Source organism: Ipomoea nil, unplaced genomic scaffold (genome assembly GCF_001879475.1).
Source record: "Ipomoea nil cultivar Tokyo-kokei standard unplaced genomic scaffold, Asagao_1.1 scaffold3195, whole genome shotgun sequence".
Lineage (NCBI taxonomy): Eukaryota > Viridiplantae > Streptophyta > Magnoliopsida > Solanales > Convolvulaceae > Ipomoea > Ipomoea nil.
This window is the reverse complement of record NW_017619623.1, coordinates 3,751,884-3,823,972: the sequence shown is the minus strand read 5'-3', so window position 1 is coordinate 3,823,972 and position 72,089 is coordinate 3,751,884. Positions and strand designations below refer to the sequence as shown.

The 72,089-nt window shown below is 38.0% G+C and overlaps 4 protein-coding genes and 1 long non-coding RNA gene across 7 annotated transcripts; 3 read left to right on the top strand and 2 right to left on the bottom strand.

Annotated features, from left to right (window-relative positions):
• The first annotated feature begins 20,644 nt into the window (after positions 1-20,644).
• LOC109168290 (protein FAR1-RELATED SEQUENCE 5-like) lies at positions 20,645-23,077 on the top strand. The gene is made up of 4 exons (XM_019317305.1): positions 20,645-20,675; positions 21,294-21,640; positions 21,740-22,107; positions 22,309-23,077. Exons 1-4 carry the CDS (start codon positions 20,645-20,647, stop codon positions 23,075-23,077), a joined length of 1,515 nt encoding a protein of 504 aa, XP_019172850.1.
• A 9,398-nt stretch (positions 23,078-32,475) lies between these two features.
• Positions 32,476-35,167, top strand: LOC109168288. Its single transcript, XM_019317304.1, has 3 exons — positions 32,476-34,312; positions 34,403-34,521; positions 34,640-35,167. Exons 1-3 carry the CDS (start codon positions 32,476-32,478, stop codon positions 35,165-35,167), a joined length of 2,484 nt encoding a protein of 827 aa, XP_019172849.1.
• A 3,997-nt stretch (positions 35,168-39,164) lies between these two features.
• Positions 39,165-42,864, bottom strand: LOC109168219. Of its 3 annotated transcripts, none has more exons than XR_002052034.1 (4): positions 42,559-42,864; positions 41,277-41,398; positions 40,858-41,203; positions 39,165-39,945 (listed from the first exon to the last, which is right to left on the bottom strand). XR_002052034.1 is itself a non-coding variant. In XM_019317258.1 (2 exons), the coding sequence occupies exons 1-2, from the start codon at positions 42,788-42,790 to the stop codon at positions 39,827-39,829; spliced, it is 351 nt and encodes a 116-aa protein (XP_019172803.1). In that variant the 5' UTR covers positions 42,791-42,864; the 3' UTR covers positions 39,165-39,826. The 3 variants fall into 3 exon arrangements, 1 of the variants encoding a protein (XP_019172803.1); XR_002052035.1 differs by having other exon boundaries at positions 41,320-41,398; XM_019317258.1 differs by lacking the exons at positions 40,858-41,203; positions 41,277-41,398.
• A 1,790-nt stretch (positions 42,865-44,654) lies between these two features.
• Positions 44,655-70,245, top strand: LOC109168194. Its single transcript, XR_002052014.1, has 3 exons — positions 44,655-44,665; positions 48,662-48,665; positions 70,167-70,245. It is a non-coding gene; the product is annotated as an uncharacterized LOC109168194 (long non-coding RNA).
• LOC109168192 (translationally-controlled tumor protein homolog) lies at positions 69,837-71,569 on the bottom strand. Its single transcript, XM_019317240.1, has 5 exons — positions 71,446-71,569; positions 70,641-70,714; positions 70,433-70,561; positions 70,199-70,356; positions 69,837-70,120 (listed from the first exon to the last, which is right to left on the bottom strand). The coding sequence occupies exons 1-5, from the start codon at positions 71,471-71,473 to the stop codon at positions 70,003-70,005; spliced, it is 507 nt and encodes a 168-aa protein (XP_019172785.1). The 5' UTR covers positions 71,474-71,569; the 3' UTR covers positions 69,837-70,002.
• Positions 71,570-72,089: the final 520 nt, after the last annotated feature.

Here is a 72,089-nt window from a genome sequence, read left to right as displayed (position 1 = left end):
GTAGCCCCAAGATCTGTGACCTGCAACACATCTTTGTGGAAGGAGAGGTGGCTGGGAAAGTGTGGGACTATTTTGCCAAGTCAATGGGACTAAGGATCCACAGAGGGGGCTTGAGATACATGTGCAGTCAGTGGTGGAATTACCCCCTCACAAACAGAATGCTGAGGTATATAGCTGATAGACTCCCTGTGGTTATCATATGGGAATTGTGGGTCCAGTATACTGCTTGCAGGTATGGTGGAGAAGCTGCAGTGATTAGCAAGATTAAATTTAGAGTGGCAAGGGACATAGCTGATTGTGTTCATAGAAAATGGCCTGCCTGGGACCCTTTCCCTTCAAATTGGACCTTCATTTTGAAAAGAGCTGAGGGCTTTAAATGCCAAAAGATAGTGAGTAGAATGAGCTGGTGTAGGCCTGCAAGAGGATGGATAAAGGTGAACTGTGCTACGAATGAGAGACATACATGTTGTGGCTTCTTTATGAGAAACTCTGAAGGGCAGTTTTGCCTTGCTGGGGTGTATTCCTAGTCTAAGGATTCTGCCTTGGAGGCATCAGTGAGCACAATGCTAAATGATGGATGGAATTGGTGTAGAGGGAGGAAGTTAAGACAGGTGGTGATGGAGTATGATGAGAGTGAATTCTTTAGGGTGGAGGACCACCCTGGAGACTTGAAACTGATACAAACACAATGTGATAAGAGAATAAATTCTGTGGTGAGGGGATTGGTAAGGTGTTGTGAGGGGAAGAACATTGTCTATAGGAAAGTGGGGGGTCTCCCTAGAGCATTGCACAGTCTTCTGGCTCTAGAAGGATTACCCCACATCATCTTTGCTCCTGGAGCTGATTACTTGTGGGATCCAGGTTGAAAACCATTGGCATTGGCTGATGAACCTGGGCAGGCATGTCCTTGGTGAGGCTGGTGCAGTGGGCTTAAGTCCATGAGAGCTCATGGCCCTTGTTTGAGGGTGTGAGGGTGGCATAAGGAAGGGAATAAAGAGAGGGAAAAGAAAGAAAAAAAAAATCATGGTATGGTGTAAGCAGGAGGAATAAGGAAGGGGGCAAAGCATCAAGCCAATGATTATTGCATGGCAGTGCAGTTATGAGGCAGTGCAGCTGGTTCTGTTTAAGCCCCTATATGAAGCTGGAAGTGGATGGGGGTGTATGCTGAATCTTCAACATGGCCCTGGAGAGAACACTCTAATGAAGATGGTTTGCATCTGAAGGCTATTCTGCTCTATTCTGAGGAGAGGCTGAGTTTAGTGGAGGTCATTATGGCTTCTGCAAGATTGGTGAGAGGTCTAGAAGGCTGAGTTAAAGCTGAAGCCTTTGCCAACATTAAAAGAGATATGGGAGAGACCTAGGACAGATCAAATTGCAGAGAGGAAGCTTGGGAAGCTGATCTGCAATAGGGTCTGTTCCATTGGTCTCTTGGCCATCCCAAGGATGGACTGGCCGATAGAGCAGTCTTGAGGGGATCACAGGTTGGGGAACTAGGCTATGATGCCAGTAATGGTTGAGCCTTGTTCTGCACAAGCTTGTGAGCCAGAGTTTTGGGGAAGATAAGAGGCTGCATTTCAGTCTAGACAATGAGTTAGATTGGGGGAATGTGTCCATGAAGGAAACTGAGACACATTCTATCCAGCTAGCTTTGTGGAGGCCAGTGTCTGCAGATGCAGATGCTGGGCTTCAGAACATGCTAAGTTGGGTAATTTATGGCTAGTCTCTTGGGGGAAATGAGGCCATGCCTGATCCCCTTGGTGATTAGCCATTTAGATTCCACCCCAATGATGGATTCATTTGGCCAGGAATCCTGAGGGGTTAATGGCTTGGGGAATTGGCTTATGATGCAGCTATGAGTTACTGAGGCCAACTCTCCATGATCAGGTCTGGGAGTATAAATCTATGAGGCTAGCTAGCTGAGATTTATACTCCCTTTGGCCCAATGATGGACTGCTAGCTGGGGCAGTTTCTGAGGGCATCAGCTTGTTGAGGGGACTGGCAGTTTATACTGTGCAGATATTGCTTGGTGGATCTACACTTGTGTAGAGATGAAGCCACTTATATGTTTTGTAGGTAGGTGGAGAGCTAAAGATGAAGATGAAGACTTTTGTTTAGATTAAAAGAGCTCCCGGCTCGAAGTGTAAGTGTTATCTAGCTTGATGGGCAAAAAAGCCACCCTAGAAGGGATTCTTGGGTAGGTTCTAAGCCTTAAGTGCTCATTCGGGAATGTGTTTGGAATGGGGGGTCTTGGTAGGCTCCAAGTATAGCACACACCTGGAGATGGGAGTGTCTTTAGCTAGGGTGGATCCTTAGGCTTTGGCATATGAAGAAAGGATGGAAAAAGAAGAGAAAGAAAGAAGGAAAAAGAAATGAGAGGGTGGATGAGGGGGTGATAAGGAGAAATATTGAAAAAACAGAAAAGAAGGGCATGAAAAATGAAAAGGGGTGGGGAGTGTTGGTGGAAACCATTGCTTAGGTCGGAGTTATAAAGACTCCCCGGACTTAAAACACGGTACGCCGTGCTGTGGGAGTTGACCTTGGGCCTAAGGGTGGTGGAAGGGAGCCATTGCTCATGTCGGGACCTCAAAAGCTCCACCGGGCAAAACATAGTACGCAATGCCGAGGGGGGTTGGTTTTGGGCATGAGGGTGGACGAGGTGAGAACTATCGCTTAAGCCGGGACTTGCAAAGTTCCCCCGGGCTAAAACACGGTACGCCGTGCCGATGGGGATGGGTCTTTGACTTAAGGATAGTGGGTAGTTTGGATCCTAGAGCTTAGGCATCGTTCCCATCGCTTGTGTGGGACGTGGAGCCTATCTTAGGTCAAGAAAGGGAATGATTGGAGAGGTCTGAGTTCTTAAGGCTAGAATCTACCCGGTGATCCCTTTGATGAGTTAGCCTTTGGGCCTTTGAGTGTTGATATGCTCTAGTTGGATGAGCTGGGAGCTCTTAGTCCTTTATGTGGGGTGGTCACTTTTGGGCCACCCCATTGTATATATGTTCTTGAGTTGGCCGAAATGGCCTAGACTTTATTTGAGCCATAGCCCACTTTCGGGGCTATGGCGTATGCTTGTAGACATTTTTGCTTTTGATGAAATAAATGCACAGTTAAAAAAAAAAAAAAAAAAAAAAAAGTCCCAATTAGGGTCTAAATGGTATGGGCTTGCTAATTCTATTCCTTACAGGACTAAGGAGTTGGTTTTAGGGAAAAAGGTCCATGGACTATGGTGGACCCTTTTTAGTTAATTAATGGATTTTAATTCTCTTTTTAGGGTAAGTAATTAAATAATTAGTTTGGGTTAGAGGTCGTAACACGGGGTGTTACACTAGGTGCCAGCTAGGTTGGGTATCCGCTATAGAACTTTTATACCAAGGCCTTTAAACCCATTACTCGTTCCAAATTCTCAACAACCATTTGCTTACCCTCAGGTTAGCGAGTTAGCGACCGCTACATTATCTTTTGACATCACGTAGTCAATGGAGATAACACCTGTTGTGAGAAATTGGTTAATGGTATTATGTTTACGCCTTATAAGTTTAGACTTACCATTGCACATCTAACTCTGTACTTAACCAATTTTGGCTTGACTCTCGTAATGCACACAAATTGGAGGTACGAGTTTTTCCAATTAGGAATATCCTCGAACAAACGGCGTAGCCATTCAGCCTTTCTGCAACACATGTCTAAGGCTCTAAGCTTAGATTCCGTCATGGATCTTAACTATCACAAGTCATTTCAAGAATTTCCACACAACCAACTGCACTGGCCTACGTAAACACGTAGCCTTTAATGGACTTAGCGTCCTCTGATATCCCGTTAACGTGCTATACTTTCCAAGTACAGCTAGATATCCCACGTAGTGCAGTCCAAAGTCACGTGCATACCTTATGTATCTCATAACTCTCACTATTGCCTTCTAGTGCGTATCACTAGGGTTACTCGTACGTTTACCGAGTTCATTAACCGCAAAGGCAAAATCCGGCTTAGTACAACTCATTACATACAATTAAACTACCAATAATCTGAATGTATTCTCCATGATAAATATTATCTCAGTCATTATTGGCTAGTTGTACGTTAGTATCTAACGGTGTCTAAGCCACTTGATTATCATCCTTTGCAAGGATTTAATCAACTCAATGAGATTGGCTAAACACAAGACCATACGGTCTTCTCACGATTTTAATCTCGAAAATTAAATCTGCCAAACCCATGTCATTCATGTCAAATCTCAAATTTAACATGTTCCTGGTAGATTTGATCATTCGATCATTACTACCCAAGATGAGTTTATCGTGTATAAACAAATAGTGATATCACCGTCTATCGTACGCATTACGTAGACACACTTGTCACTTTTATTTACACTAAACCCGTTGTTTATCATTCCATGATCAAAACCTCACATGCCAAATGCTAAGGCAATTATTTCAAACCATATAATGATCTCACTGATTAGACATTTTCTTTCTATAGTGTAGAACCACAGAACCCTCAAGTCGTTCCATGTCTATTTAGAAAGCGATTTTACACATCCATTTGATGAACTTCCAAGTCTCGCTAAATATATATATATATATATATATATATATATATATATATATATATATATATATATATATATATATATATATATATATATATATCGAAGTAACCATGGCACTCGCGTCGCATGTAATCTACATTTACAGGCCCGGCCATGTACTTCAAATATAACAAACCGGTTTTTATCTTTCGACACGTGATCTATTAAGAACCAAAGGTTATACAACCCTGAGGAAGAACAACCAGTTCCAAGTATGAATCTTTAAGATAGAATGTACTTCACCTCGGTAACCTCTCTCGTGTTGGTCCATCTGTAGAAGTCACCACTTCTACATATGTTCGAGACTTCGTTTTCTAACAACAATGTCAGAAAATCCAGTTAATTTTTGTAACGCCCCGATTTTTGGCATATTTTAAAACAATTAAGGCTTACGAAATAAGGACAAATCTATCATTAGTACCAAATTAGAGCGGAAGCTAAACATAATAGTTTGGGGGTGCTATGCCACATCTAGGCTTGAGAACCTAGATGCACAGGCTACTAACTAACTATTCATAATTCATAACAATATCCGAATACAAAAGCGGCTCACAGGCCATCAACTAAGGCTAACTACTATCTAAACTAGGAACCGTAGCTCCGAATAACGCGCTCACGAGCCAACTAATCTATACCTGAAAAACATGCGGTGTAGCAACCGTTAGCGAATAATGCTAAGTAACCCACTCCCACCCGTTGAGTACAATAAGTATAGATATAGGAAAACCATTTTGAGACTTGGGAATACATAGGTATAGTCCTAAACAACTCTAGTTTTAAATCCAGGATAACGACTCAACAAGGACACACACCCAACAATATAATCAGACTCAAGACATAACCGTATTATTGACACTATAAGACCACAATAAGACACAAGCATGCAAACCATGACCGCAAGACAAGACAACAACGAGGGATAACAATAACAAACCATGGATAAAGAGCTGTCCATGTTCCAACCTTATACCAAGTTCCAACCTTTACTCATATCCATCCTTATATCAGTTCCAACCTATACCTCCAGGCCACCCTGTACACCACCAGCCTTATCCCTTCAAAGTAATGCTACCCGCATATCCATCCGCCAATCTGTTCCGCCGATCCAAAGCACACTTCGTGCCAAAGATATCGCAGCACCACAATACAAGATAAATGCTCCGCAGCACAATATCATAAGCACCACAACGCTTTATTCTACCAATCGAATTTATACCGCCAATCTCATATCTTTTCATCACCCATGGACCTAAACACAAACATTCAAGACTCAACAACAACTCCTTCAAGGGATAATCAGGGAAAGGGAACATCATACATACCGACTCTCAACGGCAAGTGACACCAAGACAACCATAAGACTCATGGGGGAACATTATAGACCATACTTTGACCCACGGGACACAAGTTTAGACCACATGCATAAATCACGACTCACAAACCTCTACACGGCACTTAGGATATCATTCTAAACCCACAAACATCAAAGAAGACACCTCGGGGTACGGGATTCGACCTAACGGAGGCCAACGGACCACCGCACCTTCCGTACCAGCGGGCGGTACGGAAGGTGGACAACCACCCGCCGAACTGTCCGCCAGCGGACCACCACGTTCCAGCGGGTGGTCCGGCGGGTGGTCGTCCACCCGCCAGCCGCCCGCTGGAACAATGCCGCCGTTCCGGCGGGTGGTCAGGTGGGGGTTCGTCCCCACACCGACTACCCGCTGGAGCACCCATCCTTGGCATTTTTCCCACTTCGGGGATCCACCAAATACACCCAAAACCGAGTCCAAACACACCCAAATTCATATCAACAACAATAGGGACCCGAACATATAGAATAACCAAAGAATAACATTATTGAACCCTAAACACAAGTTCTAAACCTTGAATAACCAAAATAACATGCACATACCCACCCAAGAACATCAAGAACACCAAGAATAGCAAGAATCTGGACATAAACCCTAACACAAGCTCTAAATCTTGAATAACACCAGAATATGCATATACCCACCCAAGAACATTAAGAACACCAAGAACAGCAAGATTCACAACATAAACCCTAGTACAGGCTCTAGACACCGAACAATACAAGGACATACTTATAACCACCCAAGAACAACAAGAAAGTTAAGAATATCAAGAATCACAATATAAACTTTAAGCACCAGCTCTAAACATGCAAAAACATAGGATAATGCATACCATCAATCAAGGAAGCCAATAAATCATAACATAGTAAGGAAAATAGGTTTTGTAATACATGGGTTACCTTTTTACCTAATTAAACTTCTCACGACTCCTATGATCTTTCAGCAAGGTCGTCTTCCTATCGATCTTTCCTAAGCTCGGTGACGGGGAATTCTTTGTCTGGATTCTAGGAGGGGATTTTCGAGTGGTAGAGAGAGATGGGAGAAAAAGGGTTCTAAAGGCTTTCTAATTCCCTTTATATAAATTTAGGATTCCTAATGAGAATCTGAATAGGAATGGCCACCTTCTCTATCCTAACGGGCTTAAGGCTTTAATATAGGCAAGGTCCACGGTCTACCATGGACCATATTTATTTATGTAAGGGATCCTGGGCTAAATTAATTCCTTTTAACCACTCTTAATGGAATTTATTAAGGTACCGATGGAGGTATTACGAATTAATTTAAATATTTAATTCGGGTTTAGAGGGCAAAATTACGGGGTGTTACACTATATCTCCCTAACAAGAAGCTTCGTCCTCGAAGCTTAGAGGCAACGAGATCAAATAAGTGGTTTGGGGAGTAAGTTGTTTGGCAAGATTAGAGGCATGGTTAACTACCCAAGGGTTGTTTGTCGTGAGGCCTTACACCACGCTAAACCAACCAAACTTGTTCTAGCTAGCTCACTAAACTAAAATTCTAAACACAACATGGCCAAAGCGTTCAATGAGAGAACTTTTAACATATTTATGTTCACTAACACTCGCAAGACTTAGGATTTGACCAAGTTAAGAGGTAGCTAAGGTTTCAAAGTAAGGTTACCTTGGTTCCCAGCTCCCGAGCTAGAGGCTCCCGACGGCCCGTGAATGCCCATTCTGGCTTCCACCATGGACATCCTTTGGTCCAATGAGCTAACCGAGACATTCAAAGAGGCACACCCTTCCTCCATGATTCACTTTTGCCTCATAAGTTGCGCCAGGATGCGATCGTTAGTCGACATCCTATCATGTTCCTCCTCAGTTTCTCTCTCCCTCCGAGTGGGCTCCAGGTCACTCGGATACTCGTTTTCCTCCTCTTGCTCTTCTCCTTCTTCGTCCCCTTGGACGGCTTGCTTCATTTTCATGTTCGGGATACCCAATTGTTCTATTAATAACCGTCTTTTGGCCGTAGGCTTCTTGCTTACCTCCTCAAGAGTGATGTACTCTCCCGCCCGCACCAACATGATAAATGTTTTTGCGATAGAGGTTTTGTGCATCGAAGATCATCCCGCCTATGGGTTTGGTCTAGGATTAGCTCACGTCCACTGCCATTTTCACCAAGATCCAACTTAGGAACATACCGTAGGGCAAACTCAGTCTATTGTTGGATTTGCATAAATCCATGTATTTCAACATGAGGGCGGACAAATTGAACTTAACCTTGTACTTAAGGAAGTAGGCGAAGGTACACTCCAAGCTCCCAACATCATTACTCTTATTATTATTGGGCAATAGACTGTCCGTCACGAGCATCACTATGAGCTTTTGCTCGGCAGTTAACCATTTCTTATTTGCCCTTGTGGCCATGGTGATTTCGTCCCCCCTTCCCAACAAATAACTCAAATAATCCTTTTACCCCAAGGTTCGAATACAAATCCAAGCCGTACGGTTGTATTCCGATACGCCCGTGGTGGTCAATTTTAGGATTTTGGCCAAACGGGCCCCACTCAAAGCCACTTTCTCACCCCGGACCTTGGAGGTGATTTCCAACTTGTCCCCATTTTTTGTGGCTACCATGTGGTGGTAGAACTCCTTTGCAAATTCGGGGTACGTATCGCATTTTATATCCAAAAACATCCCCAACGGGCCTTGAAACTTAAGTATGTCAATTAATTCTTTAGAGAATTGATCGGGTTCGAGTGCCTTACCCTCTAACACCGTATAATAGCGTCATTCCATTTCGCTTTTCGGGCGTTAGTGGGCCTCCTCGGCATTGTAGGAATTAGAGGGCGTTCGGTGTTGGGAGTTGTCTTTTCCGGTGAGGAATTTCGGTGGTCACGGCGGTGGGGTTGTTCGGTGGTTGCGACGGTGAACGGTGGTTGTTGCTCGGCTACAGCTCAGGGGAATTGATGGCGGTGGGGCGGGGGTCTCGGCTTCGTCGGATGGAGGGTGGCAGCGATGGTGCGGGGTTCGTGCGGCTGGGCTGGGTCGCGACGGTGGTGCAATGCCGGTGGTTCGTGCGGCTGTGCTCGGTCGTGGCTCTACGGTCCGGTGGCAGCGGGTCTCTGGATGGGGGTTGGCTGGGAGGTGGTAGGGTGATGGACGGGAGGTTGGGGGGTCGTCATCCGGCTGTGTGAGGGAAAGGCAGAGAGAGAGGAAGTTTTTGGGTGGGGAAAATTGGAAGAATATGGAAGGGTTTTTGATTTGGGGTGTAACACCCTGTCTAACGGCCTTCAATCCCGGATTAATTATTTAATTAATTCCGTTAATAATAATTAAAAAGGATTTAATTTGGTTAGGATTCCCTTTAATTAATTAATATGGTCCACCATGGATCGTGTACCCTTGCCTAAACTAGAGTCTTAAGCCTATTAGGAATAAAGAGAGTAAACCTTTTACTAGTCAGATTCTAATTAGGAATCTTAAACCTATATATCTATTATTAATAAAGAAAGTAGGCCTTTACTATTCAGATTATGATTACGATTCCTGATTCTATAAATAGGGGATTAGAAAGCAATTAGAACCCTTACCACCCATAGTTATATTACACGAAATTATTCCCAAGAGATTCCCCACCACCAAGCCTAGGGAGATCAATCGGATGGAAATCTTAGGGAAGAAACTTAATAGCCAAGGGAGGATTAATTAAGGCTAAAAGGTAACCCATGTCTCAACAAAACCTATTTTCCTCGCTATATCTTATTCATTGGCTCCTTTGATATATGATTCTGTGCTTGAGTCTTGATAGAGCTTTGCCTAGGGTTTATATTGTGTTTATGTGACAATCTTGGTGTTTATGTGATAATCTTGATGCTTATGTGATAATCTTGATGCTTATGTGATAATCTTGATGTTCTTGATAAATTATATGAATGATCTTGTATTTTGATTGTGTCTAGAGCCCTAGGGTAATAACGTGGATTTCGTATTGTGTTATTCTTGGTATGTTTGGGGTGGGACTTTGCATGATTGGGTGTTGAGTCTTGGCAGGTTTAGGAGTCGTGTTAGGATGTATTTGGTGTGATTCTTGGTTTAATTCCGTTACTTGAATACGTGGTGCTGTCATTTATATTTGAATGTGTCTGGACCCGGTTTCGGGTTCCACGAAAGATCCCGGGACCAAATATTACATATGAGTCAGTGGGGGGGTAGGTGGGGGCAGGGGTGCCCGCCACCTACCCGCTGCCCTTGCCCGATTACCAGCGGGCAGGCGACTGCCCGCCGGGCACCCGCTGGGATTGACGCCGCCGCCGGCGGGTGGAGGACTACTCGCCGTCCACCCGCTGGAAAGTTGGTGGGTAAGGTGATGTTTTCTCCCGTTTGTTGTTTCCCCGTGTCCCGTTGTGTTCTGTTATACCCCGTTTGTCGTGTGTGAGTCTAGTTTGATGTATCGGGTACCGTTCTTAGGACAAAAGAGTCTTGTGTATCGCATGCTAGATGAATTGGTATCCCGTTGGCCTAGGAGGAAGGTGTATGATCCCGTAGGAGTGTCATGGGTGGGTTAATGTAGTTTATTACATATGAGTTATGATGGGTTACGTGTTCCCCGAGGGTTCCCCCTCGTTATGTGCTAATGTGGGTTGCATGTTGTTTGGCTTCTATGTTGTTGTGCATGATAACCCAATTGGTTGCGATCAATTGACTATAATGACTATCTAGTGGGTTGAGAACCACCAGGTATTAACCCGACCGGTTGCCATCAGTCGGCTATACAGGCAGTTGGATTGGTTGAGAACAATCGGCTGTTATATATATATATATATATATATATATATATATATATATATATATATATATATATATAGGGCTGCGGTCCATAATCTGGTTGCGATCAGACATATATGATAATAGGGCTGTGGTCTACCGTTTGGTTGCGATCAAACGTTTATGATACAAATGAGCTGCGGTTCATTGATTGGTTGCGATCAATCTCCTTGCGTTGCGGTACAAGTTAAAGTGCTGCGGGGCCGTGTCAGAGCTATATGTGCTGACCTTCATGTATGGGCATGTGATTGGTCCTGCGGCACCACCATATGTGTGCACATCATTACGTGTCTTGTTGTTGATTGTGTGATGATGACTGAATAATGATATGATTGGTATTGCGTAGTCGTATGACCTTAGGATGCATGCTAGAATCTTTATGGTTATGTCTAATTGTGTTAAAAGTATCTACTATTGCTTGATTGAGTTTGCTCTCAGACTTAAATTATAGTTCCTCAGGATCATATATGTATTCCGGTCTCAAAATGGTTTTCCTTATATCTACCTATATTGTACTTAACGCGTTGGAGTGGGTTACCAGCATTATTCGCTGGACAGATATTATTTGGCTTTCAGGTATAGATGAGTAGCTTCGGAGCGCACTAGTTGGATTCGTGGACTTAGTTTAGATAGTTCTAGCCTGGATGAGATGGCCTGCGTGCCTTGATTTGTGTTTGGGTATTAGTTATAGTTTATGCTTTGTTAGTTAGTTTAGCCTGTGCATCTGAGTTCACCAGCTCAGATGTGGCATAGCACCCCGACTACTATGTCTAGTTTATGCTCTGTTTGGGAATTAATAACAGATTAGCCTTTATTTTATAGGTTTTAATATCTTGAAATTTATGGGTGTTACATGGGAATTTTGGGGGTTTAGGGATTTGGAAAGAGGGTTAAGAAGGTTTTGAGTCCTTTAGGTTTCAAGAAACACTTGTGGTTTAATGGTTAAGGTCTTGGTTTGGGAAGGAAAGGTCTAGGGTTTGAGACTCTTAGGCTACACTTGGTTTGTTTTAAGGTTTTTGGTTCAACTTCTTTAGGATTCCTAAGGTTTTACTCTTACTAGCCTCAAGGTGGAATCAAAGACTTTAAGTCAAAGTCTCCTAGGTCACCTAAATATTATTTCCGAGGCCTAATGCCCACAGGGGGCACAATTAATCATTTTTAATTAGCTCCATGGGTGGGGCACGGAGTTAAGCTAATTGGATTATTTAATTAATTCTATCCGCAAGAAAAAGGGTTACCTATAAGGTCCTCGTCCTCGTCCCCTATGGGTACGGCTTCGATCCTGGTTTCGGTTTCGACTTCAGCTTCGGCCACGGCTTCAGCTTCGGCTTCGACTTGAGTGCGACTCATGATGAACACCTTCCCAAGTGCTCCATAGTTTCCTCGAGTGTTCGTATTCCCCCGTTGCCCTGTGGGCGGCGGTCTTGCACGTGCCGGTTGGTTACACTCGAAGGCCCTATGGCCTTTCGCCCCTCAATTGTAGCATAGTATAGCGTTTCCTTGGCAATCATTCGCCGGGTGGTCCCTGCCACACCTCCTGCATAGGAAATGCCTTCCCTTGCCCTCGTTGTTTCCTTTAGGCGGGCGTTGGGCTTGCGGATAAGTCGCCCTTACGTTGGAATCGTTCCTTGCCCTTTTGAGGTCAGGACCTCCACTTCCATCGTTCTTCCTCTTTGCTTGCTCTTGGACTCCTCGTTGCATCAACTGAATCCGATAAAGATCAGCGGCACAGATGTAGGCATCGTTGAGAATCCTTGGCTTATTTACGGTCAAGGCTTTCCTAGCCTCGAAGTTGAGACCGGCAACAAATTTCTCTACCTTAGTTGCCTCTGTAGGGAATAGCACGTGAGCGAAGCGTGCCAGCTCTAAGAATCTTCGGTGGTATTATACCACTGAGGAGAGTCCTTGCTTTAGGTGAAGGAACTCTTCGTACATGGCTGCTGTCATGTGCGAGGGGTAAAAGCGTTCTCGCAGTTTGCCCTTCAGAATTTCCTAGTTGAAACCCGGTTCCCGCCTACAGGCGGGGCCTTCATGAACCCACCATAAGTCGGCCTTGTGCCCAAAGTAGAACGATGCCAATTCGATGCGGTGCTCTTCGGGGCACTCCACTACCTCGAAGATCTTATCGAACATCCAAACTCATTCCTCGAGTATCGCAGGGTCTTCTTCCCCCGCGAAGATAGGGGGACGATGACTCGACATTTGACGAGCTACGTCGTGGTGACTATTGGGTGGAGGATGGTTATTGTTATTGTTGTTGAGAAGGGCGTTTGTAACACCCCTAATTTTTAAAACATTTAAAACTTATGAAATAAAGACGAATCTATCATTGTTACCCAAAAATAGCCTAAGCTAAGCATAATAGTCGGGGTGCTATGCCACATCTAGGTTTGAGAACCTAGATGCACAGGCTAAACTAACTAAGCAAGTATAACCCACAAATCAATATTCAAATACAATTCAAGGCACAGAGGCCATCTAACTAATACGAGAGCTATCTAAGCTAAATCCACAAGTCCAACTAGCGCGCTCTGAAGCTACTGATCAGTACTTGAAAAACATATGATGTAACAACCGTCAGCGAATAATGCTGAGTAACCCACTCCCACGCATTGAGTACAATATAGGTAGATATAAGAAAACCATTTTGAGACTGAGGAATACATATATAGTCCTGAACAACTCTAGCTTTAAAACCAATAACGAGACTCAAGGCATAACAACAGACTGAACAGTGTAAACGACATAAAGGTACTATCATGCAACCTAAAACCACAAGACAATACAATGACAAGACTTGACAATAACAAGCAATAACAAATCACACGTCCACGATCCAACCTTATACCAAGTTCCAACCTGTACGCCTCTCCAACCTTATTTCAGTTCCAACCAGTACCTCCAGGCCACCGATCTGATAGCACCCACCGACATACCGCCAACAAGACCACCGATCTGATAGCACCGCGGTGCCATATAACATGATCTATGCCTATAGCACAATAATCAAATGGTCTATGCCTATAGCACAATAACCGAGCACTCGTAGTGCCAAACCGCCAACATATCTTTTCCACCAATCACATCTCTTTTCTCATCATGGACAACCACATAACAATCAACATTCAACGGTAACAATCAACAACGATCAATACTCAATACCAATACTCAATATTCACAATGCCACAACAAGGGGAGGGCACAAGGCTCTCAAGGGAACATACAAATATCATCCTAAGCCAACGGGATACCAACTTAAACCACATGCAATAATCAAGACTCACAACTCCTAAAACGGTACACGAAACATCAAACTAGACCCCCAAACATCAAACAGGGCATAACGGGGCACGGGGAAACAACAAACGGGGGAAAATGACACACCACGCCACCCGTACTAGCGGGCGGAACGACAGGTGGACAACCACCCGCCGGCGGACAGCTTTGTACCAGCGGGTACACCTGCGGGTGGTCGGCCACCCGCTGGTACAGGTGACCATACCGGCGGGTGGTCAGGTGGGGGTTCGTTCCCCCACCGACTACCCACTGGTACACATGTTTCTTGGCACTTTCCCAGCTTGGGAATTCATCACTTTCACCCAAAATCAAGTCCAAACACATCCCAACACATATCAACAACAATAGGGACTTGAACACATAGAATAAGCCAAGAAACAACACAATTGAACCCTAAACACAAACTCTAAACATGCCAAGACTCAAGGATAAACACATAACTGTTCACGAGCATTAAGAACCTCAAGAAGATCAAGAAGCCATCATATAAAGGCCCTAACGACAAGCTCTAACATGCTTAAACACAAGAACATGCATATAAACACTTACGAATATCAAGAACATCAAGATTATCAAGAATCCATAATATAAACCCTAGGACAAGCTCTAACAAGGCATAATTACAAGATCACACATACAATCATTCCAAGGAGCCAATAAATAAACGATAGCAAGGAAAATAGGTTTTGTAAGACATGGGTTACCTCTCAGCCTTAATTAAATCTTCCTTAGCTCCCACGGTTCCTTCCAAAGATTTTCCTCCGATTGATCTCCATAGGCTTGGTGATGGGGAATTCCCTAGCTGGGTTTTTAGGGGAGATTTTCGTGTCATGTAAATATGGATGGAAAATGGTTCTAAGTGCTATCTAATGCCCTATTTATAGATTCAGGAATCCTAGTTAGGATCTAAGTGGTAAAGGCCCACTTCCTTTATTTCTAACAGACTTAAAGGCTCTAGTTTAGGCAAGGGTCCGTGGTCCATTGCGGACCTCATTAATTAATTAAGCGAATTTTCACTAAATTAAATCCTTTTTAACTATTCTTAGCGGGAATAATTACATAATTAATCTGGGTTTGAAAGTCGTAACACGGGGTGTTACAGCGTTGCTCAGTGACTGGGTGATCTGAGTCAACTAATGCAGGTTCTGGGCTAACTGTTCGTTAGTCGGTACCTCAGGAGTCCTTGCACGGCTTCTTGGTGGTGCCATGTTGGGTTCTACAGGGTTAATATCGGTCATAGATGTAGTGCCAGGAATTTGCACCCTTATCTGGTGCCGAAACTAAAAGAATCGAAGCTAAACAAGGTACAAGTATAAGAAAACTTAACATAAAGTGATAAATAAACTCACAAGCTCACCGTGCGTCCTAAAATCCTCTTATCCTAAGTACTTAAACACCTAGAGTTCAAGCTTAACTTCTTAAAGTCTTATACTAAAGGCATTAACTTAGGGTCGAACTTAGGCCCTAATACTAACTGTAACACCCCCGATTTTTGGCATATTTTAAAACAATTAAGGCTTACGAAATAAGGACAAATCTATCATGAGTACCAAATTAGAGTGGAAGCTAAACATAATAGTTTGGGGGTGCTATGCCACATCAAGGCTTGAGAACCTAGATGCACAGGCTACTAACTAACAATTCATAATTCATAACAATATCCGAATACAAAAGCAGCTCACAGGCCATCAACTAAAGCTAACTACTATCTAAACTAGGAACCGCAGCTCCGAATAGCGTGCTCACGAGCCAACTAATTTGTACCTGAAAAACATGCGGTGTAGAAACCGTTAGCGAATAATGCTAAGTAACCCACTCCCACCCGTTGAGTACAATAAGTATAGATATAGGAAAACCATTTTGAGACTTGGGAATACATAGGTATAGTCCTAAACAACTCTAGCTTTAAATCCAGGATAACGACTCAACAAGGACACACACCCAACAATATAATCAGACTCAAGACATAACAGTAATATTGACACCATAACACCACAATAAGACATAAGCATGCAAACCATGACCGCAAGACAAGACAACAACGAGGGACAACAATAACAAACCAAGGCTAAAGAGCTGTCCATGTTCCAACCTTATACCAAGTTCCAACCTTTACTCATATCCATCCTTATATCAGTTCCAACCTATACCTCCAGGCCACCCTGTACACCACCAGCCTTATCCCTTCGGAGTAGTGCTACCCGCCTATCCATCCGCCAATCTGTTCCGCCGATCTAAAGCACACTCAGTGCCAAAGGTACCGCAGCACCATAACACAAGATAAATTCGCTGCAGCGCAATATCATAAGCATCGTAGCGCTTTATTCCACCAATCGATTTTATACCGCCAATCTCATATCTTTTCATCACCCATGGACCTCAACACAAACATTCGAGACTGAACAACAACTCCATCAAGGGATAATCAGGGAAAGGGAACATCATACGTACCGACTCTCAACGGCAAGTGACACCAAAACAACCATAAAACTCATGGGGGAACATTATAGACCATACTTTGACCCACGGAACACAAGTTTAGACCACATGCATAAATCACGACTCACAAACCTCTACACGGTACTTAGGACATCATTCTAGACCCACAAACATCAAAGAAGACACATCGGGGTACGGGGTTCAACCTAACGGAGGCCGACGGACCACCGCACCGTCCGTACCAGCGGGTTGACAACCAGCCGCCGGCAGACCACCACGTTCCAGCGGGTGGTCGCCCACCTGCAAGCCGCCTGCTGGAACAATGTCGCCGTTTCGGCGGGTGGTCAGGAGGGGGTTCGTCCCCCAACCGATTACCCGCTGGAGCACCTACCCTTGGCATTTTTCCTACTTCGGGAATCCACCAAATACACTCAAAACCAAGTCCAAACACACCCAAATTCACATCAACAAAAATAGGGACCCGAACATATAGAATAACCGAAGAATTACATTATTGAAACCAAAACACAAGTTCAAAACCTTGATTAACCACAAGAACATTCACATACCCACCCAAGAACATCAAGAATAGCAAGAATCCGGACATAAACCCTAACATAAGCTCTAAACCTTGAATAACACCAGAACATGCATATACCCACCCAAGAACATTAAGAACACCAAGAATAGCAAGATTCACAACATAAACCCTAGCATAGGCTCTAGACACCGAACAATACGAGGACATACTTATAACCACCCAAGAACCCCAAGAACAACAAGAATGTCCAGAATATTAAGAATCACAATATAAACTTTAAGCACCAGCTCTAAACATGAAAAATCATTGGATAACGCATGCCATCAATCAAAGAAGCCAATAAATCGTAATATAACAAGGAAAATAGGTTTTGTAAGACATGGGTTACCTTTTTGCCTAGTTAAACTTCTCACTAATCCTAAGATCTTTCCTCAAGGTCCTCTTCCTATCAATCTTTCCTAAGCTCGGTGATGGAGAATTCTTTGTCTGGATTCTGGGAGGGGATTTTCCAGTGGTAGAGAGAGATGGGAGAAAAAGGGTTCTAAAGGCTTTCTAATTCCCTTTATATAGATTTAGGATTCCTAAGGAGAATCTGAATAGGAATGGCTCACCTTCTCTATCCTAACGAGCTTAAGGCTTTAATATAGGCAAGGGTCCACGGTCCACCATGGACCATATTTATTTAATTAAGGGATCCTGGGCTAAATTATTTCCTTTTAACAACTCTTAACGGAATTTATTAAGAGACCGATGGAGGTCTTACGAATTAATTTAAATAATTAATTCGGGTTTAGAGGGCAAAATTACGGGGTGTTACAATTTTCTAGTAAACAAGTTAGAATATGCGCATCACATTCTAACATGTATGTTAGAAAATATGGACCAAATGATTTTTCAATCCTTGCTCTCTTGCTACGTCTAGCTTTGAGCTCGGGTTCTCCTTCATTCCCTTCAACCACAGCTACGTCGAATTTTCATTTCAGCGTGCTAGGTCTTATATTGAACCTTCACAGAAATGCATCTTCTAAAGAACGATGAATTTCTTGATTCAATTTATCGTGTTCTTATGTACATCCAAATTATAGGACTCGTGTACTAAGAACCAATAACCGCCTTTGGCAAGACACCCCCACATTTAAGGTGTTAGTATGAAAGCTTCCTACGTACCCACCCACAATTCGTAACAATTTCATGCGGGTAACCTTATTTAAAAGGTACTTACTTGTTCAAAGTATTGTCTCACCCCACACACTTTGAGGTAGACCTGAACTTATCAACGTCTTGATATTTATATTTGGCAATAACGCTCTATTGAAGTGAATACCGTGCTGTACGCTCGAGTACGATACCAACGCTTGCGCTGAATTCACCAATAGGTGTTTCATCTTCACCACATCGATCATTCGTAACCGCATTAATACCACGATTAATTTGGTTTTTCTCTTTTATTCTTATAAAGAATAAATGTGTGCTACCCGTTAGCACATCTCGTAGGTGCAAACAAATTAGCACTTACGAATCCATTCGGGATTGACCGAAGCCAAAACCACGAATCAATGCTTCCGAAATTGAAGCACGAATCAGTGCTTAGGAATGAAGCACCAATCATGCTAAACCAAGCATGAATCATTGCTGCCAAACTAACGCACCGATTCCAAAGCAATTTCTATTGTTTTAAATTATAAACTCACAGCAACATTCGGTTGCTTAATTTTTCAGTGCTACCTAGCACTAAGATTGTTAGCTAATTACACAATTAGCCAAACGTCCTTAAGTGCTAGTCACAAAGCACTTTACAACGCTAAATTTAATTAGCCCCTTGCACAGTGCTAATTCAACATTTTGGACGTCCAGTGTTATTAAGCACTACAATTAGCACTTCAACAATGCTAAATTCAATTAGCATTATCCATTAAGCTCAAGCCTAATTTGACGTCCCAACAATCTTTCTCAAATTACACCCATACTAATATAGTTTAGATTTTTGATTAAGTTAATTTTGACACAATTAACGATATCAAATCAACCAAATTTTCTGACTAATTGAATCAAGCTTATATAATCGTACTACAAATATTATTTAAAATATTCAACACTTGAGCTGTGACGCTCACGATTATATAGTTATCTCAATTTTTGACAAATTGATCATTGAAATCCTTATCGTTCTACATGAACTAGAACCGAAGTCCTTTACGGGATTTCAACATGTAACACATTTGTTACATTTCATTTCGGCCGTTAGGCCATTTTAGCATTTTCCAAATAATGCTACTTGATGCACTAGGCATCCATATTGAATCATTTCATACATTTAACATTATTTTATCAAATAATTCGTATGTACTATGATTCAATAACTCAATGGAACAATTATATTTTTATTCAATAATAAAAATATTACAAGGATACTACAACATTTATTCAACAAATAAATAAATAGGAAAATTACATTGGAAACCAATTTCCATTAATCCTATGTAGTAGTCCTTCAAACCCGTGTGCCTTGTTCCATTCTCCAACCGTCCACTCCACGAAGGGTGGTCCTTCGATGCACATCGGGAGGTACCTGTTGTGACCTCACTCGTCCAACCATCCACATTCTTTAACCCAAGCGAAGTTGTCCTCAGCCTTTTCACCAGGATGACGGTTTGCTTTGTAGTGGCTGCTCACCTCCTTCGCATATTCATCTTCAGGACTAAACTTTCGTTTGCATTCCCTTTGATTATGGTTGAAGTCGTTGTTCACACTACAATAGTTCTCAGACCATGTAGTGATCACGTAGTCACTAGATCCTTCGTGGCTTTTAGCTAATCCACAAGGCATCACAATAGGTACCAATTGCGTGTCACCAGCCACAGGTCTACCGGTTCGTGAACCTAAGTTCTCCAGAGCACCATCGTTTGTTTTTGCAACTCCCATGGAAACATCATTTCCAAAGTTACTGCCATCAACTGGCATCTCGGAGTATGCAATACCATTACCGTTCCGATCATTTGAATGTGCACCACGAGCAACATTCACGATTCCAACACTTTTGGAATCCATCGACTTGTTCATACAAAAGGAATAAAGTTTTAAGATTGTTGGAAAAAATGAACCAAAGTCGATTTAATACAAAATAACATTTATATATATCAACACGAAAAAATATATATAAAGATATTATTCTATATTTTGAAATATATATATACACACAAATATATATATATATATATATATATATATATATATATATATATATATATATATATATATATATATATATATATATATATATATATATATATATAGGGTTGCATTCACATGCAAACACCATTAAAATACAAACCTGTGGACAAATATAAGCCATTAGATTAGATGAGATTAATGGTTTGGATGTAATATGCAATAATTCACGCCAGCCTAACATAGCATGTGAAAAGGGCAAATCAGACAAATTGATTAAATCCTAATTAAGGTTAAAACACAATTACACTACTCTGCCTAAATTAAAGGAGTTTAATTACAGTATAATTAGACATCCTCCTTCAAATAGAACACTCCCATCCCGGCACCAAAAACCAGCAAAACCCATACCACCGTGCAAAAGAAGAGACACCGGCGCAATTTGAAGGAGACGGCCATGGAGAACAGCCCGTGCACAGCATTCCCAGGTAAGCCCCGAAATACGATTATTTATAGAGCAAAGCACACCGTGCTTACAATTTGAAAAATATGAGCATAAGTGTATTCATGAATAAGAAGCTATTACTGTTTGAAATATTTAGGGTTCCATTAACGTGCTTTGTCATTGAACGGTATGAGCAAGGGCGAATTCATGAATTAGAAGATATTACTGTTTGAAATATATACGGTTGCATTACAGTGGTTATTTGTTGAAAAGTATGAGCATAACTGTATTAGTGAATAGGAAGCTATTACTGTCTGAAATATATGAAAATTTAACGGGGAAACCCAGTGCAAATAGCAGTTACGGGAAACCCTGCATAAGCACACTAGATTAAAACTGAGAGCACACGAGAGTTGCAGAAAATGAAGCACTAAGCACAAAGTTAAATAGTGACATGCACATATAAAAAAAAACATGTGTACTTACAGTGCATATGTTGGGACATGTGAGCACACGAAAATGGAAAGTCGGGCACACAGTAGCACAGTATTAAACCAAGCATGCACATAACATAGACCCCAAATTGCACCACAATTACACAGTGAAGCACATCATTCATTACTCCACGAAAACTGAAATATATAATTGTTATGTTGAGCAGGTGACGCCCACCGTGCACAGCACGAAATGGAATGCGAAATGGAAATACATGACGATGGAACAAAATACTGGACACCACCAACAACAAAAGAAAAAACACCGTTCGAAGGACAACGATTCAAAACAGTTGAAGACGGAATTCAATTCTACGAGGAGTATGCTAAGGTTGTCGGATTTGATGTTAGGCATGGATCAAAACGCAAGAATCGATTCGGGCAAGTGTCAATAAAATACATGCTGTGCTCACGCGAGGGTTACAAGGCTGAACGGAAGGAACCCAACAATAGCTCAACAGTAAAGCAGAGACGGCGGAGAGTGTCCAACAGGATAGGCTGTAAGGCACGCATGGTAATGACAAAGAGTGACAAAGGCGGATATAAAGTACATGCAATCCAACTAAGACATACCCATTGTTTATGCTCAGATGCGGCTAAACCTTTTTTAAAGATAAATAGGCAACTTGACATCGGCCACAAAACCTTTCTGGCTCACTGTGCAAAGGCAAATATCGGACCCGCAAAAGCTTTCAGATTGTTCAAAGAGATGGTGGGGAGTTTTACAGATGTAGGAGCAACATGCATCGACTTTTGCAATTTTAGACGGGACCTATTGGCCTATATAGCTGAGGCCGACGCCCAAATGGTGATAGAAGACATGTTCAAAAGAAAAGAGGATAACCCGGACTTCTATTTCGATTTCGACATAGACGAAGAAGCACAATTAACAAGGTTATTCTGGGCGGACGCCGAATGTCGAAGGAATTATGCATATTACGGCGATGTCATGTCATTCGACGCCACATACAGTACAAACAGGTAGACATCGTATTAGCTTTTAAATATTTTGACCGCCTACTGAGCATACGACGTATAAATGGTGTGCGCGGTGAGCAGCAAAGAGGGGGTAAAGGGCGTGCTGAACATTGAAAATCACCGTGCGCACCAGCGTGCAGAATATTAGTAGGCAGTTTACTATAAGTATGGTTAAAACTAATTACAATCATGTTTACACTGCAGGTACAAGTTAGTGTTCGTCCCTTTCACAGGGGTTGATAACCACAAAAGGTGCATAACATTCGGGGCCGGGTTGATTGCGAAAGAAGATGTAGAGTCATATGAGTGGCTAGTCACGAAGTTCAAAACTGCAATGGAATACACACCAAGATGTACTACAACTGACCAAGATCCAGCACTAAAAATAGTAGTACCACACATTATGCCAACAACAAGGCATAGATTATGTATGTGGCACATCATGTCAAAAGTTGGGGAGAAGGTGGGGGTTGCATTGTTGCACAACGCAGACTTCAAAAAGGAACTAAATAACACCGTATGGGATGACACATTAACGGTTGATGAATTTGAGCGGAGATGGACAACACTAATGAGGAACTACAATCTTGAAGAACACCGGTGGTTTGCCCAACTGTACGATGCATGTGCATCGTGGATACCTGCATACTTCAATGACTTACCGATGGGAGGTCTACTAAGGACCACATCACGGTCAGAATCAGAAAACAACTACTTCGGTAAATTTACAAACCACCATAGCAGTTTGGTAGAATTTATGGCACAATACAACAGTGCCATTGGAGAACAAAGGCATAGACAATCAAAACTCAACGCAGAAAATGAAGGTTCGTACCCTGAAACTAAAACCCCTCTGAGTATTGAAAAGCACGCTGCTAGAGTTTACACCGTTAATATATTCTATGAATTCCAACAAGAGGTATGGGATGGACTTACAAAGTTGAAGAAACCGGTGGAAGACTGTTTGAAGTAACAGAAATCCCAAGCACGAAGCTAATAGAGTGTGCATGCAAGAAATTCAATCGCGTCGGTCTACTCTGCAAGCATGTGCTACAAGTGATGAAGACAAAAGGGTATGAAAAAATCCCACAACAGTATATCGTCCCACGATGGACACGAAACGCATGTGCACACCCAATATATGATGTCCCATGGGCAAAAAGAACAACCAAATCCAAGGCAAATGAAACAACACAAGTTGCAAATCAACTATGGAATGAATTCTACAACTGCATGGGATTAGTGAATGGTTGGCCAGAAAAGATGGACCAAATGTTGGCAACATTGCAACAACTCAAGAAGGACCTAGAAAACGAAAGGCAACAAACACAAGAGGGTCTGAACAATGAATCCGTGTTTGAAAGACTAGTCGGATCAAGCAAACCGAGCGACATACAAATAAAACCCCCCCAAGTTGCAAAGAACAAAGGGAGTGGGAAGAGACTCAAAAGCAACCGAGAAAAAGCCGCCACGAACAACCAAAAGAGAAAGGAAAGAACATGCAACATATGCGATCTCCCAGGGCACAACAGCCGCACCTGTCCAGCTAAACTTGCATAAGACAAAGATTGTAGTAGTTGAATACAACAACAGATGAAATAATATAATTATGTTTACATTTACGAACCATGTTTACATACTTCTATGAAACAAACATTTTTATGGCCTATATACGCACATAAAAATACCCAACAGCCAACGAACAACGCATGGGGGGCAAATAACTATTTTCTGGGTAAAAAAATAAAAAGTAAAAAAAAAAACGAACACAAAAGCAGCATGACGCGCACAGTAACGAAAACTAAACGAACGAATGCGCGCACAGCGGGAACCTTATATGCGCACAACCATCCATTAGTCATAAAACCCCGAACCGGGGAGCACACTTCAAAACTATGACGCGCACAGTAACAAAGATGAATTGAGTAACGCGAGTCGGCAACACACACATAGGATACTATGAAGACGCACAAAGATCCAACAGCGACCACATACGAAGGCATTCGACTCTTAATGGAAAGGACTAAATAGATTAACCACCGGTAAAACAAGCGAAATAGAACGCCCACAACGAACCATGAGCCCACAAACGCCACCTGGACGAGGGAGATTGTGTACATATAAGAATTTTAAAAAAAAAAACAAAACAAAAACCCCCAAGCACACAACGCAGAAGGACACGCACAAGAACAAAAGTGAGTTACCAAATACAAGAGTAGGCTGAGCGCAACGAGGAAAATATAAACACGCACACCAATCCATAAGCAACCACATCCCTTCCTGGACGCACAGGTGGGAAAACAAAAACGGAACACACTAACAAAGCACACCGTGCACACTAACAGAAATGAATTAATTAATGCGACATAGGGATGAACACACGGAGCAAAATATAAATACACGGAACAGTGACCAAGCACACACGACTGTGAAAATGCGCGTAAAATTAATATAATAAATATACGCACCACGTCAGAAATTAAAAAACAACGAAACTAAACCACGAGTTAAGCGCAATATACAAAAAATGTGCGCCAGCACAAGTAGCAAAAATAAACCACCGTAAGCGCAGAACACAAAAACAGTGTGCGCATTACATGCACCACCAAAAAACACAACATAAGAGAAGTAAAAAAACGGCATTAAGTGGAAGGGGGAGGAACTGAGATCGACTGGTAAGCGCGAGCAAGGTTGTCTTCCCTCATCACATTAAACCGCGAAGTGACCAACTCATTCATGTACCGCAACCGTAACTTATGCAACACCGTAACTTGAACAACTGATCCAAGCTAGCAACGGAACTTGCAACAACAGCAGCAGCCTCCCCAACAACACATTCAAACGTCTAGAGTGAACACAAAAAGAACACATACATTAGCATACAAACCTTCATCAGACTAATCCAATTCTGTAAGCACAACCAAGTCCAACAGTGCGCACATAAAGTAATGAACTAAATAAATTTAAAACAAAAAAGAGTGCAAGACAAACAACTGTGCAATCCAACCTTAGGGCCATACTCGGGGCCATCCCCGTCCACATTCAACCCCACAACAGCAGGCTCGATCTCACCACAACCAAACCCACCAGCAGCCATCTCCGCAGACTCCCTCGCAAAAAGCAACTCCGATGTCCATCCGCGAAACGAAGGCACGAGCCGTGGGACAGAACGCTCAAACGGCAACACACGGTCCACATAAAACAACTGAACGCATGTGCACAACAAAATAAGGAAAATAACACAAAAAAACAGTAAAAACAAAATTAAAAAAAAAAACAAAAATAACAAACAGAATAATACCGCAACAAACTCCGCAGGACCCACAAAGCATTTATGACGGCCATTAACCCAAGCATCCTGAGTCTCCACCAACAAATCTAGCAGAAGCTTGCACCAATTTAACTCATGGATCCGAGAGACATCATCAAACCAATCAAAATACATTTGATTCGCATAGCCATTGCTCATACAACACACCAACGTGGACAGCACCAACATACAAAAATTCCTTTTAAACCAATCGCCACCATCAACCTCACCAATAACCTTGTCTGCAACCATGGACAACGGCACCGCATAACCCCCCTTCCCAAATAATCCCCTCCAATGTTTCAGCATATTGCTAATATGCACCCGCTCACGCTTAACCATCTCAATTTCACCCCGCGGAAACCCCAACACCAACTCCACATCCCGCTCATACACAGGAAGGGCCCTACCACCCCCCAAGTCAAACGTCCGCGTCTGCCCATCAAAATTAGTCAAGAGCCAATGCACCAGACTCGGCGGACACTCCGACACCTTGAAATCCAGCAAATGCCCAAATCCTAAACCCCTAATATCATTTTTTTGCCGCACGGACAAATCGTGAAGAGCATCAACAAGAACACCAGTTTGCCCCCGAAACTTAACAGTGGAAAATTCAGAAACCTCTTCTACAAGCTCCTCGCCACCACCAGAGGAATCTTCAGGAGCATTCCACAGCGGGTCTTGCTCCAACCTAGCCAAGAACGCCAACGGTGGCGAAACGAAGTCATCATCACTCGCACACCCCACGCCAACCCCAGGAACTCCCTGCAACCCCTTAAGCTTCTTACCTGCAGAAAAAAGAACAACACTACCCACTACACAACCCTGCACACCAACCCACACACCTTCAGCATCACACCCAGCCACATCAATCACAATACAAAACCACACACCCACAATCCCGGCAGAAACATCACCCACACCCCCCCCCCCCCCCCCCCACCAAAATTTCCTGATTTGGAAAACAAATAATCATCCGACCATCGAACAGCTAACAACAATTAAAGCTTGCACAATTATAACAACCGACAACAAAACAAGTAACAACAAAGTAAAAAACTGAAATGCAGTAAAATACAAAAAGAAACTACTATACACCATCAAATAGAATACACCTATCATGCCACACTAGTTTAAATGCAAAACACTATATAGCATACTCAAGATATAAGGATATGTACCAAATAATCTCAACTACTAATAAACAGCATGCCACACTAGTTTAATCTAGACTCAACATAAAACATAGTAATCCACACCTCATTCCACAAACATTTAAGCAAAACCCCTAACAAAAAAAAAAAAAAAAAAAAAAAAAAAAAAAAAAAAAAAAAAAGAAAAAGAGAGACAAAAACTGCCCGGCCGGATGAATAATAAACACCCCTTCCGAATCCAAAAAAAAAAATTACTACATTTATTTCTCCTACTATTTTAACCTTGTTATTTATGCGAACTTAATTGATTTGGACCACCTTAAGTCAATTATAATTAGTCCCCTCAATTACAATTATTAATGTGCATTATACTGCTCTTTCATTGTTAATTGACACAGGAAGCAGAAAGATGTTTTAGTATACTGCTCTTTCTTTGTTAATTCACACAGTTAGCAGAAAGATGTTTTAGTATACTGCTCTTTCTTTGTTAATTCACACACTTAGCAGAAAGCTGAAATGGAATCTAATATCGCGGTGAGAAGCTATTGCAAACGAGAGAGACTCATAAGGGTGTGGTTATAACATACGACCAAACATACATTTAAAAGAAAAAAAAAAAAAAAAAAAAAACAACAGCAACGAGAACTGCCGGCCGGAAAAACAAAAGAACACCCCTTCCGGCCACAAAAACGCCCACAGCCACCCCACCCAGCCACCAAAATCCCCACCGCCCCGGAAACAAACCAACAAACCCCAAAACCCATCCCGCCATACCCTACGAACCAGTACAAAAACAAACCCTAGATGCAAAAATCGAACACAAAATCGGGCAAAAAGACATAGCCCCCCACCCCAACAACAAACCCCCAAAACTTGAACAGAAAACCAGGCCGAAAATAGTATAGAAAAAAAAAAAAAAAAAAAAAAAAAAAAAAAAAAGAGGACTAACCTCGGCCGACATCCGGTGGTCCCCCCCTCTTCAACGTGTCGCGGTCCCCACCAACAACCATGGCAACGTGCGAATGAATATCGAAAACGAGAAGGAGAGAAGGCAACGCGATTTTCGCACCTCTTCGACGCACTCCCCACGCACGACAAGAGAAGACCGGAAGAATAGGAAAAGTCTCCACCTTGCGCGTGTGTTTGAAAGCCAATCTACAAGGACTCTCCAACCAAAAATACATTAATACCCTTCTTAAAATAAAAACACCCAAAAAAATAGATGGATGCACGCCCAAATCTGAGCCATTCAACCGCATCATCCAACGCTCTAAAATAGTCCACACGTTTTTATTTTAAGAGGTGTTTTCACATGAATCAAATTCTATATATATATATATATATATATATATATATATATATATATATATATATACATACATACATACATACATACATACATACATACATATATATATATATACATATATATATATATATATATATATATATATATATATATATATATATACACACACACACACATATATATATATATATGTGTGTGTGTGTGTGTGTGTGTGTGTGTGTGTAACAACCAAAGTGAAATTTATAATCCTTCATATTATAATTCCAACAAGAAACTATATATAAATATATAGAACAAGGATTTATTGCTTAGAGCATAATCCCAAAACCGAGAAGAAAGAAGATGAAGAAGAGGGTAAGTACGAGTCAAGCGAAACACTCTTTCCTTAAAACCTTATTTTTCACCTCCTACAAGTGCTAGGAGCGTTGTGGCCTAGGCTTCCCAGGATAAAACGTACTACGATTTAACGTTTGAGCACCCAAACGAATGAACCCGGTGAACTAGAGCACGGGTCGGCAAGAACAGAGTAGGAGCAGAGTTTTGAGAGAAGAAACTGCGATTTCTGTTGTGTATTGTGTCTCTTCATTCGTGTTGTTCGTATATAACCTGATGCCCCTACAACAAGCTTATATAGGAGATTGAGGTGGAAATAGCATTCAACAACGGCATTAAATCTGATTTAAAAGCAAATTATAACCTTCAAAACGGACCATTTAACATGGAGATTAATTCTGAAATTAATATAGAATTAATTCCGTAAAAGCTGAATTAATCATCCAAACAGTCACTGAAACAGTACATGCAACCATACCATTCCGGAAGATGTGTCGGTACACATGCGCCGCTCCGTAGACTTCCGGTAGACACGCACCGCTCGCGAACTGAACGTACCAGTAGACGCGTACCGCTCCGTAAGCCTGACGCGGTCTACCTCTGCTTCGGTCCGTAAGCCTGACGCGGTCTACCGCTGCTCACCGAAGCCTGCCGCAGCTCATCAATAGCTAATACGTTGGAAAAATATTCGATATATAAAATGCTTATGTTATATTTAAATTTTAATACATGTTGAATATATTACACTAAAAATATTGAAGTATATTATAAAAATAATAGTTTTATTAGGTATTAATTGTATAGTATTATCATATATATTGTTTTTTTTAAGTACAAGTATTATATGTTATCACAACTGGATAAATGATTTCATTATTTTTTGTCATGTAGAAAATGTTGATCTCTCATAATATATCAAATAAATAATAAAAAATTAATATCAAATGTTTCTATTATAACAATATATGTTTAACCATAATATTTTTTGGTATTTTTTTTTTAAAAGAAAAGGAGGCACCGATATATTTAACTAAGAAGCAGAAAACAACATTCATTACAAAAGGCCATATCACCATGCCGACAATCGTTATGCTTATGCATTATTATCTTGCCGTTAGGCACTATTATCTTTTTTCTTTTTTCTTTTTCTTTTTTTTTTTTTAATTTAAGACCGTTTCGTTATAGGAGTATATGTTCATAATTTTATTACTATATGTTCATAATTGTAAGTTCATAATGTCAGAGCTCTATGTTCATAATTCAATAACTGTACATTCATACTTCCATAACTGTACATTCATAATTTCGTAACTGTACATTCATAATTCAATAACTGTACATTCATAATTCAATAACTGTAACTTCATAATTTTCGAAGCTCTATGTTCACAATTTTAGAGCTCTATGTTCATAATTTTATCACTATATGTTCATATTGTAAGTTCATAATGTCAGAGCTCTATATATTCATAATTGCATAACTGTACATTCATAATTCCATAACTGTACAATCATAATTTTCGAAGCTCCATGTTCACAATTTTAGAGCTCTATGTTCATAATTTTATCACTATATGTTCATAATTGTAAGTTAATAATGTCAAAATTTTGTGTTTATAATTTTATAACTTACATTCATAATGTCATAACTGTACATTGATAATGACATAACTGTACATTCATAACCCAATAACTGTACATTCATAATGGCACAAACGAATGACGCCGTTAACGCCGAGACAAAATCAATTTTTTTTTAACTGGAATGACGCGTTTTTCTTAAAAACGACGTCATTTTGGACTCGTGTCCACAATGCATTGTGGACACGGGTCCAGGGCATAATTTGCCCCATGCCGAAAAGCCAAGACAATCAGAAATATAGAAGTGCAAAATCTCAGTAGGGGTAGGGAAAGGCAGTACAGGCCACGAGGACGAGCCACGACAATCTTCACAAGGGCGTCCGCTATGCAATTCTGTTCGCGCGGGATCCAAGCAATCCTCCAATCATGCTTGTCTCGAGGTCCTTACTCTGCCTCCCGGGCACAGACATAACTTACGGGTTTGGTGCATGCATGGGGTTCTTGCCACGAGTCGAGGCCAAAGGGGAGGACCTTGTGGGGGGCATATGTCCAGCTAACACCAGATCAACCTCTCCACCCTCGAGATCAGCCAAATGAGTGAAACGGGATTGAAATTGAATTACAGGTTCCTAAGCAACTCTGTTCTTGGGAGAGCCTTGGGGACTCTCTATTTTGTGCCTTTATCTTGAATGGGGCGCTGTTGTAGCCTCCTTGGGCCTTCCCTACGTGACACAACCATCCAAGATCCAAAGCCTCATAGCCTGTTCAATGTCCAATACATATTAATAACTAATAAATATCAGTGCAAAGTTCATTCAAACTACCTCATAGCCTGTTCAATGTCCCAGAATCAAAACACTCCTATAAATAGTACAAAGTTCATTCAAACTATGCACATTCGAAGGCTTATTCAAATGCCTACAAATATATCCTTGCTTCTCAGGTTACCCCTCTACATGCAAGGAGAGCAATAAAAGTCCGGCTGGTCAGAACGTATGAACTCCCTGAGTTGAGTGGAGGTTACTTAAGCAAGAGCAAAAAATGTCTCTTTCATGACGAAGAGGTAATGTTAATACATATTTTGCAGTAATATCTATTCTGATCATATGTATTGCTACATAATAAATCTATGTTATTTCATAATATATATAGGGTACATACATCGATTAGGACTCATGAGCATCTCAGCAACTTCATTGCTGTCCAATTACCAATTACAATCAGGTGATTTCTTAAAAGCTTAAATTTGGACTTATAATCTCTTATTTATCCTTGGTTATCATGAATGAGAAACTTGCATAGAGAGACTATGATTCTTGAAAAAAAAAACATTTTATGTTTTATATTATTGGGTTGACTTTGTTCTTGGACAGAAAAACGTCCTATGCATCTCATGAAGAGATTGATTACAAATTGCTCATAGGCATGATTATACTCATAGGCATAAGTTAATATAACATAAGAACCAAACTGTTATTGACTTCATAGTATTTAGTCAGGAAAAAAAGTATGTCACTAAACTAGGATGCCAGAATCCCTAATGGATTTGAATAACTAATTGCAGCAAGCTACAGAATCAAGTCAATAAGAATGTTGGTAAAAGATCTGGAAAAAGATTTCATAATATTAGTTGGCAATAAGAATCAAGTCAACTTATGGCAAGAAAATCACATGCTATCATGCAAGTCGTTGATAATGTAAAATGAATAGTCATCTACTTCATTAGAATGAACATAATTTATGAATAGTCATCTACTTCATTAGAATGAACATAATTGCAGACAAAAAATAATTACACTTGCCAGGAGAAGTAAAAAACCAATAACACATATTCACAAATCTGTCTTCACAGCAAAAAGCGAAATATGGACTATCAAACAACTTGGAAGGTTGACGTGATTTAATCAATTGAAGAAATAGCTTATGAATACATTGCTTTGTAGGTAAGCACTGTAAGCATAGTCGACGCCTTGGCGTCCTGTCGGTGGAGACAGGACGCCTGGGGGGCTCGACTCACCTGAAAGGGGCGAGTCGAGAAATGGCGTCGACATGGCGTCGCCGTGGCGTCCCATGAGACGCCATGGACGCAAATCCGACGCCGAACCCGCAAACCCGGCCCATTTTTGGTTTTTTATTTTTTAATTTTTTTTTTTTAAGTTAAGTAACAAAAAAAAAACCCTAAGATAAGAAATAGAAAGTGCGAGACTTCAGACTTAGTCAAAATTCAAAAACGAAGAAACTGCTGCGCTTCGACTCTGCGTCTCTGCGACCTTCACTGCGACTCCGACGCCGGACCTCCCTCCCTCCACTGCCGTCGCCCACGGACCACCGCCATCGCCGGACCACCGCCGTCGCCGGACCACCGTTTCCCTGTGAATTGCTTGACTTGCTTCCTGATTTCTTCTTTCTTCTTCGACTGACTCACTTCGTCGATTTTTTTTCTTCTTTTTTTTTTTGTTTGTTCTCTCTTTGTTTTGCATTTGTAGTGGCTTTATATGGCTTTATATACCAAACAAATGAGTCAAATGACTTTGTTTGGTATTTAAGCCTTATGGCCACATGGGGGCAGTGAGCAGAGGCAGTGCTCACTGCCTGCCACTTGGTCACTACTTTATTTTTTTTTTTAATTTTTTTTTTAAAATTGTACATTGTTTCATGATTGGACAGTAGGATTACACTCAATTATGGATGCAAATTCGGAAAATGAAAGCTATGATCCATCTACCGACCCTAAGAGGAAAGCTAAATCAAATGATCCGGGATGGAAGTATGGTTTTTGGCCGGACTTGGCAAACAAAGATTTAGTCGAATGTTCACTTTGCCACAAACAAATGCATTCGGGAATCAAAAGACTAAAACAACACTTGGCGGCGGGTTACGGAGATGTTGCTAAATGCCCCAAAACAACTACGGAGATTATGAGGGAAATGCAACAATATATGCAAGGCACATCAAGAATGAAGAGATCAAGGGTGGTCTTGGATGATAATGTGGATGATGATGTGCAAGAATTGGCAAGGGAAGAAACACAACCATCTTCTAACGATTCCGTTACTTATCCAAGTTCCGGGACGGCTAGTAAGAGAAAACAAACCATGTTAAGATTTGCAGAACCGCAACCGAGAGTAGGAAAACAAACTCAATCCGTTGCATCACTACTTAGAAAGACCCCTGAAGAAGTAGTTGATGAGAGGCATTCTAAGGGTCCTACTCAAAGAACAATGGAGGCTTGTACGAAGAGTAAGGAAGAAACAAAGAGGACAATGCTACATATAGCAGATTTTTTTTATGAGAATGGCATACCATTTAATGCGGCTAATTCAAGAAGCTTTGAAGTAATGGTTGAATCAATTGGACAATGGGGGCCGGGATTGAAGCCTCCTAGCTTTCATGAGTTACGAGTACCCCTCCTTTTGGACTCAAAGGAAGCGACTGATAAGTTGAAAGAAAGACATAGAGTTTCTTGGAAGCAATACGGGTGCACACTCATGTCTGATGGGTGGACCGATAGGAGAGGTAGACATTTGATTAATTTTCTTGTGAATAGTCCCGAGGGGACTTTTTTCTTGGAGTCGGTTGATGCATCGAGTGAGTCACACGATGCAAGAATGTTAGCTGGATTGTTGGAGCAAAAAGTTGTAGAAGTTGGGAAAGAAAATGTCGTTCAAATAGTGACCGACAATGGAGCAAACTATAAAGCCGCGGGCAAACTGTTGGAGGAGAGGATTCGGACATTATTTTGGACTCCTTGTGCAGCACACTGTCTTGACCTCATGCTAGAGGACATTGGGAAGATGACGGAGTTCAAGTCCAAGATTGCAAGTGGTAGAAATATTACCACTTTTATTTATAGACATGGGCGAATCCTTAGTGCCATGAGAGAGCATACGGGTGGGCAAGATCTTGTAAGAGCTGGAGCTACTCGATTCGCCACAGCATTCCTCACTTTACAGAGTTTGTACAAGCACAGAAATGCATTGAGAGCTCTATTTGTTAGTGAGGATTGGGTTCGCTCAAAATTATCCAACACCGAAGCGGGTAAAAAGGTGTGTGAGATCGTGTTGTCGACGAGATTTTGGACTGCGGTTGAGGATTGCTTGAGGGCATCACATCCCATTCTGATTGTGTTGAAGATCGTTGACGCTGATAGTACTCCAGCTATGCCCGAGCTTACGATGGCTATGTTGACTGCTAAGAAAAAGCTCAATGAATCATTTGCAAGCAAGCCAAGGCTATTGGGAAAGTTGATGGCTATTGTAGAACGAAGATGGGATGATCAGATGGGAGTGGATTTGTATGGAGCCGCCTTATTTTTAAATCCCTCTAAATACTTTGACCTTAAGGCGACGGATACTACATGTGCTCGTAAGCAACGAGCCATGTTCAATGCAATCCTTCATAAGATGATTGACGATGATGACTTGCAAGTGAAGATCAGCAATCAAGCAGATAACTACGATAATATGAGGAATGACTTAGGAATGCCATTAGCAGTCAAGCAACAAAAAGCAAAGACTCCTCGTAAGTAATACTATCATACTAAGTAAATAACTACTAAGACACTAAGTACAAAGTATATTAAATATTATAAATCTTAAACTTATTTTGTAGTTGATTGGTGGAATGCTTTTGGTGGACTTAGCATTGAGCTTCAAACACTAGCAATGCGCATCACAAGCCTTTGTTGTTCATCTTCCGGTTGTGAGCGCAATTGGAGCACATTTGAATTTGTAAGTATAGTTTTCCTAATTAGTAAAATAGTAAATAGTATTATAGAAATTATAATTTATCTCAAATTTTAATACAAGAATTTTAAACTTGTTTTTGTTTCTACTTTTACTTTTTTAGATCCATACAAAGAAAAGAAACCGCTTAGAGCATAAAAGATTGAACGACTTGGTCTATGTTCAATACAATCGCAAAATTGCAAGTAGGTTTCAAAAGATGCGTGAACAAGGCTCCAACTTTAATCCATTGGTCTTAGAAGAGTTCCAATGGGACAATGAATGGATTAATGGTGGTGAATCTAGTGATGATGTTCATCCCGGGGGTGATCTTTCATGGAGGCATGTTGATGAAGCAAGTGGTGCATCATACAATCTTGAGGGCTCTCATCTTTCTACAAGAGCTCACGCGGGGGAAGGTTCACGTGCACAAATGTTGAGCTATTCACGACGCCGCAATGCTTCTACTAGTACTCCTTCTAGTTCTAGGATAGATGAGGAAGAACAAAATGAAGAAGAGCATTTTCCTAATGATGATGAAGACATTGAAGATAAGGATGATGTTCAAGATAATGATGAAGTGGGAAATGAAGATAGTAATGATGGCAATGGAAGAGAAACAAATATTGATGACTTCTTGATGGACCTTTGAGACTTTGAACTTGGATATTGTTGTCTTGTTGATTATTCTAGTATTCTACTTGTGTAGTTGTGTTACTTGTGTGTTATGTAGTTGGTAAATTGGTACCTTAATATGTTGAATGCTTGAATACTTGAATATGTTTAATTGTTTAGAGTTTAGACTTTAGCATGTTTAAACTTTAGAATTTTAGATATATATTAATATATATATAATATAATATATATATAATTATATATAATATATATATAATTATATATATATTGTTCTTCCTAACTTGTCGCCTAGGCGACAAGTCGGTCGGGGGGCGCCGCGACTTAACAGGGCGCCGTGATAACTATGACGGTAAGATAATCAAGAATATATAAAGGTTGAGGCGATTTAATCAAATTCAAGAGTTGCATGAAGAATCAAGTCATGAAATAGGCAAACGTATTCTGTATTAGTACCCTTCTTTACATGCATACTTTGATTGATGTTTTACTCTATTTTAATATGAAAATAGACTATGGTTATTTTCTATATTTGCCTACTCCATATGAATGTCATACTGTCATGACACTTAAAGAATCAATCAAGGCATGAATTTCCATGTAAATAACACATTAGGGATTACACTTAGTGACAATGTAAAAAGGTAAAAAGTAATTTAAAAAAAAAAAGATAAAGAAAACTAATTGTCATGCACACTATCACACTATGCAAGTAAAAGACTAATCATTTAACTTTAATTTTTCAGAAAATAAAAACAATAATTAAAAAAATATTGACTGGCAACAGGCCAAGAATAATAGAACTAAACTATACATGTCGAGAAAGTCAATTCATTTGAATCATCAAATTGGCAAAGCAAGTTGAGAGCAAGTTACTGGCATGTCACTCAATATTGATTTTTGAAAAAGTATTATCAAAAAATAATAAACTTGATTAAAAACATCTTCAGCCTCATTCTTGAAAATGAAAGAAATAGAGAGCCAATTAGACTGATGCAATCACATCTCTGGAACTTCTTTAATATGTAAACGCACAGATGCCCAGTGATGTAATCAATTTTTAATTCTCCCATTCCAGTTCACTGGAATTAATAAATTTAGATTTCAGAAAGGCAGCTCATCTTTCTCAAGAACATAAGAATTTTTATTACAAAAAAATGAAATTTATATATTTAAAAATAACAAATATATAAACCCCCTCATTCATTTCTTTCAAATTCCAAGGATTAAAAAGCTGCAAGATTGGATACTTCTTGAATTGGAAATGCATCATTCCAAGGTTCCTAAACAAATTTCTCATAGCTACAAGAATAAAAGGGCAAAGCCACTTCAAAATGGTTTGAATGTTGAATTATTTATTCACATATACATTAGCCTCAAAGTATTTATTTTTTGAAATTGTCTTCGTAATTCCAAGATCAGTAATAGAATATTTTCAAAATCTGAAAACATAGAAATTGTTATACTAGATATTTTCAAAGACAAAATATCCGGGAAAATATATCATTAAATGGAAAAATATAAGCTTTTAATGTACGAACCATTCATGTATCCAATGAGCTTGAGTTCATCCCTGGCCTCCCCAATGAGCTCTTCGACCTGACCACAACCAAGCTTCTTCTCGATCATTTCCCAAATTTACTCAATGAGCAAATTTACTATTTAACATACTTTAAACTCTTTTAATCTGTTTCCATCCTTGGCTTTGCACCTCATTCGTGTATTAGCCTATGTACTGTGTACCAAAAACAATTGCTGTTGCATGTTAACAATCTATCAAAAAAACCTTAATCTACTCAATTATGTCAAAACTATTAATACAAATATAGCATCATAGGATGAAATCATCTACAAGGTTTTTGAGACTAAATCGTAGATAGCTAAGAAAATACAAAATGAATTATAGGAATAGAAATAGGGATCAATTACTTAACTTAGCTGACATCTTCGCCAACTCTTAACATTAAGATCATCCTCCCTATAACGTAGTAGAGGTTCCCGATCTTTCGATTTTGAACCAGACATAGAAAAACACATAAACACTAAAACACTAATTTAGACATAAAATTGGTACAACAACAACTTTTTAGATGTGTGATTGGGTGTACAAAAACACAGATTGAGAGAAATCGATGAGGTTTTACTTGGTAGACTAAGAACGGCAACGGTAGAAGACTGGTATTCGGAAATTGCCAGAGAGAAAGCGATGGAGTTAGAGAGAAGACGAATCGGCGGCCTTAGACGATTTTTGGCCTGTGTCCGGTTGGTTTTAATCGTTCAGTAATTTGGTCGGGTTTTGGGCTTCAATTTTGGGTTAGTTTTTGGGCCAGAATGTTAATATATATATATATATGCTATTTTTCTGGTGCGAACCATTACTGACGTGCGAACTAGTGAACCACTACGGGGCGTTGATATATTTGATCGTAGGGCTCATAGTTGTAAGTGTGCAACGGTACAGTGCACCACGCCCCATGGGATGCATTGCTCTATTACGCAACTTCCCCTCCACCGTATTTGAAAAGAATCCGACAGCGCATATACCGCCTATTTCTTACATCCATTACGGTGTGACGTCTCATCCTAACCCAACTGTGGCCGGACCAGCGAGGGGTAACGATGAGCGAACCCAATGGCAGAGGATTAACAGGTCACGCGTCTCTTCCCCATTCTTGATTTTCCACGCTGCATGGCTCCGCGCGTCTCTTCCCCATTTTTGTTTTCCCCCGTAACATCTGACTAGTGTATGTGCAGAGAACGACGTGATGATCCCGGAAGCAGAACCGATTGACGAACAACAATGGATGCCCGCCGATGGCGTGAGATTAGGTGCGCATCATTGTACAGTGCACCTCGCCACAGGTAGTCCACGGGCTTCTAACGTAAAATCACTTCATCCCCGTTTTAAAAGAGGATCGATAGGGCCTATCCCGCTTTTTTTGTTTCATCCTACACGCTGGTGGTTGCTATTTCGCAGACTGAGCGTTGCAACTGTGGACGATTCACGATCAACGTCACTGGACGTCCGCGATCACAATGGGCAAGTCAGATGCCGGACCTTTAACTGGTTTTGTGTGGCGAATTGTTTGTACACTGTCTGTCTTCATTTTAGCCCCGCGCGGAACCGCATACAGCCTGCGCGGCCCCATGCGGCTGTCCGGTAGTATGTGTAACCCATTCGTCTATGCCGTCGTAATGAGAAGTAGTTCCGCATGCGCCCCCCCAACTTACATGCGGTATTTAGTGTGCAGCCGACAAGAGTTTTTCTGGATTTTTTCCCCTTCGTGTCACTTAGCTTCACTAGTAGTATTTGAATGAAGACGAATTAATATTACAATCCATTGAAAGTACACACCTTCAATAACAAAGGCATCTAATTTTGTGATTGGAATATACATTTAAAAAATGGGAGGACTGTAATGAATAAACTAAATAGTATTAACCAGTAATGCTAGTTTGTAAAGCTAGTAGCTATTTTGGATTTAAAAAGCAGTATCATCTGTGAACTGCAGGTGTGAATGGTATTTTGGTGCCATTTCAATTTTTATGCCCATGCATTCCAGTACTTTGGGTATTACTTTGGAAGTTTTAATGATTATTATGTATTTTGGCATTACTTTTGATATTGTGTTTGATTATTGGGGTAATTTTCTGTTGTTGGGTTAAATTTTGATTGCATTTGGATGCTTGGTTTAATTTATGTTTGGTGAATATCCAGATATGGTTCCCTCTAATAACATAGAAGTTTCAATGTCATGGTGACAATTGAGCTATAATTTAACCAAAAGATTTGAAAGTGTTAACTAAATTCGCGGCATAATGTTGCTTTCTGCCATATTTGCAAATGGCAGTCTTTTAAAGTGCGTATAGACATTCGTTAAAGCCATTTGAATCCATCCCATGCCCCCACCCCCGACTAACAACAAATAAGAGCATTTCAGACAAAAAAAAAAAAAAAAAAAAAAAAAACCAAGCGTTTTAGTCCCAGCCTCCTATCAGTGCACCAAAAACAAAAACAACCATAAATTTGAGCCATAGATATTTCAGACCAAAAAAAAAAAAAAAAAAAAAAAAAACCATAACTTTGAGTCATCCATATGTGCACATCCTTATCTGCCTTGCATCCTACTATCAGGACTCTAATATATGACACCTTTAAAAAGCAAACCGCACATTCCAAGTGCAACTGCAAATTATTGATGTTGCACTTCGGTGTTGTACCTCGGTACCCATGCACTGGCTAATCGTTCAAAAAAAAAAAAAAACACTATTTTTTCCCTAATCACAAAATTGAACTACGCAATTTCTAACCCAAACTCCCTACATCTCTTGAGTTTCTACAGCATAGCCCCCGAACACGAAAAGAACACAGGGGCTTGGCAGTGAATTTCATGGGGAACTTATTGTTTGGCTAAGTGCGTCGGGAGTGAGACTACATTACTGTGATGGGTGCCCAGATTGTTGGTGCATTTGCACTAATCTTTGACGTTCAAACTCCTGGACCCGCACGGCAATGCTGTGCGAATGACTATTGACGGTGCTCAGTAGGATGTTGTGCATGTACCCCTTGCGTAGGTTCACTAGCTGCATTGCATTCCCCCGTTGCAACCCAGTATTCCAGTTTGCGCAATCCTGCCCCGTGTATGCCTCCATGTGCCGCATCGTGAAAATCCCAGAATCAGAAGTATAAGTGGTGTCTCTCCACGGCATCTGCATTCTTTTTGGTTTCATGATTCTTAGCCGTGCAACCCTTAGTGCTTGGAGCTTGGTGTCCAGGTATGCAGCGAGGCAGATGACCTGCACCAAAGAAGAACTTAGATTCCAATTGTGTATGTATGTACATGCATCCAAAATAAAACAAAGCGATAAGTTATCCTGTCAAAGTGTCCACCCAGTATGCTCACGAGCTTTTTAAAAAAAAAAAAAAACTAAAAGTTTACTATTAATTTCTATCCCCAACCAACTTGTACAAAGCTAATTTGGTAGTTTGAAGCTGGGGATTTCAGTGAAACTGCTCATTCATCTCACCTAACCATAGGTAGGAAGCAGAAAACATATAATAATGTAAACATGTGGAGATTTGATTATATTACATAATTTGATTTATGAAATCTATCCTCAAATAATTTAAAGAGTCTTATCATTTACTTAAGACTATCAGAAATCTTTATACAAATTCATTTTTGCCTCGACACCTTAGATATGAACGGATGCACCACACAACTACCCTGGGAGATTACAATCACAAATTCACAGACTATAGTTGACAGTGCCGAAATGAGCCCTAAACCCCGGCAGTGTTATATATTCTGTTGCTGTTACTTTGGTTTACTAGTGCCATTTCTGTTCTCGGGGAGCAATGAGTGCAGTGGTTTAAACAGCTCTTTTATTTGCTCAGGCCTCACTGGAATCCTATCACGCGCCCTGACTGCATATTTATTTTCCCTTTCTGTTTCATATATAGTTTAACTAGATTGCACCAGCTGTTACAAGTGCAATCCTGGACATAAATAAGTTGTGCATTTTAGGCCTGCATCCCCCACCCCCCTCCCCTCCCCGGTTTGCAATCTGTAATGATATAAACTCACACAAATAATCCCCTAGTATAGTATAAAAGTGAAAAACTAGATAACAGTAATGAGCAGCACAGATCGCACAAATTATACACACATAGCCGAAACCTTAATTTAGGTCATTAGAAAAACATACCAACTCCTCCGGTGCCCTACCGCACATATCTTTTGTTGGCTCTGTTGGACTTCTTTATAGAGGAGCTGTCGATAATGTCAAACCGACCATGCTTGAAACTTACCCCCATCATGTAATAGGTGCCATTATCATATATCGGGACAATGAATTGCGAGGCGATACCAATTTAGGGGTCAGACCATATGCGTTAGTGGGTGGGCCAATTAATCCAGAGAGTTACAAAGGTTACCAAATCTATTGTGACTGTCCCTTCATGACCTAAATTCTGCAACAGCCCATCCATACGCTTCTCAAACCAAGCCACCCTGTCCTCATTACTGGATGAAATGCCAACCACCATCCCAATCTGCATATTAAAGGGGGGTAATCAGTTTGGGTCTTATCGCGACGCACTGGCAGGTGAAATAAAGGACACATACTGCCATGCTAGTGGGTAGAAATAGGCGGTTCAGATCTGCCGACCTCTTTCACCACCTGCCTTAACGTTTGGAACTGAGCCCACCTCACCGTTCAATTGGCATATTGGAACAACACCTCATTCCTAGGGGACAAACCACACAAAATGCATCAGCGAGAAATTCAACCTCGATCCTTTATTCCCCCACTGGGGGAATTGAACGCAGCGACCGAGCACACACCCATAGCAGCTACCAAATCTCCGAATAAAAACACACACGCAAACGTTAAGGAAAAGACACATTAGAACTCATTTCCAGAACACCACACAAACTACCACCAAATCTAAAGACACACCAAAGAATCATATGCATGATTGTACTGCAGTTTAGCATGTGTCAAGGCATACACTCCACCCTAGCTAATTAAGAAGGAAACATTAAATGAGTTAATACCCAAAATCGTCCTTGACTATAGTGGCTTTTCTCAATTTCGTCCTAAACGACTTTGGTGACCTAATATCGTCCCAGACTTTTGTGTTTCGCTCAATTTAGTCCTAGACTTTTGTGTTTTTGCTCAATTTAGTCCCTCATTTGTTATTCTGTCCATTTGGTGTTAAATAAATAGACAATTCAGTAATTTTAATATTGACATCTCTTTACTCATAGACATGTGAACTGCGAAATCCCTTTTTTTTTACGAATTACTCTTGGAATTACTCCTAAAACTGCGAATATAAAATTTGATTTGCAGGTCCGGGAATAATTCTGGGTGTAATTCGTACAAGAAAGAGGAATTTCGCACTTCACAAGTTGAAAGTAAAGAGAGATCAATATTTACATTACTGAATTGTCCCTTTATTTAACACCAATTTGACGGAATAACAAATGGAGGACTAAATTGAGCGAAACACAAAAGTCTGGGACGATATTAGGTCACCAAAGTCGTTTAAGACGAAATTGAGAAAAACCATTATAGTCGAGGATGATTTTAGGTATTAACTCAACATTAAATATATCACTGTAAGACAAATTTTACACAGGGTTTTATGTCTGAATTTGATGCACGAACAGAATTTTAGACTAAATAAATTTGGTCCAGACTACTACGATTATATACCAACAAAAGCCTGTGAGAGTATTACAAGATTTAAACACAGAATCACCATGTAATGCAAATCCACACTGCAATTGATGCCAAAATTGCAAATTTCTGCACACCCCCAACCAGATTATTACACCAGACCACACACCCCCAAAAATACCGTATAAACCTCCCAGTTTTGAAAAATTAAAAAGGACTCACCTTTCTGCCCCAATCGCCGCGCCACCATCCTCCGTGCTGCCACTCTGGACGCTACCCCCGACGCCGCCCAGTCGAACCCACCGTGATGACCGCCGTTCGAACGGGAGCTGGTAAGCCGGAGACGGGTCCGCTGTTTGAATGGCCGCGATGCTGACGGAGAAGCCAACAGTGGCAACTGATGGCCGGACCTTCCACGCTTCGACCGGCGACTACAACCACTAGACCGGGCCATGCAACCTGTTCCGATCGCCTAAACGCTAGAATTGAGGCGAGGTTCAGATACGAGCTCGAAAGACGCCGCGGGTTGAGAAGTGGTCTGACTGTCTGAGCGGAAGAGTCGAAAAGGAATTAAAACACCCATTACACGGGCTTCGATCCAGTACGAGGCGGCACATAATGGGCCGTACACCCTCATTAGCGTGCGTTGATCATAACAAGATGAACGGATGGTAACGGTGCACAAGTTCACATATAATCCAAAGTTCACACCTGAACAGCACTCTATATAGGAGAGTATATATATATATATATATATATATATATATATATATATATATATATTGTAGTGTATATATTGTATTTTTATTGTTTATCAATTTAGAATATATACTATTTTAGATTCGTATGTCATATTACAATAAAAAATAAAAAATAAAAAAAAAATAGTATGTCATATAAAAACTTATTTTACTGTGTTTAGGTTTCTTCGTGATCATATATGTTTATAAAAAAAAAACACATTATATGATGCAACTTTACAAGTTATTAATTAACGTATAAATATATTTTTGTTTCTTTTTTTTTTCAATTTAATTCATTAAAAAACGACATAATAAATATGTGAATTTATATATTCATCAATTCCAAAAATTAGATGCAACCTTAAAAAGTTATTATTTTTCATGTATAAATAAATTTTGAAATCTATTTGCATTCAAAAAAGAATAAATTTGAAATCTATTTAATATAACAACAAATTTAATATTGCAAAAGAAAAATACATTTCAGAATGAATTTTTATGATTCATGTTTGATTTTATCATTTTTTTTTAAACATTATCAACAATAAAGTTACTTAAACTTTAGACCGTGCATCACACCGATAATTCTTCTTTTTAAAAATAAATTTTTAATATCTAAATCTAATAATTTCGTTTATAAAGCGCAGGAAAAAATACGAAAAGAGATACAGAGATTGTGATCGTTCTCTCCATTAGGAAGGGCATTGGTGAATTCTAGAATAATATCTTCATCAAATTCTAGATCGTTTTCTTCATCTTCATCAAACTTTACTATGCGTAATTTGAACTTGCAATATGAGCCGCTTTGTATTGCAAATGTGGGTTGAAATCTCCAAGATGCTTACTGTTTTTGTTATGATATGTGTGGTTTTATTAGCGATGTTACTGTGCTTTGATACAAAAAAGGGTAATAGTCTTAATTTGCCTATTTTGTAATATTGTAGCAAAAAAATTTAATGTTGTATTGGAAAAGAAGTGACGTTTGAATTTTTTTTTTTTTAATTTAAATCATATTCAAAAAGTACTAAGATAACACTAACGTTGTATATCATATTAAGTTTTCAATAATTAGTAATGTTCTAACTTCTAACACTTCGTTTTTATTAATAACATAAGCTGTATTTGAGTATTTATTGTGTAGCATTTACATGTTTATTTTTTTGTTCAATTCACAATTTAAATATAATTTTATAATTATTATGTTCTCATGTCTGAAAATAATAAATAAATTAAATTATAATTATTGCACACAATTGGACAATAAATTTAACAATTTTTTTTTGTTCAATTCTCAAATACAAATAATTTATACTTCTTCTTTTCGGTTCTCTAAAAATTATAAATTAAAACACCATCGTTTCACACAATTTATAATATAACAAGCATAAATTAAATACTTTACAATTTATTTACCGTGCAGCGCACGGGACAATTGCTAGTTATTTTTATGTGTAGTAATTTAGCTATAGAATTTTTTGTAACGGAATATATACATAATATGTAGATATGTAACAATTTTGTTATATTTGTGCAAGAAGAATACATAATATAACTATTTTGAATTATACATTGTTGAAAACCTCTTTGTAGACGACATTAGTAGTAGTAACAGAAGTTTGTCCATCCTCGTCTAGAGCTAAAACCTTAAGGCTATCAAGATGAGTGACTCAGGAAAAAGTCACATACAATTGATCGTGATTAAAGACTGATTTTTTCAACAATATGCCAACGTGAGTTACTCACTAGTACAGATTTGCACATCCGCTACCCTTGTACAAGGGTAGCGGATACCAGGGTCGCTAAAAACCTTGACCTTTCCGCTACCCTTTAACAAGGGCAGCGGAAAGTTAAGCATCCGCTACCCTTCTATTATAGAAGGGTAGCATATTTTCTTTATTTTTAAAGCATCCGCTACCCTTCTTTAAACAGAAGGGTAGCGGATTTTTTTTTTTAATTAAAAAAATCATTATTATATTTAAATTTCCTAATTCTTTTAAAATCCTATACAGAATTCATACACTACATATCAACATAATATTAACCATCAACACAATTTTATCAACAAACCATCAAAACACAATATTATCAACATATTATATTATAAATACAATATTATCAATACGCAAGCTCATACATGCTGATGGCTATGGCTTTAATCCATCCTAGATGAGTATACCTCCTAACGTTCTGTCTTTGATATTTTTGGTGGCTTCTTCTAATGCCCCCCACCATATCTTTTGGCATGGCATAGTGTATGTTACGATGAGATTCAGTTACCACATCAAAGTCTGGGACCTATCAAGATAATGATCTATTATCAGTAAATTTGTGGTTGAAGCTGAAAGGAGAAAGCATTTGCATAATAACCTAAGAAAGAACTGATCAAGAAAGTCTATTGAACAAAATAAAACACTCCATAAAAACTTGCACCTACATTATTTGTCTTACCTTTAAATGTTTTGATTTGGCTTTCTTTGATAGCTCCCTTATGCAAATGCAAACTTTTTGAACATTTCTTTTTTCAACATCTGATGTGGAGAATTGATCGATACCATTCAATCCCAAAATTTTGCTTATCTACACGAACAGGGGAACTAATAACCTTCACCACCACAACTTATTATCATTGAAAGATTAAAGTGAAAAAGAGCCATTTACTCAGAGGTGCACTACTACACTACTACACTATTAGACATGAGACTTTCATCAAATATAGATAAAGATCAAAGAAAAAGATGGAGCGAGCTGAGAAATGTCCTCAGAGGTGACCATAATAACAACAAAATAACAATACATTGTACATTTCAAGGCGGTGTTGAAGGCGGAAGTGTGATCTGTGGTGAGGAGTGCAGCGACGACGGAGGCAGGAAGAGGTGGCGGAGGTCTGTGATGGCCTGGAGGAGAGGTGAGATCTGAGAAATGCGCAACTAGGTCTAAGAGCCAGATGTGGTTTTTTTGTTGTGATCGTTTTTTTGTTTTTTTTTTTTTTTAAATAATTGTTTCCAAATCTAGTTTCAACTGCCCTTTCTACAAGCAAGGGAAGTTGAAAGTATATCCCCTTGGAAAATCGCTACCCTTTTTAAAGAAGGGTAGCGGTTTCTTATTCATTTATTTACAAGTATGCCACCGCCCCTTTCTTTTTTAGCAATACACTACCCTTGTTTAAAGAAGGGTAGCCTAATGTCATATTTCTTTGCTCCATTTTGTACTAGTGACTGTTTGACCCTGACTTTTGTTGATAGTCATTGCATATGCTAGCATCAACGGGAATTAATTAAATTTTAGTCAACGAAACTTCACACGGAATAAATTTTATAAACTAATTAATTAATTATCATAATATTCTTTCCATAACTAATTAGTCACACACGAAATATTTATGAAATATATATAGACTAATTATATATACACCGGTATGAATATATAATTTGTATAATTAATTAAATTTAGTCAACTAAACTTCACACGAAATAAATTTTATAAACTAATTAATTAATTATCATAATATTCTTTCCATAACTAATCAGTCACACACGGAATATTTATGAATTATATATAGACCAATTATATATACACAGATATTACAGAAATGCCCCTAAGTTTTGGGAGGAAAATTTGACTAGGAGGATTTTACTTTCAATTATATAAAGATATATAGATATAGATATAGATATAGATAGATAGATTATCATTATTTTGAGCTTAAATTAATACAAATATTAATCTTTACTGTAATTTAAATATAAGATTGAAAATATATACAACTAAATTCGAATAAAATAAGCCAAGCACCTTGTGCTCAGATTGCATGTAGTGACCTCTCTCATGTGGGAGGTCATGAGATCGAGCTTCAATGGAGGTTTTGTTGACTCTGTGTGCTTCATGTGAACAGAGTCTATGTAAATAGAACACTTCAATTCTATCTTTCTTTTTTTTGAATGCTTGCTGCTGACTCTATTACATTGTAGTATTTGGAGTCAACGTCGCCTCCACTGAGGCTCGAACTCATGACCTCCCATATGGAAAGTCACTACATGTCATCGGAGAAAAAAATGCTTGGCCACTTCAATTCTATCTAATTAAAATAAATTCCACATAACTTCAAAAAATAATAATAATAACTTCCACATATCAATTGGTGAACTTGAACCAGGACTATGTGGTCCAATGGTACCCGGGTTGGACTTCCATTTGGAAGATTAGGTTGAGAAAGTATATGAACAGATACTACAATGTATAATAGAGTCAGTAACTTCCAAAAAAAAAAAAAATTGGTGAACTTGAGATTTTCATTTTCTTTTATTTGAATATATTTTCATTTTATATGAAATTTATTGTCATTCAAAATTTTAATTTATTTTAATAGAATATATGTTTTTCTTTTTCATGAATACTATTGCCATTTTTATTTTTAGTCAAATATTTTTTAATACATATCAATTAGTTCATAATATAATTATTAATATAATTGTCGATATATATTCAGAATTTATATATTTCATGCCATTTTTTAATCAAGTATTCATTATCATTTTCTTTTCCAACTACCTAATTTTCATGCCATTGTTATTCTTAGTCAATGATTCTTTTTTATACATTTCTTTTTTAATTTTTCTATACTATTATTTGGACGGTGTGACCATTTCCTTTTTCATTTGAGTCAATATGGGATCATTTTTTATTTTTAATCAAGTATTAATAATCATATCTTTTACAATTGACCTAATTTCGATGTCATTTTAATTCTCAGTCAAATATTTTTTAAACATATAAATTAGTTTATACTATAATTATTAATATAATTTTTTTATATATATTCAGATTTATATATTTCGTGCCATTTTAATCAAGTATTAATTATCATGTCGTTTTCCAATATATATATATATATATATATATATATATATATATATATATATATATATATATATATATATATATATATATATATATATATATATATATATATATATATATATATGTAAACTGGCAATTTTTCCCCCTGTATTGTTTACTTATAGCATATTTTCCCCCCTATGTTGTTTATGTAACCACTTTATCCCCCTCAATTATTTTTGAAGTGGCTATTTTCCCCCTTCTCCGTTAAATAAGTGTTAGGGCTGTTAAATATGAAGGTAAAAATGGCATTTCACTTATTATTATTATTATTATTATAAATAATAATAATAATAATAATAATAACATATATATATATATATATATATATATATATATATATATATATATATATATATATATTATTTTCAGTAATATATTTTGTGCCATTTTTAATCAAGTATTAATTATCATTTCCTTTTCAAATTGATCTACTTTTTATGCCATTTTTATTCTCAGTCAATGATTCTTTTTAATACATATTAATTAGTTAATTATTAATAACGATTTTATTAATATTTCTATGTCGAAGTGATTTTATGATACTAACAACTATTAGTGTAAATAAGTTTCATGTGTAAATAATATATGTAACTGTTAGGAATATATTGTATAAGTTTTGATGTGCCAAATGTATTTTGTAGACCCCAATTTTATTTTATTTGAGTCAGTTCTGGTTCACAAAGTATGGTGCACCCCTGCCAGGAAGCCTACGTGAAAGCCTTATTGATGGAAGAATAAATGTAAGCGGGATCATAGCTTAACACATTTATGAAGCGCTCAAGTCATCAAAGGATAAGATGGATGAGATGGAAGAAAATTTGTTGAAGCATGCTTGATACTTGATGGTTTATGGTTTGATGGTTTGATTCCTGTTGAGAGCATTTTTGTCTAAAAAGGTTTAAGACAAGCTATGGTGAAGTGCTATATTGGGAAATAATATCACGAAGTGATACCATGAAGTATGATATCGGGAAGTGCCATCATGAAGATATAGTTTTGATAACATGATATCTTTTGTTATCGGATGATGATGTCACAATGTGATATGCTTTTAGAAGAGTTATGGAACCCATGTGAAGAGATGAGACAAAAGGATTTAAATCATGATATGTATCAAAAGGTTAATTAGTTGAGTTGGAAAGAGTGTTGCTAAGTAACTAAGTGATACATGGTTTGACTCTCACTTGAAGTAATTTTTATGAAGACATGATAACAAGTTCATGATACTAGCCTAACATGATATTAGTTCATGATACAAGATGGACATTATATACAATCGGGATATGACATCACCAAACAAGCTATGACATCATCATGGTACAATTGTTAGACAGAATGTTTTTGAGAACCCGCAATTTTGCGAAGGAAGAAGAAGGAGCCGAAGAAGCTGATACACGAAGGAAATCTTTTAAATACTCAAGCAAGAATCAGCAGATAAATTATTTGATCAACTTGGCATATCAGATCAATAATTCAACAAAAGTCAAGCCTGAGATTAATTCAAATTTGGAGGCTACACATTCCAAGAAAAGCTTTGTCAGATTAATTAAGAGCAACGGCACGATTATTCAAATCTTCTGACAGACGGCGAAATGACTTTGCAAACCAAGTTGGCACAATTATTTGATCAACTACAACTCAAAATGGACGATCGAGATCGAAAGTTGTTCAACAGACAAATAGTTTTCATTAGCTATAAATTGTCCAAGCAGACTTGAAGTCAAGCACGGTGAAAAAGAAAGAATTCTACAACAACAAAAAAACAACGAAGATTATCCAATCAAACATGAAGTGATATATTGAGCTATATACGATAGAATTCAAGTCTGAGAGAAGAAATCATTGTATTTCATTGTAAATCTTCTACTGAGTGTAGAAAAGGGGTAGAATAACTGGAGAGAGTGAAAAACCCCAGTTTGAGTGTAGCTTTGTGCGTAGCACTCGGTTGTAAAGGGCAGAGTAACAAGAGGAGCTTGTGAAAACCCGGTGAGAGCGTAGCTTTGTGCGTAGTTCTCGTGGTGTAAGAGTACAGCTTGGTGCGAAGTACTCGGGAAGGCGGAGTAACAAGAGGAGCTTGCGAAAAACCTTGGTGGAGTGTAGCTTTGTGCGAAGCACTCGGAGAAGTGTCGCTGGACACTTATTCATTATTGTATCTGGGTGATCGAAGAATAGTGAATTTCCTCCTTGAAGTGAAAGGAGAAGAGTGGACTAGAAGAATTACACCATCTCTGAACCACTATAAATCTTTTTCTCTATTTACTTACTGCTCATTTAATTTCGTGCATGCTTATATCATCTGCGAACTAACCCATTACTATTTATCGCGTATCTTTTTCTGTCTGGGTTTGATAGTTCCCACGTTTGCATGTAAGTGATATTTTACATACATCATCCTTAATCTATATCAAGTGTTTCTAACGTGATGCATGTATAAAATCTCTCTTTGAGCACTACACAATCAAAGCATAACACTTTACCGCTACTTATTCCGCTGTGCACACTCTAAGTTGTTTAACTTGTTTATGCTTGTTACTTAGAGTTGAAATTACCAAAGTGTTGTATGCTTGAGAAAAGTATGAAAAGTTAGAGAAGTTGTCTATTTGAGTCATTTCTTGACTGCTAGATAGATCTCGAAACTTCAAGATGAAGAGAGATATGGTTCTTGCTCAAAATTTGCTTTTCTCACTTGATAAATTTGATGATTGGAAAATACGTATGCAGGTGCACTTATCTGCTTTAAATAATGAAATGTGGGAAGTCATCACCACTGGTCCTATTAAGATCATGGAAGTTAATACCGCTACCCCACGAGATCCAAATGCTCCACAATATGTTCCAAAGCCAAAAATGGAGTGGACAAGTGAAGATAGAGGGCGAAATAACTTGGACAATATTGCCAAGGACATTTTGTTCAAAGCGGTCGATGACACCATATTCCCAAAGATTCGAAAGTGCACCACGGCAAAAGAAATATGGGATACTCTCATAAGCATCGGTGAAGGCGACGAACAAGAAAAGGACAACAATCTAACCATCGCCATGAAAAGATTCGAAGATTTCAAAATGCTTTCTAACGAAAGTATTACCGATATGGAAGCTCGCTTAGTCAAGATTCTTGGTGAAATAAGTGATCTTGGCAAACCCATCTCCCAGAAGGAAATATCACTCAAAGTATTGCGTGGACTACCTTCTAATTGGGACATGAAAGTAACCGCAATGCGAGATCATAGAGATCTAAGGACATTATCTACGGATAAACTCTTTAGTGATCTCAAGGCGTATGAGTTCGAAATGAAGACACGAATTGGAGAATAACGCGATGAACGAACATCCGCACTAATGGCCGATCAACCGTCTACATCAAGGTCAGTAGGAAATAATGATTTTTTATCTGACGAACAATTTTCCTTATTTGTTAGGAAATTCAAAAAGTTTATGCGAAAGAACAAATTCAAGAGTTCACCACAAGGAAGCTCGTTTAGAAGACCAAGGAAAGAAGCGGTCGAAGATAACACAAATGTGTGCTATAATTGTAGAAAGTCTAGACACTTTATGGCAGAATGTCCACACCCCAAGGTAAGCAAAAATTTGAATGCTACTAACCCTTCGCAGGAAGAATACAAGTCGAAGGAAAAGAGATTCAAGAAGGATAAACGAAAAGCTTTGATAAGTGATCCACTAGAAGCAAGCGAATCCGAAGAATCATCCAGTGACGAGAGTGATTCATCACAAGAAGATACGGCGCTTCTATGCTTAGTTGGCAAGACATCCGAACATGAGGAATGTTTAATGGCGCGCGAAATCGACGAAGAGGTATCTTCTAGTTCTTTTAGTTCCTTTAGTTCCGTTGACACCTCTTTCGAGACTCAAGAATCATTTCAAAGTCTTATGGAAGATTGTCAAAAGATCATGGCCACTCATACTCAAATTAAAGAGCGCAATAATACATTAATCCTTGAAAAAGAAGAAATGGCACAAAAATTGCAAAATGCTCTAAATGAAATGAGTAAATTGAAAGCCGAAAATATTCGACTTCAAGAAGAGTGCAAAGCTAGAGAGGTTCGAGAACATAACCTTCGGGAAGTAATCGCATCATTTACGCATTCATCCAAAATAATGGATAAAATGGTAAACATGCAAAAACCCGCTGGAGATAAAGCCGGACTAGGCTACGATCCAACATGTTCTAAAACCCCTCAAAAGTTGACTAATTCTACTACTACTTTAATCAATAAAGTTCCAGTGGTAAAATTTGTGAAAAGTCAACATAGCACAATGAGACAAGGAGTTGGAAACAAAATTAATGCCCATAAAAATGTTGTAAGGCCGAATCAAAATAATAATATCTCGGCAAGACAACAAAATTTTAAAAGACAAAAATTTGTATCTCAAAAGAGAACCAACGAGTCAAGTGCAATGAAACCTCATAGGAATATGGGAAGAATTCCGAGAATTGGGGCTGGGAGATTATATCCCTCAGAAGGAGATTGGTCGCTTGAAGACAAACCATGGACCAAGTCCAGATTTGCTCTATTTCATAGAAACAAGCAACTATCATCTTCCCAACCCGCAACAAAGCATTATTCGCAAGTGCGTTATGATTATAAAGTTTTTAATGGTTACAAATCACCTACTCTTGGATCAGTGGGATCTAGGTGGATTTGGATGCCAAAAATTACTAACGCAAAAGGACCCAAACAAGTGTGGGTACCTAAGAATAATTAATTTTATTGTAGGAAATTTGGTATTTCGATAGCGGATGCTCTCGACACATGACCGGCAATAAAGCTAGTCTGGTTGAGTTCAAAAGTATCGAAGGACCAAAAGTAGTTTTTGGAGGAAACGATCGATATGGAACAACAAAAGGCACTGGAACAATTGTGAAGAATGGCCTACGAAATGAAGATGTTTCATTTGTCGAAGGATTAAAATTCAATTTGTTTAGCACAAGCCAATTTTGCGACAAAGGCTATCTCGTAGAATTTTTCAAAGATAAATGTCAAGTCAAAGACGAATCTACGAAGGAAGTTGTACTAGCCGGATCGAGAAAGAAAAATATGTATGTTGTTGATTGGAGTACAACGAAGGACTCTGTATGTTTGATGGCAAGCAATTCAAATGAAGCAAGTTGGGAATTGATATGAACCTAGTCCAAGATTCAAATAAGATGGAGTATTTGTCCCAAGAATGCTCTCAAAAGTAAAGATAGACATGGATCAAAATACCTTAAACCTCACGAGAAACCCGTAGTCCCGAATCCTCAAAGACTTTGGAGAATCCCATGTAGCATCAAGTACCTCGATGTTGCAATCTTCAATCAACTAGAGTCGGATCAAGTTTTCTTCAATTCAAGAACGAGTCCACGAACCTAAATCTAAGGTTGAAGAAAGGAAGATTGATTCGAGTCCACGAATCAATTTGCTAGTCGAGTCCACGACTAGCCACTAATTGAGTCCACAAGTAGCCATAAGGTTTCTTACACAAGTGTAAAGAAAAACTTAAGAATTTTATTGAATTGAAGCCTCTTTAAAACTGATATGGATGTGCCCTATTTATAGGTATAGGGCAGCATTGTAATCCTAAATACAATGGGAATAAGAGTCCTAAACCTAATCTAGAAAGCAAGTAAATATAGTTCTATTAGAAAGGGATTTAAGGAATCCTTTCTAAATACAAACTAGTGTTTTCTAATTAATGCCAAACAATTAAAATAATGATGACTAAAAATAATAAGGCTTATTTGGGCCTAATTTAATCTCCAAAATCAGCACTTAAACAATTATAAAATCATTGAATTCTTCTTCATCTTTTGCAAATGGGCTTAACTTGGATTTCCACTATCTTTGTATATCACCAATGAAGAGTTGTCTTAATTGTTTGGACTTGGGCCATGTGATTGGCCCAATTGGTATTTTTGATGGATCTTCATTATGTTGGGCCACATCATCCTCCCCTTCTTGAAAATGATTCGACCTCGAATCTTGTAAGCATTGTCTTCGATCCATGATATCACTTGAAATGGGCCACTATAATACTTTCCTCTATCGTATGGAATTATTATTGGACCTTCTTGTTTCTTCCACCAATGATTCTTTATGGATGTAGTTATGAGCCTTGTGATGAGCCCACTATAGACCCTTATTTGATTCCATGTGTACTGGTTCCTATTAGGAATGGCACAGAAGGCTAAATCATCTAAATTTCAAAACCATCAATAAGCTTGCACAAAATAAGCTAGTCGATGGATTTGCACAAAATAAGCTAGTCGATGGATTGCCCAACATTGCATTCAAAAAGGATCAATTATGCGATGCATGCCAAAAGGAAAAACAAATCAAGTCATCATTCAAATCCAAAGCTCAAGAGTCAACATCAAGACCTCTAAGTCTACTGCACATGGATTTATTTGGTCCAGTAGACCCAGTAAGTATAAGTGGTAAGAAATACACTTTGGTTGTTGTTGATGATTTTCCAGGTACACTTGGACGTTATTCATAAAGAAGAAGAACGAAGTTGAATCGAAGTTGCCAGAGCTACTAAAGCAACTACAAGTCGAAAAAGATATGAAGATCGCAACAATTCGAACCGATCGAGGAACCGAATTTGTGAATGGCGTGATTCAATCCTATTGCAATTCACAAGGGATTCTACACCAAATATCTGCCGCACGAACGCCGCAACAAAATGGAGTAGCTGAAAGAAGAAACAGGACACTCAAAGAAGCTGGACGTGTCATGATATCAGCCGCCGATCTACCAAAAAGATTTTGGGCAGAAGCTATCAATACGGTGTGCTATACTCAAAATCGCAGTCTAATCCACAAGTCATATAACAAAACACCATACGAATTATGGAAAGGGAGGAAGCCAAACCTCACTTATTTTCATACGTTTGGATGTAAATGTTTTGTACTTGTTAATGGAAATTCCTATTTAAAGACTTTTGACGAACGTGCGAACGAAGGAATATTCTTGGGATATTCATCTTCTAGCAAGGCGTATAGAATATTCAACAAATCAACAATGGTGGTAGAAGAATCAATTCATGTTGTGTTCGACGAAAGCAACGGAAAAGAAGTCAAAGATAAAGGATGTAAGTCTAATTTAAATAATTCTAACAATATTTTTGAAGAAAATGTGTTGCAGGATATAGAAGAAACAAGTGACATGGGTACTCATCAATTGGAGACAATACCCATTGTGGCACGAGAAGTACCAACCATGACCGCACCCGAAGTTGCACCCAAAATTCCAATGGAAGAAATCCCAGTAAATGAATCCGAAGAAATACCCGTCAACAATTTACAACAAGATGAAATTCAACAAGTGGCACAACAAGTGGTATTTCAACAAGAAGGAAACTCTGAAAACCCAATAAGTTTTCAACCGAATCGAAAGTGGCTAAAAAGTCATTCACATGACTTAGTCATTGGAAATCCGAGAGACGGAGTTAAAACACGATCATCTACAAGGGACCAACAAGATGCAATGTTCTCATGTTTTCTATCACAACTTGAACCAAAAGAAATTGATGAAGCTCTAGCCGATCCAAGTTGGATAGATGCAATGCAAGAAGAATTGGATCAATTCAAGCGCAATGATGTTTGGGAACTTGTTCCAAGACCAACGCACCAAAATGTAATCGGCACCAAATGGGTCTTTAGAAACAAAGCAAACGAAGATGGCGTTATTGTTAGGAATAAAGCAAGATTAGTCGCAAAGGGGTACTCACAAGAAGAAGGCACAGATTTTGATGAAACATTTGCCCCCGTCGCACGACTCGAAGCAATAAGAATTTTCCTAGCATATGCAGCCTACAAGAACTTCACAGTATATCAAATGGACGTAAAGAGCGCATTTCTTAATGGCTTACTTGAAGAAGAAGTTTACGTCGAGCAACCACCCGGATTTGAGGTAAAAGGCACTGGTGATCAAGTCTACAAACTCAAGAAGGCGTTGTATGGGTTGAAACAAGCTCCGCGAGCTTGGTACGATACCTTGTCAACATTCCTAATTGGTTGTGGATTCACCAAGGGCCTAGTCGATAAAACCCTCTTTAGAATTCAAGAAAATGGTTATATTTTATTAGTGCAAATTTATGTTGATGATATTATTTTTGGAAGCACTAACATTTCTTTGTGTGAGAAATTCTCTGAACTTATGCAGAACAGATTCGAAATGAGCATGATGGGAGAATTGAACTACTTTTTGGGACTACGAGTCAAACAGCTCAAAGAAGGGATTTTCGTGAATCAAGCCAAATATACAAAAGATCTTATAAAGAAATTTGGGCTAGATGGAAAATCCTCAGTCAAAATTCCCATGAGTACTTCTCAAAAATTGGACAAAGATGACGAAGGCAAAGACGTTGATCAAACGATGTATCGAGGAATAATTGGATCATTTCTATATCTAACCGCAAGTAGACCGGACATATCCTACTCAGTCGGAGTATGCGCAAGATTTCAATCGAAGCCTAAAGAGAGCCATCTGATTGCAACGAAGAAGATAATTCGATATTTAAAGGGAACAATCATTGTGGGATTATGGTATCCCAAAGAAGGAGATTTTACACTAACTGGTTATTCAGATTCAGATTTTGCAGGGTGTAAAATAGATCGAAAAAGTACCTCAGGGACATGCCAGTTCTTAGGGGGAAGATTGGTTTCTTGGTTCAGCAAGAAACAAAACTCCATAGCTACGAGCACTGCCGAAACCGAATATATTGCAGCTGGGAGTTGTTGTGCACAAATTTTATGGATGAAGCAACAATTGTTGGACTATGGGATTAAATGCGAAAATGTTAGTATTTCATGTGATAATACTAGCGTGATTGCAATAACCCAAAATCCAGTACTTCATTCGCGAACCAAACACATCGACGTTCGACATTATTTCATACGAGACCACGTCGAGAAGAAAGATTTGAAGATCGATCATGTTCCCACAGAAAATCAAATTGCCGACATTCTCACAAAACCGTTGTGTGAATCTCGTTTTGCAACTCTAAGGCACGAAATGGGAATGATTGAAATGAGCTAAGTATTTCAAAACTCTTAAATTCGAAAATGTGCGTACGTGCTTTGCATGAAATTTGTTACCTATGTGCTCTACGTGATTTAATTTGAGTAATGTGTTACAATTTATTTGTGTACATGTTAGTAATTTTATCTTACGAATTTGGGTACGTAGAAATTGTTGTTAATTATGTAAAGGATATATAATTTAGGGGGAATATGTCATGATAGTGGGTAAGTGCATATATGGTTTAGGGGGAATATGCATGATACTGAGCTAATTTGAAAACTGCAAATGATACCGTGCATGCAAGTTGTAAAGTCAGTATGGATTATGTGATCATCAGCCTTATTTAATTTTGACCTGCTTAAGTCAACTGATGTTATTTTATTTAAAATTAGAAATGTATCTGGCATCCTTTTTTAATTGGAACTTGCACTTATCTGTCTGATTAATTTTATCGGTCGCTCATATTTTCTCAGATTTATCGGATCTTGAAATTAAATTGTTAGCGTGAATATATTTATTGCACTAACAATTATGTGTCGAAGAAATTTTTGCTCCATGAACATCTACATGTGGCAGTTAATTGAAGCTTAATTTTTGGCGCCATGTACCTACAAATGGAGTATTAAAATCTGAGTTAGCAAATTTAAATCAGTGAAAGTTCGAAGTTGCCCTCAATTGTTCTACAATCTCTTTCTATCCACTAAAGGGCAAGATGGTAATTTTACCTAGGCATTTATTTTGCCTCCAACGAGAGAAGAGGAAGAAAGAAGATCAACTTCCATCTCCCTCATTCTCACCGCCGGCCGAATGCAAGAAGAAGAGAAGAAGCTCTAAAATCTTCCAATCCTACCCAACCCATCCCAAATCCTCTACATATATCTCTTCTACACTTAAATATCCATCACCCATCCTCACCATTAACCTCAAAACCCCTCACAACCAAAAACCCATCCCCTTCAACCCAAAATTTCGGACTGCCGAAATCACTACCCGAAAAACCACCTCAAAAATTCCCAATTGTGTTCTAATTTAAGATGGAAGGAGCTCCCAATCAAATTGAAGCCGAAGGATCAAGGAAAATTACACGGGTGATTCGCGGGATGATCTTGGACCTTGAGGATTACAACAAGCATGTTCAATCCAAAGACTTGGGGGTAAAAATTTTAAACTCTCTTGAATCTAGTGGGTTATTAAATTTTTGCTCTTTCAAGTATGATGGATTTTACAAGAATGAAGTAGTAGAATTTTATAAGCATGAATATGTCGAAAATGACTTTATAAAATCTACTGTTGGAAGTGTTGCATTGTCAATTGGGTTAGATGATGTTCGAACCAAATATAATTTGTTGGAGAAAGGTTTGAGAGTTGAAAATCATGGATTTGATTTGAATACCTTTTGGAGTGAAATAAGACACGAAACCGCACCGGTCGGGGCTTGCAATAATGGAAATAAAGTTTTGTTCAAGCATGAATATGGAATGTTGCTAGATATTGTGCATAAGATTATTGAATGCAAGTATGCTAGTAGAAATTATTTTACTAAGGAGAAATTGGGTTTGATGCATATTATATTGAATAATGTTGCTGTGGATTGGGGAGTTTTTGTGTTTGGTCGAATGATTAAGCAGGTTGGGAATGCGAAACCGTTGGTGAATGGATGGTTTCCTAATGATATTGGATATGTCTTTGTTGTTGGAGAGTTATTAAAAGCCAAAGGTGTTGCCCTGTCTAAGCCACGACCCATCCAAAACCAAAACTACATCTTTAGAACACCAACCCCAGTTGAACCCTCACAAACAACCACCCGAAAGCGAAAACCGGCAAACCCGTCAAACATATCCTTAACCAAGAAATCCCTTGTTATCCGAGAACCTAGTTATGGAGAGTCCAACGCCCACAGGAGAGCTAGTGATGATGCTTGTAGCCATCCCTTTGTTACCTTACCCGCACCCATAGTCAACTCCTCGAACCCGAATGAAGATGAAGTGGGAGTTCTAAGCAAAGTTGGGAGTGTAGATAACATTCCTACGTATGGGGCAGATAGTGTTTTGTTGGGGGAGCTTAATCGTGTTAAGTTTTGGAGAAATTGGAGATTGAGTGATCACCATTCGGTTGCTACAACCATAGGGCCGAATACTCTTGAGTTAGAAGAGTTTGCTCTAGCATGGTTAGGTACAAGAAACCTTGCTCTTGCTACGAGGCTATTAGTGATCAATGAATGTTTTATCAAGAAAGTTGCCAATAGCCGAGGAAAGAAAGTTGCTCAAGTTGTTACCGAAGATGCCGTCGAGACAGTTGATGGATTTGCTCGTGATGACATTGCCCGAGCTATGATTCTTTCAAGAGAGGAAGCTCACGGACCACCGGGAGAAGCATCAACTTTGAAGGAAACCGATGGTGGAAGCCTAAATGATTTGGATGCATTTCCTTCAAATTTTGGAGGTGACAATCTTAGCTTTGATGCTATCTCTCCACACACGGGCACGGATGTGACAAATTCGGTAAATGAAAATTTGGAGAATAATCAAGTCACACTTAATCCTACATCATTGGTGAATGAAGAAAATGTTGGTGATTTGAATGAGCATGAAACCCGTGAGAATGCACAAGAAGGAGTGATGCAAGTTGAATCATCTACTCTGTTACCGTTAAGTTGTGCAGAGCCTATTGATAACACCATTGTCGAGCCACTACATCTTGATGCTACAACACAAATGGATGCACCGGAACCGATTGAGTCCACCTAGCCGAGACCACTACCTATGGCACATAAGGAGGTACATTCTCATTCTATTGATGTTGAAGCTTTAAGGCAAAGTATTGTTGGAGATGTACGCAGGGAACTTCAAGAGATGAGAGGAGATGTTTCCCAAGAGTTTGAGAAAGTTCACCATCGATTTGGTAATGTTGATACCAAATTGGATGATTTTCACAAAGGTGTGTATGAAAGGGCCGAATCATTACTTCTTGGCCAAGGATCAATGCAAGGTGATATGGCTATGATGACCACCAAGCAAGAAGAGCACAACCGGGAAGTCTTGAAGATGTTCCTCGATTTGGGAAAGAAAGGAACCGATTGCGAATCAAGACTACGGTTGGTGAAAAATCAGTTGAAGGCCTTACTTCATAAAACCGGCGTGAACAATGATCTATTAGTTGGAGTTCAGAAAATCCAACTCGAAGCTTCGGCGAGCTTTCAAAGCTATGTTGCTGCTGCCGAAAAGGGGGAAAGGGCTAGAGGAGCTCCAAGTCATTTGGTAAATCACTTGATTGGACCGTCATCACAACGGCCATTCATTGAGCTTGTTCGACCTCCGGGAGTACCACGAGGAGTTTCTCCTATGCCAAAGGTTCAAAGTCAAGGACGAGGTCGAGGAGGAAGAATTATGGAGTATCATGTGACTGCTCAAAGTTCGGATTTACCAAGTCCACAAGATTGCCCAAGGTCATCACCTTCAAGATCAATCTATGATAAGACCAAGATGAAGCTAGTACGTGAGTTGGAGACATTCTTTGGACACTCAAGCAACGAGATGGTAGATGGAAGATCATTTGAAGAATGCGTTGCTTGGAACCAAGCCGGAGTGTTACGAGGTGACAATATTCAAGAAGCATATGGAAACTATGTAACCGAGCAAGTCACCGCACCATACCAACTCAAAGAAGGTGAACAAGATTTCAAGAAGCTAAGGGCACATGTGAATGCCTTAATTGGCAAGAGGTAAAAATGAAGTTTTTTTTTTTTGGTGTACATAATCCTAGCTAGCTTGTTCGAATTATATTTTTTTGGTACACAATATAATAGCTAGCTCACGGCTTATCTCTTTAATTGTCTTAGTGTGTTTTTTTAATTGCTTTAAAGTCTCAAGATTTTAATTGGACTTAGCAAATGCATGTAAAGCGTATAATTGAGAAAATAAAATTGAAAGGGGGAAGAAATATTAAAAGATAAAAATCAATACGCAAACCCCGCGTTTTAGTCTCAATATACGTTTAGGACCGTCCAAAATTAAAATCTCTAAGTCCTAAATGTGTTAAACCCGTCAAATGGCTAGTCGCGATAAAATTGGACAAAAAGATTATTTTTCAAAATTTGACATAGCCAAATGACTTGAGTATAAGTTTCGGCATCATCAAAAAGGGGGAAATTGTTAGGAATATATTGTATAAGTTTTGATGAGCCAAATGTATTTTGTAGACCCCAATTTTATTTTATTTGAGTCAATTCTGGTTCACAAAGTATGGTGCACCCCTGCCATGAAGCCTACGTGAAAGCCTTATTGATGGAAGAATAAATGTAAGCGGGATCATAGCTTAATACATTTATGAAGCGCTCAAGTCATCAAAGGATAAGATGGACGAGATGGAAAAAAATTTGTTGAAGCATGCTTGATACTTGTTGGTCTATAGTTTGATTCCTGTTAAGAGTATTTTTGACCATGAAGTATGATATCGGGAAGTGATTAGTTTTGATAACATGATATCTTTTGTTATCGGATGATGACGTCACAACGTGATATGCTTTTAGAAGAGTTATGGAACCCATGTGAAGAGATGAGACAAAAGGATTTAAATCATGATATGTATCAAAAGGTTATTTAGTTGAGTTGGAAGGAGCGTTGTAAAGCAACCAAGTGATACATAGTTTGACTCTCACTTGAAGCAATTTTTATGAAGACATGATAACAAGTTCATGATACTAGCCTAACATGATATTAGTTCATGATACAAGATGGACATTATATACAATCGGGATATGACATCACCACAGAATGTTTTTTAGAACCCTGACTCTCACTTGAAGCAATTTTTATGAAGACATGATAACAAGTTCATGATACTAGCCTAACATGATATTAGTTCATGATACAAGATGGACATTATATACAATCGGGATATGACATCACCAAACAAGCTATGACATCATCATGATACAATTGTTAGACAGAATGTTTTTTAGAACCCGCATTTTTGCGAATGAAGAAGAAGGAGTCGAAGAAGCTGATACACGAAGGAAATCTTTTAAATACTCAAGCCTGAGATTAATTCAAATTTGGAGGCTACACATTCCAAGAAAAGCTTTGTTCGATTAATGAAGAGGAACGGCAAGATTATTCAAATCTTCTGACAGACGGCGAAATGACTTTGCAAACCAAGTTGGCACAATTATTTGATCAACTACAATTCAAAATGGACGATCGAGATCGAAAGTTGTTCAACGGACAAATAGTTTTCATTAGCTATAAATTGTCCAAGCAGACTTGAAGTCAAGCACGGTGAAAAAGAAAGAATTCTACAACAAAAAAAAACAACGAAGATTATCCAATCAAACATCAAGTGATATACTGAGCTATATACGATAGAATTCAAGTCTGAGAGAAGAAATCATTGTATTTCATTGTAAATCTTCTACTGAGTGTAGAAAGGGGGTAGAGTAACTAGAGAGAGTGAAAAAAAAAACCCAATTTGAGTGTAGCTTTGTGCGTAGCACTCGGTTGTAAAGGGCAGAGTAACAAGAGGAGCTTGTGAAAACCCGGTGAGAGCGTAGCTTTGTGCGTAGTTCTCGTGGTGTAAGAGTACAGCTTGGTGCGAAGTACTCGGGAAGGCGGAGTAACAAGAGGAGCTTGCGAAAAACCTTGGTGGAGTGTAGCTTTGTGCGAAGCACTCGGAGAAGTGTCGCTGGACACTTATTCACTATTGTATCTGGGTGATCGAAGAATAGTGAATTTCCTCCTTGAAGTGAAAGGAGAAGAGTGGACTAGGAGAATTATACCATCTCTGAACCACTATAAATCTCTCTCTCTATTTACTTATTGCTCATTTAATTTCGTGCATGCTTATATCATCTGCGAACTAACCCATTACGATTTATCGCGTATCTTTATCTGTCTGGGTTTGATAGTTCCCACGTTTGCATGCAAGTGATATTTTACATACATCATCCTTAATCTATATCCAAGTGTTTCTAACGTGATGCATGTATAAAATCTCTCTTTGAGCACTACACAATCAAAGCATAACACTTTACCGCTACTTATTCTGCTGTGCACACTCTAAGTTGTTTAACTTGTTTATGCTTGTTACTTAGAGTTGAAATTACCAAAGTGTTGTTTGCTTGAGAAAAGTATGAAAAGTTAGAGAAGTCTATTCACCCCCCCCCCCCCCCTAGACTTCTCGCCACCCTTTCGGGACCAACAGTAACCTGTATTCATTTTAAAGTTTTGTTATGTAATAACTATATAGGAAACATTGCTATATTACAATTGAAAAAAACATACTATTATTTTATTGATTTCCAAAAACATACTATCAATTAAATAAGATTTGATATTTAAAATGAGTAATTAGCTAAAATTATAAACTTTTAATACACCGTATTAAAATAAAAAATTATTACAAACATCTTAGTAAACTACATTAGTAGTTAAACTACAAAAGAAAATCTATATTCTCATTTATCAGTAATTTTGATTACACCAAGACTAATTAATCTATATATTAATTGCACAAGTTAGGTGTTGCCACATCCTTTACTAACATCCATTTTAATTTGTCCAATGTCTAAACTTATGACTCATATGTATAATCTTCATCTTCATCATAATAAAATTAAAAAGAATATGATAGTTGTTAATTCATCGAATGTCTAAACTCATAAATACAATCTTCATCACAATAAAATTAAAAAGAATATTATGATAAAGAATTGGATATGATACATCTACCATTCAAATTTCATGCATGAAATATTTTCACAAAATAAAAATAAAGTAATTAATAAATCTAGAGTAAATACCCAAAATGGTCCATCGACTATAGCTAAATTCACAAATTGGTCTTCGACTTTTAATTTCAACCAATTAAGTCCTTAACTTTAAAATTTTAACAAAATTTGGTCCTTTATCTATTTGACCGTTTGTTGACTGCACTTTTTTAGGATATATATGTAATTTCATGGTCCATCGTTGGTTTTTTAAGGTTCCGGTTGCATTTCTAGACCGCACTGTTACATTTGAATCCACTGTCGGCGCTGCACCCCATGCCGAAGAGATTATAGCTTTTGATAGATAGATCGCCGAAGTTCCTGGAGTGGCTCTTCGAGAAAGACGTGACACCAAGCGATGTAGGCAAGCTGAACCGGCTCGGGATCCCCAAGCAGCAAGCGGAGAAGCACTTCCCCCCTCCGAAACGGTGTTGTTACCTCCAAGAGCGTTCTCTAAGCTGAACCGGCTCGTGATCCCCAAGCAGCAAGCGGAGAAGCACTTCCCCTTTCGAAACAACGATGTCACCTCCAAGAGCGTTCTCTTGAGCTTTGCACGTGAAACTACATATATATCCTCAAAGATCGCGGTCAACAAACTGTCAAATAGATGGAGGACCAAATCGTGTCAAAATTGCAAAGTTAAGGACTTAATTGGTTGAAATTGAAAGTCGAGGACCAATTTGTGAATTTAGGTATAGTCGAGGGACCATTTTGGGTATTTACTCATAAATCTATATACAAACAACTTGCTAAAGTGCTTACCTGAAAAAGTTGCAAAATATTGCTTTTTTTTTTTTTTGAATAAAACTACCAATAAAATATACTTTATTAAATTTATATACTACTTTTTTTCAATATATGCAATTGCATGTATATTAATAAGAACTAAAGTCATCCATATAATCCTTATTACAATGAAATTAAAAACAATATGATAAAAAGTTAAATTGGATACATCTACAATTGCATTTTCATGCATGATCGAAATAATGACACAAACTAAAAATAAGGCAATTATTAAATATAATATATAAACAACTTGTTAGAGGAGCTTTGAATTCGATTGGATTCCATCTAAATATTTTATTGCTTTTGCCAAATGAGCCAAGGATTATATTTTCAGGAGATTCACTGGGTAAGCCCAGATTCTTCATTTTGCATTTCTAGTTTTTGTATCCACCAAGTCAAAATTTTGTAATACAATCAAAGTTGTTCTAGAGGTTACTACCACCTCTAAATTTGAAAAAAGTAATTTTACAAGTTTTCATCTACAATGATTGGCGCTCATGGTTGAAACCCTTCAAGGTTGACAAAAGAGATATAGACAAACATCCAAACAAAAAATAAAGTTAAAAAACAACATAAAATTAGATTCTAGGATAAAGATAAATACCCTTTTCACCTTCAAAATGGATCGAATAGCATAGTAATTCTCTATGGTACTACACAACAAAGGAATAATCCTTATTCACAGATATTAAACAATGTTATTGATACATCAACAAACTAAATCTAAAATTATGCAGGAAAGAAAATACAGTATTAATATGAATATAAATATGAATCTTAAAAATGGTAGTGAATATACACATGAAAAAAAAAAAACGAATACACATATTTACGATCCACACTCTCATTGAGTTGTCATCCCTACAAACTTCAACCACAACCCTCTGACATGAACTGCTGCAGTCATCTATCACTGAATCTTCTTCCACCAGCGTCATAAAAATAACAAATAATTTAGTCCAAAGCAAGCCAACTTCAGATTTGCAAAAAAAAAAAAAAAAATAAAAAAAAAATAAAACAAAAAAAAAAAAAAAAAAACCCAACTTTGTAGCCAATGTTACCAGGGTCTCCATCAACGCCCAATCCGTTGGATCCAGCGGCACTAAAAACACTTCAAGCGACAATTGCAAAATAATAATAATAATAATAATAATAATAATAATAATAATAATAATAATAATAATAATAATAATAATAATCTTGAAAATTGTAAAAAAATATTTATGTTTTCAGTAGTGCAACACCAAGATATGATTCCACAAAGAGAACAGGAAGAAGAGGGAAACAGTGCAAAATGAAAAATTATAATTTCCAAACTCACAAATCCATTATATTTATAGGTAGAAAATATGAGAATTATAAACTTGTATAATTTTTTTAAAAGGAAAGTGTAATTATGTAATATTACCAATTAATAAATTTTAATTAATTATTTAATTTTCATTTTACATTTGCTTACCAAATAAGTTTTACTACAAAAGTTTGAGCGGAAAAATGAAATAGGAGGATTTTGTTTATATATATATATATATATATATATATATATATATATATATATATATATATATATATATATATATATAGGGACGCACTCAGGTGCGAATAGGTGCACTTGTAATACATTTTACTTGCACTTCGATGTTCAATTATTTACGAAAATGCCACCGCGTTTTTTTTAAAAATCAGTGTTTCTCATCCATTAGATCTGGACACGTGGACGAACAGAATCCATTCTATTTCGCGCCTGGGCGAGCCGTTCGCACCCGAGTGCAAGTCTATATATATATATATATATATATATATATATATATAGATTTATATATTTAGTTTGGTAATTAGCTAAAAAAAATTGGGATGGGTGTTATTTGGGCTAGACTGTGATTTTGGCGATTTATGATTTTAATTTTTATTGTATATTTGGATTGTTATGCCGGGGAACCGTGTCGGATACGGTTCTATGTTCATAATTACTGAAAACTCTATGTTCATAATTATAAAACTTTATGTTCATAATTTTTGAACTTCATATTCACGATTATTTAACTCTATATTTACAATTACATAACTCTATGTTCATAATTATTGAACTCTATGTTCATAGTTATTGAATTCTATGTTCATAATTTTTGAACTTCATATTCACAATTATTGAACTCTATATTCACAATTACAGAACTTTATGTTCATAATTATAGAACTCTATGTTCATTTTTTTTGGTGAAAGGAAGGGACCGTAAGGTCCCAGAAAGATTTAAGAACTCTATGTTCATAATTTCTGAACTCTATATTCATAATTATTAGGGGCGGAGCCAGGATTTGCTGGTGCGGGGGGAGGGGGCTAATCACAATTTGAGAGAGAATAATAAAACATATTAATATTTATTTAACATATATCAAAATACATCATTATATTACAAATCTACTAAAGATTTTGGTAGTAAAATAACAATTTATTATTATAATAAACATAATTGTAATGTGTTTCATTTGCAAATTAAAAAAGACAGATTAAAGTAGTAAAAATTTAAAGATTTTGGTAGCAAAATGACAATTTATTATTATAATAAACACAATTGCAATGTATTTCACTTGCAAATTAAAAAATACAAATATTAAAGTAGCAGAAATTTAAAGATTTTGATAGCAAAATGACAGTTTATTGTTATAAGGAATAAGGGTCAAATAGGTCACTGAACTGCACACCAAAGTGCAATTAGGCCATCGAACTCAAAAACAATGCAATTGGATTCCTGAACAACACAAAATCATGCAATTAGGTCTAAAATGACCTGTTGATCTAAAATTGTGCTGACGTAACGGTTACCAATTTTAAAAATAAATTTTAAATATAATTTTAAATAAAATAATTAATTAAAAAAAAAAAACTAAAACTAAAACTGCCGGAGACGAATCGTCTCCGGCAGATCTAGTTTTTTTTTTTTTTAAATTTAATTAATTAATTTATGTAAAATATATTTTAAAATTATTTTTAAAATTGGTAATCGGCGTTTAAGGTAAACGGGTCATTTTGGACCTAATTGCATGATCTTGTGTTGTTCAGGGATCCAATTGTATTTTTTTTGAGTTCGATGGCCTAATTGCACTTTGTATGCAGTTCAGTTGCCTATTTGACCCTTATTCCTTATTATAATAAACACAATTGCAATGTATTTCATTTACAAATTAAAAAACTAACTAGATAGCAAATTAACAATCCACTAAAAACGTGTAAGGTGGACACGGTTCCACAGCATAATTTGCCGTCTATATATAATGTAATGCTTATTTGGGCTAGACTGTGGTTTTGGCCATATATGATTATAATTTTTAGTATATATGTAATGTGATGCTTATATGGTGTGGCATTATAGTTACAGTGTTATGAATATACTATGACCAATTATGAGTGTTAATTTTTTAATATCTTAGCAATTTCAGTAATTATATTTAAATTGTAAGCACATTTTAAATATTTCTTCTTATAGTTTTATGAACTCCAATGTTGACCAATACATTAATGGTATGAATGAAGGCTCTTCTAAGATATATTTGAGTTGTGATTCTGTGTGTAAGTCAAATACAAATATTGATATGCAATCTAAAGTTCACACCACTGAATGATACAAATGTTGATATCAGTGGCGGAGTCACAATGGGGGCAGTGGGGACAGCTGCCCCCACTACCCTACCCCATATAAATGATATATATACTAAATATACCAATATTTAAACAAAGTTTGTGTTGGCTTGGATGTTAAAGCCATTAGTTTACCTCCTAATATATAAATAAGAGGTTAGCAGTTCAAACCTTGTTGTTTGCTTTTTTTTTTTTTTTTTTTTTTTTTTAATATTCTAATATTGCCTTTTGTAATGGTTATGTTAATCACAAAGGACAAATACATTTGCTGGAAATTCGTTAATGTTAGTTGGCATAGTTGTTTATTTGGAATAATTAGTTAATGTTAGTTAGCATATAGTTGTTTAATAATTTTATTCGTATTTGATATTTTGTATTTTGTATTTGAACATTTTTTAATTCATTCATTTTACCTTTGCTTTTTCGCCCCCATTCGCCCCCATTCAACGTAAATCCTAGCTCCGCCACTGGTTGATATGTAATCTGAAGTTCACACCGAATTTCTTAATAGTTTGAGAAGGTTGGATCTCCAGTTATGTTGTTGAGGAATATAGACTACTCTTTGGGGCTTTGTATTGGAATACGGCAGTTATGCTATTGAGGAATATAGACTACTCTTTGGGGCTTTGTATTGGAATACGGTTGATTGTTACAAACTTGGAAAACCATGTTATTGAGGTACTGGCGCAAATTCTATGCAGAAACAACACAAATACTAATGTTTTGATAAGAAAACCGGTATTTACCCATGAGCAACTATATGTTGTAGTTTCTAAAGTTTTCAACTATATGTTATAGTTTGAAGTTTCTAAGGTTAATAATCCTGATAAGACAGGTTTTAATTTGGGATGAACATAGAAGTTTTTTAAACACTACTAAAACTGTGAAGTTCACAAAGAAATTTTTAATAATGTACAATTTTTTTATTTACGAAATGCAAACAAATTATATTTCGTTTATTTAATATATGTTCAACCTTTTATTTACTATATGTTCAACAAATACATGTGTTATACCATAACAACATAGCCGTGCATCCGGATGACATACTAGTCTAAGGGTGTAAATGAGCCGAGTCGCTCCCGAGTCGCTCGTGAGCAATTCGGTCAACACTCAGCTCGAACTCGGTCAAAATCGAGCTCGGCTCGAGCTCAAGCAACTCATGGATTAAACGACCACGAGCCGAGCTTAGGTATTGTAGGCTCGCAGCTCGACGAGCCGCTCACGAGCCTTATAATATATTATATAATATATAATATATAATATATAATATATAATATAAATATATTATATTTAGTATATAAAAATAATAATTAGGGAAGGAAAATTAAAATACTTTAATAATTATGTATGGATAAAAGTCATAAAATAAAGTAGTATAAATTTTAAATCAAACAGGTCAAATTCGAGATCAAAATTGAACTCAAATTGAAGCCTAAACTCGAGCTCGAATTCGAGCTCGAGCTCGAACGATCGAGCTGCTCAAGCTCGAGCTCGAGCAGCTCAACAGTTGCCGAGCTCGAGCTCGAGCATCAGTTCACAAGCTTGAACGAGCTCGAGCTCGAGCAATGCTATCATTAACGAGCACGAGGCTCGGCTCGTTTACACCCCTATACTAGTCTAAGCAAATAACCATAACAATCTAAGTCAAACATAAACGAAGTTGTGTTTATTACTTAATTTAGAAAGCAAAAGCAATTATCATTCTGGAGAAACTTAGAAATCCCATTACACAAATCCAAAAATACAAATATTAGGATTTTAAGAATTAGAGCTGCAAAAACCCATTTGTAGTTCATTGCACACCATCTAGCACTTAACTTCCTTGAGACCATGGGCAAAGTACAAGAATGTTGGGTCTGAAGCGCCATCCTTGTAATAAGCAAACACAAGAGTGCTATCGTCACTCATGCTCTCCCCCACAAAACTACAGAAACAGAACCACATCAATTTTTGGGTATAACAAAATAAAGGAACAAAACCTAGGGATTGTTGATGAACTTACAATTGCAGGTCACTAAGCTTTGAGAGCAGGAACTTGGTTGCTCCCTCAATGTTTTTTTTGAACACCTCCTGTTTCTCGGCATCCAGCTTAGGGGTCAACAGTTTGATGTATTTCTTAATGTACGCTACAAATTGCTTCTTATCAAAGGGAGGTTGCTCCTAAAAGGAGTATTATGTTAAACAGCATTTTTATAAAAATGCTACATCACAAACCACGTAATTCTTATATCCGTACCTGGAGTCTGAAAGTGTCAACAATGTCAACCACCTTAACAGCTTTGTCGTCAACCCCCTCATCCTCATCAGCACCTTCTGCAGATGGGTTTGCTCCAATATCTACATCAACTGCTCCCTGGACCACCCACTGTAATTCAAGAAGCAATCAGCACATTTCCCAAATTGGTAAAATCAAAATTTTCATAACTGAAAGGACAACTAGTCACCTTTCCCTCAACCTCCCACAGAACCCCGCTCTCAATTTCCTTGTAGCAAAATGAGTCAGAGAGAAGCTCATCACCTAGCACACAACAAAATAAAATAAAATAAAATAAGTAATTGTTATTCAATTGAAAAGAAATCAAATAAAATAAAAGGTAATTTTTATTCAACCATTAAATTAAAAAGAAAGAACACAATTCAAATTAGATCCATCCCATGCAGATGGGAACACAAGAGCAATAATTGATAACTCTATCATATCAGGAATCAGAAAGATATCAGCGCTCCTAATTAGACAAATTGATACCCCATTCTAATTCTTAAACGTGCAACTCTTTCATTAACACTGCAGATACAATACATAAAATTTTGAACAAGGGATTTTGCATCTGTACATATTAGTCACCCTAAGCATAAAAAAGGCAAATCTAGTATATATAAATATATAATCCTTTTCGAATATCATCAAGCACAGGCAACATACAATTAGTGCCAAAAACTATTATTTACTTGTTCACTTTTCGTGTGTGATAGACCAAAACATACAACTAGTAAAAATAACCTAAAAAGAAAAAATTACGAAATAGTTCAACTAACCATCAAAATAAGCAGATTAAAAATAAGAATACGGTTCATAAGAAATCAATCAATGAAAGATCAGACAAAAAGTGCTAATCCAAAAACATGAAACACAATCGTAGATCTGCGAAATCCGAAACTCTACGAATACATCAAATCAGAAATAACAAGCATCAATTGAGATCTAGCAGTACAAGAGAAAAGCACGCGAAATCCATTCAAACAAATTACCAGTTAGTAAATCCTTATAGACCAGCATGGTTGATAGCTTGAGCTCTCTCGGGATGCTCCGAACAGAGATATAATCAGGAAGAGAGAGCAGAGAGAGGGGTTGAGCGGGGGTACAGAACGAGCATATATAGTGCAAGGGTTTGGAGAAGATGAGATTGATTGGACGAAGAGTTTCCAATTACGGATATAGGACTAGGATTCTTGTTAATGCCATCCATATCCCTGTCAAACATTGATTCTCACTCAAATGGGTTTTCCAAATCATTTATTAATGTTTGCTTGGCTTATTGTTCAACTAACAATCTAATGGTGTGTTTGGCTCATTAGTTTAGACACAGGAATGATAATTAAAATCATAATTATTATTTGGTTAATAATTTTTTAAAATATAATTATGGTATTTAGTTATCTTTTTAATTAAAAATTTCATTCCTTAATTAAAAAAATAATAATAATAAAGAAAGTTAATGTCATATGGGATCCTTCGAGTCTAGTGATTTTGACACATTTAGTCTTAAACTTTCAAATTGATCACTCGTGTTCCTTCAAATTTTAAATTATTATCATTTGTGATCTAAGTTTACCACCCATAGTCCTTCAACATTCAAAATTTAACCATATATGGTCCTTCTGAAAGGATCATG

What these genes read in the sequence shown, in the direction of transcription:
- LOC109168290 (XM_019317305.1), top strand. Translation starts at nt 20,645, where the DNA reads ATGGAGAACAGCCCGTGCACAGCATTCCCAG. An exon ending in CCCGTGCACAGCATTCCCAG is followed by an intron (nt 20,676 to 21,293) that starts GTAAGCCCCGAA and finishes TATGTTGAGCAG; the next exon opens with GTGACGCCCACCGTGCACAG. An exon ending in TAGGCTGTAAGGCACGCATG is followed by an intron (nt 21,641 to 21,739) that starts GTAATGACAAAG and finishes CCTTTTTTAAAG; the next exon opens with ATAAATAGGCAACTTGACAT.
- LOC109168288 (XM_019317304.1), top strand. Translation starts at nt 32,476, where the DNA reads ATGGATGCAAATTCGGAAAATGAAAGCTATGATCCATCTACCGACCCT. An exon ending in ACAAAAAGCAAAGACTCCTC is followed by an intron (nt 34,313 to 34,402) that starts GTAAGTAATACT and finishes CTTATTTTGTAG; the next exon opens with TTGATTGGTGGAATGCTTTT. An exon ending in ATTGGAGCACATTTGAATTT is followed by an intron (nt 34,522 to 34,639) that starts GTAAGTATAGTT and finishes TTACTTTTTTAG; the next exon opens with ATCCATACAAAGAAAAGAAA.
- LOC109168219 (XM_019317258.1), bottom strand. Translation starts at nt 42,790, where the DNA reads ATGGCCCGGTCTAGTGGTTGTAGTCGCCGGTCGAAGCGTGGAAGGTCC. An exon ending in GCGGCGATTGGGGCAGAAAG is followed by an intron (nt 39,946 to 42,558) that starts GTGAGTCCTTTT and finishes TCTTTGGTGCAG; the next exon opens with GTCATCTGCCTCGCTGCATA.
- LOC109168192 (XM_019317240.1), bottom strand. Translation starts at nt 71,473, where the DNA reads ATGCTGGTCTATAAGGATTTACTAACTG. An exon ending in TTGACACTTTCAGACTCCAG is followed by an intron (nt 70,357 to 70,432) that starts GTACGGATATAA and finishes TACTCCTTTTAG; the next exon opens with GAGCAACCTCCCTTTGATAA. An exon ending in AAGCTTAGTGACCTGCAATT is followed by an intron (nt 70,121 to 70,198) that starts GTAAGTTCATCA and finishes CTGTTTCTGTAG; the next exon opens with TTTTGTGGGGGAGAGCATGA.